Genomic DNA, 60,948 nt, shown 5'->3' with positions numbered 1-60,948 from the left:
GAGGAAGATCTCCACTTCCTCATCAGAATCCCATTTTTAATACAGTAGCCTTGCGGAACTCCCTTTGCTTCAGCTTCTGTTAGAGCAGATTGTGCCAATTTATTTAAGTCTGGATCAACTTGCTGAGCCTTGATCGGAGAAGACTAATTGAACATTTCCTTTGAATCATCCAAATCCCCAAAGAAAGTTTCAGATATTCAGTTATTTGTCTGTGGTGCCAATTTGACCTCCAACAATGGAACTTGTTTAGCCATTACTCAGGCCACTACACATGAAGAAAAAATTCCTGGAAACTTTTCCTGCAACTGCTCTGTCTCTTTGACTTCACTTATTCTTTCTGTGACTACTGGAGAAGCTGCTACCTTCGCTCCAGCCAAATCATTCCCCAGGAATAGGTCAACTCTGTCTAAAGGCAAACCATGGACAACTCCTATGGTTACCATTCCAGACATTAGGTCACACTCCAGGTGCACCCGATACAAAGGTACAGATATATACTTGCCACTGATACCATTCACTAAAACCTTGGCATTCAGTGCGCACTTTGGTGGAAAAGTTATGGCTTTCCCCAGCAGAAGATTTTGGGTGGCTCCTGTATCCCTAAGTATAGCTTTAGGTGTACCTGCCTCACTTGAGGGATAAGGAGTTACTTTGCCTTTGGACAAGATTTCCTTATTACTCTCACGTATCTTGTTCACGTCCCCTGCACTCACAGCGGTTTTTGTACTTGGCCTTACAGCAGCAGTCAGAGAAACTTGCTGTTTCATACTCCCAGTCAGGGCCCCTTTCTCTGCATTGGCTTTGTGCACCCCAATATGTCCCATGGGTCTACCCCGCAACTTCCAGCATTCTGCACGAAGGTGACCCACCTTGTGAAAATAAGAACACTTAGGCTTTCGGACCTTACTTCCACTCTCAGCATCTTCCTTTCTGGCCTGAGGAGGAGATCCCGAGGTGCTCCCAGCTGTCCCTTCTTGTCCCCGCCAACTTACCTTCCTCTCACCCTCCCCACCTTCTATCCTTCTCAGGTTTGTGGGGTGACAAGAAAAGGGTTTAGGCTTGTAAACAAGCTCGTAATCATCAGTGATCTCAGCTGCCTGTCTGGCTGTTCAAACCTTCTGGTTCTCTACATGGGTTCTTACTAATGGAGTGAGTGAATTTTTAAATTCTTCGGGAAGAATTATTTCCTTAAGGTTCTCATACGTGGCCTCTACCTTTAGTGCCCATATCCAACGATCAAAGTTAATTTGCTTTACCCTCTCAAATTCTATATAAGTTTGCCCAGGTTGTTGCCGGAGGTTCCGAAATTTCTGCCTGTAAACTTCAGGGATTAACTCATAAGCAGTGAGAATAGCTTTTTTTGCCATCTCATAATCTGCAGAAGTCTCCTCAGAAAGCATAGCATAAACTTCATGAGCTCTGCCAATCAACCTGCTTTGCATAAGCAGTGTCCGGCTTTCCTTTGGCCACTTCATCTGTCCAGCTATCTTTTCAAAAGAAATGAAAAATGTCTCTACATCCCTTTCCTCAAACCTAGGGAGGACTCTTACAGATTTAAACAGCTCTCCACCAGGCCCTGGGCTGGAGTTAATCCTCTCCTCGCCAGAATTTTCATGAGGTCAAGGCCACCCTGTGTTTTCAGTTCTAGCTTTTAAAAATTTGAATACCCTTTCTTGCTCCCTTTCTTCTTTCTCTCTCTCTCTTTCTTTTTTCTCTCCTGCCTCTCCTCTTTCCTTTTCAAATTGTAGTTTAAGTTTTTTCATTTTTTTCCCCTGTTCATTCTCAAGTCCTTTCGTTGCCAATTCTCTTTTCTGTTCAAACTGCTTCATCTGTAACTGAATTCTAGCTAATTCAACTGAATTAATATCTGAATTGCTTTTTCCTTCTTCCAATTTCAAATGCTGTGCTATTACCTCAACTATGTCTCCTTTCCTAGCCCCTGGTTTAATCCTAACTCCAACTTTTCTGCCAATTCTTTAAGCCGAGCCTTGGTTAAGTTTTTCAAATCACACAGGGATAAATGCCCCCTCCCCAGAAAGGTCATAGCAACTGACAAATCCATTCCAGTTGTGTCAACTCTACTCTATGCACAAGAAACCTGGTGTTTTCCTTGTCGTTGGCTTTGGGTCATCCTGCACAGAGCCCCCAAATATATGTTATGACCGAGGAGGGAGGAGTGCACTGTCTTTCCCCAGTTCCACTTCTCCACAGGTCACAACATAAATTGAAATGTTTACCCATTTACTGATATTAACTTTATATTCTTTTTATTTCAGAATAAAATCCACCAACCAGGTTTCTTTAATAAATTGATAATTTTGTTGTTTATTATACAACAAGTGTTACGACTGAATGAGGAAGGGTCTCAGGCTTCCCTTTGGCCCCTTTCCTGGTTTGGCCGTAACAGGGTTTAACGCTTTAAAACAGTGTTTTAGCTTCACCACAGTGAGTCCTTACTCACTGCTCTCTAATTTTAATTGTAAATGAACACATCGGACAGGCTTTCTTAGGTTTACTCAAGAAAGGTGTAAGTTTATTAACCTTATCTCTCTAACTCAGTTAAAATTACTAAAAATATATAACACAACTACGCTAGCATGCATATGAGATAAACACGCACACAAATAGATACAGAGGAGGAGAAAGAATTAAAGGAGGAGGATTTGGATTAGTAGATGGAATTCAGTTACTGTCTTTAGTTTTGCTGTAAAGTCTTTGGTTGGACTTGCAGTCTTGTAGTTCTCACTGGGGCCCAATGCACACTTTCAATCTTGCTTCTCTGGTACCAGAAGGCTGAAGAGGTCCTCTGTCTTAAGGCTTAAGTTGCTTCCCTGGGTCCCTGGGACTTTGCTTGAGAGAGAGGGAGAGAGAGAGAGGGAGATAACTTCCTTCTCATTTGTCTTCAAATTGCAGTCTGCCTCAAACCTTTCTGTGAGGCACAATTCAAAAACAGTTCCCAGTCTGGCCAGCAGGTAAGTCACATGACCAGCTCTTTGTTTGGAACAGCATTGTCTGCAAAGGTTGTTGATTTTTCAAAGCTTACTAGACACACTAATCAGGGTGCACTCTCATTGTCTCTCTATACAACTGTTTCTTGGAATGCAAATGTGCAGCCATGTTTCAGCTGTTCAGCTCTGTGGTCCTTTCAAACAAGTTATGTTCAATGTCCAGTAAAAAGTTCAAGTCGTGTTCCATATGTCGAAATTAATATGTTTCCACTTGGCAGGTGTGGTTTCTGTCACACAAGATGTATTCAGTAAAGATGTAAAGCCTTAACACACAGATTGAAATATAAAAGTTCCCTTCTAACTCAGCCCAACAGTCTCTCTCTCTCTCTCACACACACATACATACACATGGGTTAAAGAAAAAAATAAAGTTTTCTCTGCAGAGATTGCTTTTCAAAAAAGACAAAAGACATTGGCCAAATAATTGTTAATTCTTGATGGAAATGGATAAGATATGGAATGATATCTGTTATCCCTTTTCTGTCATCCCAAATACACATAGACAGCTGTCACTGGGATCTTTTTGGAGCGGTTCTCTTCAGGTGATGTCAAGGATTAGTCTGGCAGGCTTCCCAGGAGAAATGCAGCATCAGGAGTTTCAGCTATCACACACTGGATTCTCAGAGTTTCTCAGAGAGATAGAGAAACGATGAGCTGTGTGATTCTCTCAGCAAGCTGCAAACCCAACTGACTCATAACAAAATCCGAACCAAAACTAACTCTTGACCACCATAAATTTTGACATTTCACATCTCTGTGAACAACTCTCATAGTCAGAAGGCACCTGCTGTTTACTTAATTGAAGACATGTAACTTCCAGTCAGTGTTTTTAAACAAAGTCCTTCAGTGACCTTTGAAAAAAAAAACAATGTCCAGCATCTATGGAATCACTGCAGTCCTCCAAAGGAATCTATTTCCAGCATTTTAAAGCACAAGTTCTCACAAAAAGATTTAAAAATGGAAGTACTTTCATGACAATGTAGAAAGCATGGGAGAATAGTTGATGCTGCAGAGCCTGGTCCCAATACAATGTGGATGCATGGACTCTGGACAGCCTGTCAACACTCACTGTCTAGGTTCGCACATGAAGTATGACCACTTGGAGTAAGGTAGCTTGTGGCCATGTAACAGTTATTGAGGAGAGAAAATTGTGCCAGGAGAGTGTAATTTATATTTTAATCCAATGAAGGTAAGACACTGAATAACTACTTTAATAATAAAGCATTATTAAACCTCTGGAATTAAGAGTTCTACCCAGCTGAGGCAAATACTAACATAATTGGCATCAAAGCTATTGCCTTTCAACAGAAACTAAGCTTGGAGTCTTCAGAATGCTTGTATGCCTGTTAAACTGGTGGGGGAGTAAATTTATGAGCAAGGAATTATACCATGAGAATAGATGAAGCAATTGCATAGACATATTAATAAAGGCACAACAAACATACTATTACTGATAATCAACTCAACCCAAGCATTTGGACAATGGACTGGTAAAGCAAGCAAGAGACTGCAGAATATCATAACAGGTGGCATTAGGACCAGTACTGGGGCAGGTGGGATCTGTACAAGATGTACAGGCTACACCTTAACAGGACCGGAACTAACATCCTCGCAGGGAGATTTGCTAGAGCTTTTGGGGAGGATCTAAACTAGCTTGTCAGTGGGATGGGAACCTGAGGGGTAGCTCAAATTGGAAGGAAATAAAGCTGGTAACAGGAGGTAGAAAAGTAGCAAGTGACATTAGAAGGCAGGCGAAACAAAGGCGAGCATCAATTAGGCTTAGAAGCAGAATGTCACGAAGATAAGGTTAAGGGCAGTCTACCTGAATGCACGCAGCATTCACAACAAGGTAGATGATTTAATGGCACCAATAGAGTTAAATGGGTATGATCTAATTGCCATATGGAAACATGGCTACAGGGTGACCAAGACTGGGAACTGATTATTCAAGGATATTCGACATTTAGGAAGGACAGGCATAAAGGAAAAGGAGGTGGTGTTGCTCTGATAATAAGGGATGGGATCAGTACATTAGTAAGGAAGAATCTCAGATTGGAAGAACAAAATGTGGAATCTGTTTGGGTGGAGCTAAGAAACCGCAAGGGGCAGCAAACATTGGCCGGAGTTGTTTATAAGCCACCAAACAGTTGTGGTAGTGTGGGGCATGGTATTAATCAGGAGATTAGAGAAGCATGTAGAATGGATAATACAGTAATCATGGGTGACTTCAATCTGCATATAGACTGGGTAAACCTAATGTGCACTAATGCTGTGGAGGATGAGTTTCTGGAGTGTGTTAAGGATGGTTTTCTAGAGCAGTATGTTGAGGAACTGACTAGAGAACAGGCTATTTTAGATCTAGTATTATGTAATGAGAAAGGGCTAATTAATAATCTTGTTGTAAAAGAACCTTAAGGGATGAGTGACCATAATATGATAGAATTTTACATTATGTTTGAAAGTGAGGTAGTTCAATCTGAAGCCAGGGTGTTAAATTTGAACAAACAAAGTTATGAAGGTATGAGGGGCAAATTGGCTGAGGTGGATTGGGAAAACACATTAAAAGCTATGACAGTACATGGGCAGTGGATAATTTTTAAAGAAATATTACATAGTTTACAGCAACGATACATTCCTTCAAGGCACAAAAACCCCAAAAGTAAAAGCAGTCAACCGTGGCTAACAAAGGAAATTAAGGATTGTATAAATTTAAAAGAGAAGGCCTCTGAAGTTGCCAGAAATAGTAGTAAACCTGAGGATTGGCCGGATTTTAGAATACAGCAAAGGAGGACGAAGAAACTGATAAAGAAAGGGGGAATAGAATATTAATGTAAGGTAGCAAAAAATATATAAAGGGACTGTAAAAGCTTCTCTGGTACATAAAAAGGAAACGTTTGGCTAAGACAAATGTGGGTCCATTACAGGCAGAGTCAGGAGAATTTATAATGAGGAACAGAGAAGCAAAATGATTACTTTGTGTCTGTCTTCACGGAAGAAGATACAAGAAATCTCCCAGTATTAGAGATCCAAGGGATTAGAGAGAATGAGGAATTGAAGGAAATTAGTATAAGTAAGAAAATTGCATTGGAGAAATTAATGGGGCTGAAGGTTGCTAGTCCCCATATCCTGATATTCTACATCCCAGAGTGTTGAAAGAGCTAACTATGGAGATAGTGGATGCATTGGTGATCATCTTCCAAAATTCTATAGCTTCTGGAGGGCTATGGAAGCTCAGTCATTGAGTATGTTAAAAGCAGAAATTGACAGATTTCTAAATACAATGACATAAGGGGATATGAGGACAGTGTGGGAAATAGGCATTGAAGTGGATGATCAGCCATGATCCTATTGAATAGCGGAGCAGGCTCGATGGACTGAATGGCCAACTCCTGCTCCTATGTTCCTATGATAATCAAAGTAGATAACACAGACAGCACAGAGGCAACCATAAGGAATGGTGAATGTCCATGCAATTTTAGAGGTAATTAGAAACTGCTCATCAAGCCAATTACTATGATTACTTTAAAATGAAGGAATCATAACTCCTGCTTGGAACATGAACAGCTAGGTGAATCAGCTGTTATTGGTCAATGACCATCTGAACATTGGTGGAGTAGAAGCTCTTGCTGATCATGAAAGTCATGAGAATGTACAGAATGACCACATAGATGGTATCGTCAACATACTGGAGTTAGTGAAATGTTTCTTGGATAAATTGTAGCATCTTCTCCTCTGCTTGCAGTTTTCCATGAAGAAAGTGAAGAAGAGTTTCTTGCCAGGGCAAGTACAATCACTGCCCTTAATGTATGCGTGCACAGGCAATTCATTGATACTGTCCCCTGGAATAAGCCTGAAGCTCAGTGCTGTGGTGATGACTACCACTGACAATGCCAACCTTCTTAATGCTTGTTACATTTCATCATACTGCTTCCCTCGCGAAAGTGGCCTGAAAACACAATTGTCCTCAGCCATTCTTAAGTGGATGTGCCTGGGTCTGCAGACACAACTATGTGGGTAAATAATCCATTTCCAAAAAACTCAGGAGAGGAAATACTTAATCCCGTACCCATTGCAAGAAATGAAAGATCCAGCCATACACTTTCCTCAACAACACACAACGTGCCTTCCTTTAATCACCTATTAGGGATGGGCAAGCTGAGTTACCTCTTTTTGATGATACCACCACACATTATAATATTAAAATCTTAGAGTCAGCCAACAGATTCAGCTTAGTGCCATTTGGGCAAGGAGCAATCTCCACCCAACCTCCCTGCCTCCCCTCACCTGTTCCATGGCAGCCCTGACCATCCCTTGTTCTTCAAAATAGTGCCATGGGATCTTTTATGTTCACACAGTGCCTCCATTTAACATCTCATTCGAAAGAGGTGACATGAGGAAAAACCTTTATGCAATGAGTCGTTCGTATTTGGAATGCACTGCCTGATAGGGTGGTGGATGCAGATTCAATAGTAGCCTTCAAAAGGGAATTGGATACTTGAAGGAGGAAAACATTTCGAGGGGTATAGAGAAACAGCAGGGCAGTGGGACTAACTAGATTGCTCTTTGAAAGAATTGTTGCAGACTCAATGGGCTGAAATGCCTACTTCTGTGCTGTACTATTTGATGATTCTATTCTATGATTCTATCCTGCTGGCTACCATATTTGCCTTCATCTTATTTTACTGCCCATGGAATTTGCCACAATTTGCCTTTTATCACAGAAAATGACCTGCACAGGAACAATAGAATCTGAACTGCTGTTTGGCTGTTTGCAATTGTACCAAACAGTCACTGACCTGTTACCTAGTCTTTAGGGTTATGATATCCAAAACTGGTGACACCTTATCACTATGTCCTGGTTCACCTCATCTTCTCATTTGGTGCAGTCCTACAATATGGGCCTTGGTCCTTTGCCTAAAATCCTCAATAAAAGAAAAGCTGATCCGAGCCAAGTGTTGTTCACACCCGTGGGTCTAACGAGATGTATCAAAGACAGACTTTTATTGCAAGAGACGGGATTTGACAGTAAAATTAAGCCTTTTTTGTGATCTCGCAAGAGGACTCAAGTCTCATGATTTCCTCAGAAAGTAGGTTCTCTACTCACACAAATATGAATAGTTGCTTATGGGTACATAGAACATAGAACATTACAGCGCAGTACAGGCCCTTCAGCCCTCGATGTTGCGCCGACCTGTGAAACCATCTGACCTACACTATTCCATTTTCATCCATATGTCTATCCAATGACCACTTAAATGCCCTTAAAGTTGGCGAGTCTACTACTGTTGCAGGCAGGGCGTTCCACGCCCCTACTACTCTCTGTGTAAAGAAACTACCTTTGACATCTGTCCTATATCTATCACCCCTAGGAGACTTAGAAAATATTTATTTAACTTCTGTAGGGAACACATTATAGCTATCCTGCTTATTGGAAGAGATTTGACTGCTAGGGAAGGTGCTCTGCTCTGAGTCAGCAGTGGTTGCTTTTATTGGGAGGTGGAGAAGCATGAAGTAATGCATTTGTGGAAGGCTAACAAGGCAAGGGACTGCACAATAAATGGGAGGATACAGAGAAGTGTAGAAGAACAGAGGGAACTTGGAGTGCATGCCCACAGATTCCTGAAGGTGGTTGGACAGGTGGAAAAGGTAGTCAAGAAGGCATACGGGTTACTTGCCTTTATTAGCCGAGGCATAGAATATAAGAGCTGGGAGGTTAAGCTGCAACTGTATAAAGCATTAGTTAGGCCACAGCTGGATTACTACATGCAGTTCTGGTCACTGCACTATAGGAAAAATATGATTGCACTAGAGAAGGTACAGAGATGATTTACGAAGATGTTGCCTTGATTAGAGAATTTTAGTTATGAAGAAAGGTTGGATAGGCTCAAGTTATTGTCTTTGGAACAAAGAGGAGGCTGAGGGGAGACCTAAATAAACTGCATAAAATTATGAGGGGTCCAGATAGAGTGGATGGGAAGGCTCTATTCCACTTGGTTGAGGGGTCCATAAACTAAGAGGCATAGATTTAGGGTAAGAAGTAGGAGGTTTTGAGGGGAAATTTTTTTCACCCAGAGAGTGCTGGAAATCTGGAACTCATTGCCTGAAAGGGAGGTAGAGGCAGAAACCCTCAGAACATTTAATAAGTACTCAGATATGCACTTGAAGGGCTGTAACCTAAAAGGCTACACACCAAGAACTGGAAAATGGGATTAGGCTTATTTCAGATTTCCAGCATCCGCAGTATTTTGCTTTTATTTTAGGCTGGATGGATACTTGTCAGCTGGCACAGACACAATGGGCCGAATGGCTGCCGTCTGTGCTGTAAATGTCTATGATCGCAGAAGCTGGAAGCAAATGGGCAACTGCAGTATGTTATGGCAGCATAAAGCGAAAGGGTAGGGATAAAGAATGATTACTGGGAAAGAACAGTAAACCATGGGGTGTGTGCTTAGGGAGTAACAATAATTTGTGGAGTTATTTATCAGGGTCATGCTCAATTTTAGCCCTGCACATGGTTAATGTTAGAGATCTAACTGTTCGAATATCCTCTAAAGTGAGACTGTTTGTGGATTTTGATGCTGCAATAATCTCAATTTACAGTGTATCAGACAGCAAACTAAGCCCGATATGCAGATTACACCAGCAAGCAAATTTTATCTGCTTATATGGTTTATGTGATGGCGACGGAGGATGGTATTTTCATAGAAGTGACCCATACTCTGGAGACCCAATAGGACTGGAGACCTAGTTTGACCAGTATCGATGTTGCCATTAGTTTTCCATTTGCAACTAAAAGTGCTTTTATATTTAGTGCTTTTGCAGTTCGCTTGATAAGAGAGTGACATCAGTACTTTGGCTTCCTGTGTTTACATTGTAAAACCTACTACTGTATACCAGCAATAGAATCATGGGTTGACAAAAATCTGAGTCTACCAATCAGCTGAGAGGATAAAGGGAGACAGTTTTGGTAATGCTAACCTAGGGAGCCAATGCATAGAATTCACTCGCTATTATAGGAATGTTAATCAACCTTAATTTGAAATGGAAGCAGGAAGAAAATTAAAGAGGGGAAAGGGTGCGTGGAGGTCAAGGATATTTGGTAAACTGCAGGACTAGATGGAGCTTCATATGATCTGTTAGAGATTAAATAATCCCCCACTGAGGTTTATAAACTAACTGTCAATCTATGTGCTTTATGTTTGAGAAAAAAAAAACAACTTGTGATTTTTATACCTAATATCTTGATTTTTAACAGTTTACCTCCTGATATGAGATGGTGGGATTGGTATTACTGCAAAGGAAAATAGCAATTCCCATCTTCCAGATATTAAGAAACATGACTGAAAGTCTCAGGATTTTCTTTTTAGCTTACTAAACTCAGGCCTTCTAGAGCATTTTATTTCTCAATCCAATGGTCACCAAAATGAAACTCAAAGAGGCATGAGTTAAAGTGCTGCATTAAAAGTTTGCTTTGTCCCTCTTTGCAGTAACCAAGACTACGGCTAAGGAAATGGTGGCTTTTGGACAGACTACTCTGTGCCTGCAAATTTGAATACCGTATAAAAGAATTGAATATAAAATCAATATTCAAAGGAGAGCCGAGGTCCCTGGGCGTCACATATTTGCAGACCTACCCTCAGCTCAAGATGTAGGACAAAATTCTAGGAAGCACCCTCTCCAACACCAGTTCCCTGCCCATCCCCACCCCAAGACACTCATGCGAGTTCCAGGAGACCACAGTAACACATGAGCCTCCCTATCTCTAGCTATCTTTTATAACTTGAAATATCCTCTTTTCTCAGGAAATAGTTCAGCTCAAAGGATTGTGGTGAATGCATATTCACCACATACTTTGGTAATCTGAGTGAGATACCTCCTTAACCATTTACTCATGTATTTTATTATAATCTTGCACTCAAGTTCGCCCATCTCTAACCATTTCAAATAACCTACCAACAGGACAGAATCTGTACCCTCCATTATTTTAAAACCTTAATTACATTCATTGAAGTTGCTGCTCAGCCCTCTTTGGCTTGTGGTCTTCATATCCCAATACAGACACAGCTTTCAACCAATACGTGTGTTTTGTGTAAAACCACTGCAGTAATGAACCAGCACTACGAAGCACTAGTATTTTATGCAACTCATTCCCAATCTACTGAAGTGAGGAGTGGTGAGGTGCCAGCTTGATACACCTGCAATGTCCCTGATCTTAAGTGAGGTATTTACAAGACGGCAATGAATGGAGGCAAGGAAAGTTGATCACACTTATCCATTTTCTAAATCGCTGGTTACAAAACAGCAGTAACATGAACAAAAGTAGGTAATTCAGCACCTCTAGCCTGTTCTGTCATTCAATTAGATCTGTATTTTAACATGGTTCTATATCCCTAATGCCTAGCAATGATTTATCAATTTCAGTTTTGACCTTTTCAATTGATCTCAAAAGCCTCAACAGCTTTTGGGAGTTGCAGTTCCAGATTTTCATTACCCTTTGTATGAAGAATTGCTTCATACATCATACCCTTGATTTAACAGCATCTGATTAGCAGATGAAGTAATAAGGGTGGGCACAACAGGGGTGTGGGGTGTGGATGGAGAGATCATGTGGAAAAGCACATATAATTCAGATACCTATCCAGCTGTGAGACACCTGCCATTTGCACCATGACTTTCCACAATAAGCTTGTCAGCTGACTAGGTAAAACAACTGGGGACTGTGCTACAAAATTTCCATTGTGCCATCCAAACAAACATTTATAGCAGCTACTGCCATATCTGTCATATGGAGCAACCCATGCGATAACGGAGGAAGCTAATTGTTGGGGGTGGATGAAGAATATCATGGGCCATCAAAGTGGCAAAATACAATAGATTATGCTATATAAGGCAACCTTTGAAGCCTGCAAATATCATTCCAAAAACAGAGGTCGACATTTGCAGAGTATAAAACTTGATCCGCCGTTGTGGGTGGTTGCCATTTTGAAATGTGAAAAAACATAACAGTGGTAATTCACATCAAAGCAATATGACGCAGTTTATTGTATAAAGTAATTCTACAAAAATACCTTTAACCACAATCAAAGAGGTTTAAAACCCATAAAATTAATTGTCTTCAGCAACTGACGTAAAGAGTTCATCGAATTCATTCTGAGTCACTTTGGTTATGGCATCATCGTAAGGATCCCACTCTGGATCTTTTTTAAAAATGTTCATTCATGGGATGTGGGCGTCACTGACTAGGCCAGCATTTATTGCCCATCCCTAATTGCCCTTGAGAAGGTGGTGGTGAGCTGCCTTCTTGAACCGCTGCAGTCCATTTGGGATAGGTACACCCATAGTGCTGTTAGGAAGGGAGTTCCAGGATTTTGACCCAGCGACAGTGAAAGAACGGTGATATAGTTCCAAGTCAGGATGGTGTGTGATGTGGATGTGGTGCTTTCATTTTAACATCATCCCTCCACAACAAATCATCTTCCTCTCCATTCATTGCACTGGATATTCCACACTTTTTGAACGATCTGAGGACAGTTTGTGCATTAATAGCATCCTATGATTTGATGTTGAAACCACACTAAAACATCAAGCAGAGCAACATGCATATTTCCACTCTTTGTGAAGGTTTTTTCTCCGTCAACCATCCACCTGTTCCATTCAGCACAAACATGATCCTTGAATGGCTTGTTGAGGCACACATCCAAAGGTTGAACTATAAATGTTAGACCCTCTGGTATAACTGCAATGTGGATGTTATTTTTTACAGGCACCTTTTGATCTCATCAGTTATAGGGGTCTGAACAAAGGGATATAGACAGGTTAAGTGAGTGGGCAACAAGATGGCAAATGGAGTATAATATAGGGAAGTGTGACGTTGTTCATTTTGGTCGTAAAATTAGAAAAGCAGAATTTTTTTTAAAAGGTGTGAAACTGGTAGATGTTGATGTTCAGAGAGACTTGGGGGTACTCGTACAAGGAACACGCAGAGTTAACATGTGGGTGCAGCAGGCTATTAGGAAGGCAAATGGCCTGTTGGCCTTAATTGCAAGGGGATTGGAGTACAGGAATAAAATTGTACAGGGCTTTGATAAGATCGCACCTGAAATACTGTGTGCAGTTTTGGTCTCCACATTTAAGAAAGGATATACTTGCACTGGAGGCAGTGCAGCGAAGATTTACTAAATTGGTCCCTGGGATGAGGGGGTTGTCCTATGATGAGATGCTCAGTAAATTGGGCCTACATTCCCTGGATTTTAGAAGAATGAACAGCGATCTAATTGAGATATACAAGATTCTGAAAGGGCTTGATAGGGTAGAAGCTGAGAGATTGTTCCCACTAGTCAGGGAATCTAGAACACAGGAACACAGTCTCAGGATAAGGGGCCAATCATTCAGTACTGAGATGAGCAGAAATTACTACACTAAAAGGGTTGTGAACCTTTGGAATTCTCTACCCCCCAGAGGTTGCGGATGCTCCAACATTGAATACATTTAAGGCTGGGATAGATAGATTTTTGGTCTTGCAGGGAATCAAAGAATGGGCGGCACAGTGGCGCAGTGGTTAGCACTGCAGCCTCACAGCTCCAGGGACCCGGGTTCGATTCCGGGTACTGCCTGTGTGGAGTTTGCAAGTTCTCCCTGTGTCTGCGTGGGTTTTCTCCGGGTGCTCTGGTTTCCTCCCACAAGCCAAAAGACTTGCAGGTTGATAGGTAAATTGGCCATTATAAATTGTCACTAGTAGAGGTAGGTGGTAGGGAAATATAGGGACAGGTGGGGATGTTTGGTAGGAATATGGGATTAGTGTAGGATTAGTATAATTGGGTGGTTGATGTTTGGCACAGACTCGGTGGGCCGAAGGGCCTGTTTCAGTGCTGTATCTCTAATCTAATCTAATCTAATCTAATGTGGGGAGTGGGCAGGAAAGTGGAATTGAAGCCCAAGATCAACCATGATCATATTGAATGGTGGAGCAGGCTCAATGGGCCATATAGTCTACTCTGCTCCTATTTCTTGTGTTCTTGTGAACATGTCCCACACTAATAGGCTGCATTCTTTACGTAGACCACCAGAATGCAGTTTTCACACATTTTTGATCCATAACTTCCCTACATCCTCATCCTTCCAGTCGCTGTCATGTACATGCACAAAATCTCCTGGAGGGCACTTGATGTTTGGCATGGTTTTACATTTGAAAATTACCATAGGCTTTAACTTCATTCCACCAGCCATGCAGGCTAGTACCACTGTGAATCTTGTCTTTTTATGTCCTAGAGTTTTCACTAGAATCGTTCCCAAACCTTTACACTCCACAGTTCTGTTGTTAGGCACATTGAAATTCATGGGCATTTCATTCATGTTGCCAATGTGGCATAATGGGTATTTTTTCCCCGCTGTCTGATGAAGAATTGCTGGAAACTGGTAACTTTAGCATAGAGGTCTTTTGGTAGTGTTATGACCAGGTGAGAAGAGGGTGTCAGACTCCCCTCTTGCCCCTTCCTCTTATTTGACCACAACAGGGTTTATTCCCTTTAAACAGTGATTGTGCTTACCACCTCTGAGTGTTTTACCTTTTTCCTTTACTGTGATTGCGAAAGAACCAATTGGACCGGTTTTCCCAAGTTTAAGCAAGAGGTAAGTTTATTATACTTAACACTGCACGCTGATTTAAAAATACACTACACATTCACATGAGAATCACACACCACAACTAGATTACAGGAAGGAAAATAGATTTTGTGGTTGGATTAAAGTCCAGAATAAATGGAACTTAAATACAGTCTGTAAATCCAGTAGTCCTCGGCTGAAGCTGTATTCTTGAAGCTCTTGGTTGCTCAAAGTGTATTTTGACTGGCTTGCTTTGCTCAGGGTTTTCCTGAAGGCAGAATCTGTAGTTGGTTCTCTTCCCCTGGTTGCTGGCTGTAGCAGTCTGTAGGCTTGGAGGATCCACCAGTTGCAGACGGTTTTCACTTGATGTTTTCTGGGAGGAGAGAGGGGAGCAGCAGCCTTCTCAGCTACTGTCCACTTGGTTACTGCTAGTCTGCTGTCTGTGTCACAAAACTTCTAGTTTCTTCAGATATGAACAGGCAGTCACATGGTTCTCTCACTCCCCTTTGTTTTTAATGAGGTCCGAAGTCTAAAACCCCAAATTCCTCTTAGATGGGCGTTGTCAGAGTTTACTCCCCTGAGGAACGTCTCCACTTATGAATGCCTCAGGATGATTTTGAATGGCTCGCTAACGAGGATGATCCGGCCAATCTACTCAGTTAGCCAAAGCATTGTTCTGGCTGGGTTTTTTGTTAGACTTTTTGTCTCCAGTTCAGTCTCCTGGTGTTTCAGATATAAATGGCAGTGGCCAGCTTGGCTGCTAGTTTAAAAAAAAAGATACTGTAGGTTTTTTTCCCATTAAAAGTCTAATGCAAGTTTCCAACTAATGAAATTAATATTTCTCATTTGGCATATAGGGTTTTCCTGATAGTAATCTCTGAACAATCTTGGTCTTTCGTTGCAACACTAGACCATAAAGCAACTACACCAACTAGATGTTCCTCTGAAATCTTTGCTGGACTTGGCCTTTGATTTGGCTCATTTAAGTACATATATACGCATTGCATTTCTGTAACCGTTCTGACGATTTGAGGACCCATTCCGATACATGCTTCTCAAGATCAGGCCAGTGACTAGTCCGCTCTCATGGGGCATTTGGCCTTGGGCATCTTCTTTCTTCTTCTGCTCTCTCACCAGTTTTTCACTAACACCGAATTCCCTCACTGCAGCACCGTTATTTCAGGACTTAGCAAATGTTATGGCTTTTAGTTTGAAACTTCATTTGTTTTGCTGGAAGACCCATTTCTCTACATTGTTCGCCACACAGTCTCTGCTGTGTGTGGGCGTGCCTTAAACTCCCGTGCATCTTTGCAACACGACCGGTGTTGCCTGTTTGATCATTTGCGTCCAGTTATAAGGTAAGTAAAACATGCATTTGCGGGGTGAAAAATTGAGGCCGACTACTAATGCGAGAATAGGATGTCATGGCTGAAAAGCGAGGGGTGGGGGGGAAATCGACTTATATGCTGAGTATAAGGAAAAGCTTGATTTTTGGAGCTGGAAAAATGGGGTCATCTTGTACACTGTGATGTACAGTAGTGATCAATAGCACAAATATCAAAAAAGTGGATGTCAACAGCTTAAAAGAGTCCAAAAACTTGAGACTGAAAAATCTGATCAAAACATTAAGTGGCAAATGACTGTACGGAAGCCAGGTCTAACATTGTGTGTAGGGTGCGAGAACACAACAGTTAGGCAACAAGATGGCAGCACTGATACTCTGTGATCCCTTTCCTGGAAGTAGTATCCAAGGTGACAGAGATATCACAGATGACACACAAATTAAATGCATTAAGTCTCATTTGCTAACTTCTCCCTTTTGAAACAGCAAACTGTGATGATGGCATTTGTGGCAAGTGGGTTGAGAAGCCAGAAAGAAACAGATAAAAAAGCAAGGGTAGAAGAAATGAAGAGAGAAACAAGTAGAAAAAAGACAGACAACTTGTAATCCAGAAGAATAGGGTAATGCCCTGGGAACACAGGTTCAAATCCCATGTAGCTGATGGAATTTAAATTCAACTAATTAATAAAAATCTGGAATTGAAAGCTAGTCTCAGCAATGGTGCCATGAAACTATCATTTGTCCTAAAAAGCTATCTGGTTCACTAATGCCCTTTAGGGAAGGAAATCTGCCGTCCTTAGCCAGTCTGGCCTACATGTGACTCCAGATCCACAGCAAAGTGGTTGACTTCTAACTGCCCTCTGAAAAGGCCTAGCGAGCCACTCAGTTGTCAAAGGGAATGAGAGATGAGGAACAAATGCTGGCCTTGCCAGTGACACCCAGATCCCATGAAAGAATAAAAATAACTATATTAAAGCCATATTTCTAATGTGCTGCAGGGTGCTGTATTAAAAACACAAGTAATAGGATCGGGAGTAGGCCATATGGCCCCTTAAGCCTGCTCAGCCATTCAATAAGATCATGTATGATCCTTGACCTCAACTCCCGCTCGATCCCTTGATGCCCAAAAATCTATCAACCTCAGTCTTGAATATACTCAACGTCCGAGCATCCATATCCTCAGGGATAAAGGAATCTAAAATTTCACAACCCTCTAAGTGGAGACATTTCTCCTCATCTCACTCTAAAATGGTCAATCCTTTATCCTGTGACTATGATCCCTAGTACTAGACCCTCTAGACTTGAAAACAGCCTCTCAGCATCTACCCTGTCTAGCCCTTTTAAGCATTTTATATGTTGCAATGAGATCATCTCTCATTCTACAAAATTCGCGAGTATTGGTCCATCCAATTCAATTGCTCCTCACAGGACAGCCCTCTAGAAATCAATCTAGCAAGCCTTCACTGCACCTCCTCTCCAATGGCAAGTATATCCTTCCTTAGGTAAGGAGACCAAAACTGTACACAGTATTCCAGGTGCAGTCCACCAAAGCTCTATATAACTGCTGCAAGACTTGCTTACTCTTATACTACCACCCCCTTGCAATAAAGGCTAACATACCATCAGCTCTGCTTTCACAGCAAGGATTCACATTTTCACCATCTGCTCATTATGTAAAGTCAGGATCCACGCTTGGCATTCAAAGGCAATTTCTTGCCAGCCTCCCAGCCCCAGCATGGGTTCTAATAGTTAAATATAGCTGGCAAGGTAGTTCTTTCCAATCACTCAAATCAGAATGGAGGCATCGGGATTTCTTTTCGGTTCCTTTTTATTACAGCCAATGCCCATCTTCCTCAGAGCGAGATCATCTCGCCCAGTTAATAGCTGATTGGCTGAAAGTGCCACTTCCTCTAGTTACCAGCGGACACAATTCAGTCGCTTGAACAATGACTGAAGAGACTCAGTCCTTTACAGCAGTTGTATTGGTAGTAACAGTTGGATTTGGATTAAAGCACCATACCCTGCGGTCTGTGTGCTGGATCCAGCTGACCAATTTCAATCAAATGTGTGTGTCTGGTGTGAATCAACACTTCAAGCATGTAGCTAACTTGTGAACCAATCTTGACAGCTGAGTATTCCAGTTCAAATTCTTGTTGAAAAGTCATTACAGATTACTCAACAGTAAGTGAAAAGTAATTTAAGCTATCAACTCTGTCTGAACTACAGTGAGCTCTGAAAATGTGCTGCCACAGATGCTAGAGGTGAATACAGCTTGTCTAGACTGCTGAATTATGGCAGTGTGCTGTTACAAAGAAAGATACATCTATTCAGCTTGCTGTTTAATTGGCTTTATTATAGGAGTGTGCTCATAGATTGGTTTCCTTGGGTTGGTAAGGGCATGATGACGACTCAGATGTCAAAAACAAATCAAGTGCAATGATTTCAGATGGAGACGGGTCAGCTCCCATGATGCACAATGCAGGTCAACATACTCAAAATACTGCCAGCCATCGCATGGGAAAGGGAGAGGACTACAGTTAATTGTTCTAAAACATTACGTGAATAGCTCACCACAGTGAGATTATCTTCTTCCACTGTTGCATGATTAAAAGGCACAGTTGAGACATTCATTACAGCTGGTGACTCTTAAGCATTCAGGTACTTTGCATGGTGCTTGATATGGTCTCCGAAAAATGTAGCAATGAAGTAGTAACTGTGGTCATAACCCTGCAGAAAGCAAAGCATGAAACTGTTAAAACCATACAGAGATGTTGATATGGGATAAAGATCCATCATTTTTTTCTGCCTAATCTGGACCCTGGACACACTTGCCTCCTGAAGCCGAAAAACAACAGGTATTTTCTTGTCAGTACAAGCTGTGATGAAGTTATCGGGCAGTAACTGTCCTGCAGCCAGGAACTGATCGTCCTTTCCTTGGTCAATAAGTATATCCAGTAGAGGTCCTGAATAGGTTCCTACCAGGCAGGTGGCATCATAAGCCTACAGGGAACAGAGAAGTTCCATAATTTAACAGCAACATATAACACAGTCAAAGACTGAACAGAAGTGGCTCATCTGCTTGCTTAAAAACACCTTTGATACTTGCTCCCAGTTTTTAATATAGGAGACTCACAGTGATCTGTACAGTTTGCAACCACAGGAAATCCAAACATATGGCAAGAATTGTTTTAAAAACAATTTTCTAGGTTATTTTTAAGTCTTAATAGCAATTTAGCCATAAGCAGCACAGGAGTTTCTACATGTTTAATGGTATATGAGTGACTTATGGTGCAGCAGGGTTAATAGTGAACTGAGAGGACTCATCTAGTATTTCTGGCAGAACCCATAAAGTGCACTGACATGGCACAGTCTTGTGTCAGTCAGCCCTGAAACACAGTATTGGGATTTCTCCATTGATAATGTATGGTTTTGGCAGTTTTAGGACTCTCTCAACTTATAAGATGCAGGAAAGTATTTTTTTCTTTAAAACTAAAAAAAAAGTCAATAAAGAATTAAAAAATGCACATAAAAAGAACTGGGTGCTGATAGGTTAACAGAAAGGCACCACTTAGCTGCTACAGGTTGCCAGTACAAATTCAGAACAGGGCGAGGTGGTTCGCACTAGAGGTCCTGGGTTTGAATCCTCACTCCAGTGGCTGTATGAGCCCTACATGGTGAGTTTGGTCCGTGTAACCCACCCTCAGAGAAGAAGCACCTGCAAGTTCAATACAAACTGCCAGCCTCACTCACACAAGCTACAAAGATGGCTGATATGGGAATGAAAAAGAATTGCATTAGCATGGACAGTGGAAGCTTGGTTCAAGGAACAGTTAGCATTATGGACTGTGCAGTACTCGAGCAGGGAGTACAATGGGGATGGCAAAAAGGTAAAAGTGTTACATTGTCCCAGTATAGAAATACCCTCACCTTCTTAAGGAGAAAAATTCAAACTGAATTTAAAAATAAATCATAAATTTCCTACTAATAATATAAGCCTACCTCCCATTTGCTTTTATCAGAGCCCAGATATCCAGTAAATGCCTTCTGGCCCCAAGGGCACTGTACAGGGTTGCAGATAGGAGCGAGTGCTGACACAGACTGTCCGGATGTTATTAGGGATCATAAGCAAAAATATGAATTAATAGTTCATCTCACTTCTCAATACTGTCGCACGTACATCATAGAGTGATTCAGTCTACAAATTCCAATATTGGATTACCAAACTTTTTGTTGCTTTTGAAATTAACATATAATCTACATTTCACAGGCATAAATTATAATTTAACAAAACTAAAAGTGCATAGAAACTTTTTTTTAATTTGTGGGTGTGGTTAAACAAGGCTGGTGTGAAAAGGGAAAAAGTTTTTTTTTTAATATAGGTTTTAATTGTTAACATCACCATTTCCCTAGAATATTCTGCAGGGGAGGGAAATATAAGCACACATTACAAAATGACGTCATGTGTTTTTAGCTTACTTTATTCTATGCGCAACAAAAAAAAACTTTTTCTTAAGTAAGCAAGAGCTGATGGGGAAGGAAATTTCGTAAACTCATTCCAGCATGCAGCAGGAGTTGGACCACAGTCAGGCCTGGATTGACAATGGTTGGTAACACACACGCCATGTAAGTGCCAGGTAATGACCATCTCCAATAAGAGAAAGCCCAACCATCAACAGCACCTTCAATATCTTCACCACAGTTCCACCACTGGCAACAGGGTGTAATTACCACGTGATACGTTTACATAGGCAATTTCCATTCTAAATGTGGACATTAGAATTTATTATAGAAATACAGAAAAATAAAGACTGAATGTTTGACTTTAAAATGGATGTTAAATTATGTCTGCTCCCTCTTCCAATTATTCCTGGCCCTTTATCCCTTCACCTCAAGACTAATCTGGTCTTGACTCCCTATGTGCTAGAGAATGACTAGAAATTGATTAGACAAATAAACATACATATATATAAACATATATATAAAAAAAATACACAGGGCATTTACACAGTTATCTATGGACAGAGAGAAAAAAATAGAGACATATATATAGTGTTATGAATGCTGGACTTTGTAAGATGATTATGTTTCAAAAACTGAGATTTTTAAGAGTTTAAGATGGAGTCTGAGAAGTCAGGTGACCTCACATCCACTCTGTTCAAGGATAAGACAGAAATCTTGATTTCCAGGACAACAGAGAACACAGATCAAAGACCTTTTTTTGAAAACAGCGACTGCAGGGGTATAACATCTGAAGAAAAATGGGTTGCAACCCCCAGACTTTCGAAATGTAAACAAGGATTCAGTGATTCTGAGGATGCAAATGTACCAGGCAGCTGTTAACACCAAAAAGCAATGGAAGGCCCAGGTGGCTGTGAACCAAACTTCTGTTCTTTGCATATTGGAAAAAGACAGCCTGCAATTGACATTTGATTCCAGATAAATTTAACGGATTTTGTGCAGGCAGCCAGGCTATAAGAAAAGAACAGTGGTGGCAGCCTCAGAGCAGGCTGTAAGAAAGACAACCAGCGGTGACAGTCGAGAGAGAGAGAGAGAGGCGGCGCGAGGGGGGGCGGGGGAAAGCGAGGGGCAGCGAGAGAGCGAGAGACCTGCTCTCGGAAGCCTGATTCTTCGCAGCTTTTTCGTTGTCTTGAACCTGTTTTGAAAGTGGATGTTTGCGGAGAACTAAAAGTCCAACAGGATCACCTCATTCACGTACGGCCCAGTCTGAAGTGCTTGGAGAAGTGAGCGACGAGGACACTGATTTTGAAAAGGTCTGGGACAACCATCCAGTGCAACTGGGAGGAGTTTGGGACTTTTAACCACAAAGATTCTGCCATCAGAGAGGACAGTGTAACGTATAAGTGTGGTGTGAGGTTTTCGAGTATTCTAACAAGTAAAGAAAACAGCTTTCTTTGTAATTTTGGGTATCAGTTACTTAAAGTATTATTTAGGCAATGAGGATTTCTCTTAGTTTACTTGTTATAATAAGTCTTAAAACGTGAAATCTAGTCATGTAATTCTTTAAATTGGTCTGGGGGGGGGGGGTCATAGCTCGTTTTTAATGTTAATGGTCTCAGAGGTCGTAACAGTAGATACAGGTATATATGACCATAGAGAGAAATCTTCCCCATGGCAAGTCAGAATAGTGTGATGAAGAAAGTGAAAGAGGAAGTGTGCTTCTCCAGTCTCGCAACATAACTGAAGTCCCTCATCCCTGGCATAATTCTGGTAAATCTCTTCTGCACCCTCGCCCAGGCCTTGATATTCCAACATTAAAGAACTTATGGTTACATTACCATGTCTGTGGCTCTCTCCTTATGGTAGCAACAAGGTCATTTCCTGAGGGGGCAAAAATCTAGCTCAATGAAATACTTTTGTTTCTACTTTCATTGTCTTTTCCAATTCTCCTATACTCCATAATTCCTTTGTTTTTGATATTCAGATTTATTCTTGCACAGCTTATACAGAGATATATACACATAAGACAGTAAGTGATATGAAAAATGTAAATCCCGAATATTAGATCAAATTAAAACGTCAGTAGGATAAGCTTGCACAAGTCCAGACTAGTGAAAGGAAATTTAGAAATTATGTCAGGAGGTTCTTCATAAAAGAGTGATCAATGCATAGAACGCATCTATTGGAGCTCAAGTGGAAGGAAAGATTTCAAATCATTTAAAGATTTAAGTTCTAACTATCATGTGAACAGTTTTGCCCCAATTGTTTGGAACAGACGCTGCTTTTCAGATTGTTAGTTACATTCATCTCAGCGGCCATCCTCAATCAGATATTTTATAAATGTAGGAAGAGTCATTTCCACTGGTTGGGAAGTCATAAGAGGTCATCACTGAAAGACTGGGAAGAGAAGTTAGGAGATTTAAGAGAAAAGTAAGTAACATTTAAAACAGAGGAACATAAAGGACTGAAGGGAACAAGCAGGACAGTGGTATTAGATTGTTCTAGTTAAATATGAGCTGAATAGCCACCTTCTGTGCTGCAGCTTTTGGTTCTATAGATTCCAAATTAAACTCAGTCGTCAGCAATCTTTTGAATTTTGGATCATTTAGTTCAGTAGATACATAACTCATATGTTTCCCCATACAACAGGTAATGCACCATCTGCAATGAAGTCAGAAGCATGACTGTGGAAGTAATATCTAAAACTACTGTTACACAGGTGTAATATTGCAGTACCTTTGTCATACCTAGAGTAAGCAAGCACCCCATGGTATTAAACTTCAGAAATCATGATGCTGTATGTATTTATTTGTATTCTAACCCATCTACTAGTGTCCAGGAGTGTTTGTACCTTATATTTTCCAGGGTTTCTCAAAGCACAAATTAGAGCCCCATGACCACCCATTGAGTGACCAAAGATGGACATCTTCTCAGGATTGACAGAGAAATTAGCATTTATAAGACGAGGCAACTGAGGAGGGAAAAAAAAAGTAATTAGAAAATGTAACTGCATCAACCAACATCACAGTATGGTCAAACACACAAAAACAAAAAAAAAAATCACACAGACAAAACCAACATTCGTAGCCACGCTTTTGAAAAGGATCTTTTAACAATTCACTCTTGTTTATATAGAAATCTTTAGTTTTTGAGCACAACACAAGCATGTAAGGGAGCTTTCAGTTCCCAAACCCTGGCTCTTTATATTGATTTTATTAAAGGGGTGGTCACAGAGATGGTAGTCTTGAGAAAAGTTTAACGCAGGGGTGTCCAACCTTTTCACTTGGGGGCACATTATTATTTTTGTCCTACATAGGGGGCCGGTGAGTAAATTTTGGAAAGATAAAGGCAGAAAAAATTTATTTTACTATTAATCAAAGCAACAAAAAAAATGTGCATTTTTGTGAATAAGCTTTAAATGGGGAGACTAATTTATTAACTTACTTTCTCTTCACTGTCTTGAACAATCATTTAGTGAGATACATGGCATTGTTTTTGCTTGCAGAAGTAGACAATGTTAGCCCGCAAATTTCAGGTAGCGATGCACAGTATTCCGGATAGATGGCCATCTGCCAGGAGTGATCTTGATCACTGTCTCTCTTCCCCCTGCCTCCCTCCCCCTCCCTCTGTCGCTGTGCGTCTTTGTCCCTCTCTGTCTGTGTGTTTGTATGTGTGTGTCTCCCCCTCCCTCTATGTTCTCCCCCCACTACCGTTCCTGGGGCCCGGTTACCCCAGCACCCTGCTCCGAGGGTCAGCGCCTGGGCTCTGCCGCCTCCTCCTCAGTGATGGTGGCAGAGCCTGGGGACTGGTCTGTATGCAGGCAGAGCCAGTGCTGGGCATGGGGCCGGAGCTCAAGTCCAGGAAAGCCACACTGGAAATGGAGTTCTGGTACCAGCAGACATGCAGCTCAGCCTGGGCAATGTCATGTTACTAAAGGGACCAGAAAGAACATCAGGTACTGAAGAACATCTGTCATCTTGGTAAAGCAGGACATGCGCAGTGAGGCTCCTCCGCCATATCAGTAAAGAAGCAGTAGGTATTGTCAGTCACAGAAAGTTCTGACAGGCTGGAAGAAGCCAATGGCGGATTTCCGATGGGAATTTCTCATCCTTGTTGGGTTGGATGGAAACCTTTGGCGGGCCATATGTTGGACAACCTGGCTTATAGTGACATTAACTGGTTGCAAAACAGCACCTTCCAAACCCACAACCTCTATTACCTAGAAGAACAAGGGCAGCAGATGAACGGGAACACCACCACCTGCAAGTTCCCCTCCAAGGCACACATCATGGGTTGGATTTAATGGGCCCCCCTGGAGATGGGCTAGGAGACTGGGCTTTAGAATTGCAGCAGGAGGCAGGGGGGGCCAAGTGCCTGTTGCCATCCTATCGCACTCCAATTAAGTTGGGGCAGGAAAGGCCGACGATGGCCTTCCAGCCCAGAAGCCAATTGAGGTCCTTAAGCGACCTATTATTAGTCAAATAAGGGCCTCTTTCTGCCACTGTTGGAATTAAGTCAGTGGCGGGGGAAGTGGAAGGCCTCAGCCAAGGTGGCAGGTCGCCCAGTGAAATGAGGCAACCTCCCTGTGGTCTTGAAAGGGGCGGGGGGGGGCAGGGCTCACCTCTGTGGGAAACACCTCCTTGTACACCACCTCACCCCTGCACACATCACCCTCCCTCCCCCATCGCTGGGGCGTGCCAGAGTGGCCCCAGCGACCCCGTCTGATTTGCCTGAGATCTAGAGCTCCAGCGATGGGCCTGGTATCTTCGTATGTTCCAAGGCCTCCTGTAGTACTGGCAGTGGCCACCACTCCCAGTGTGGCTACCAATACTACTCAGCTGTTGGCCCTCCAATTGGCCAGCAGCTCTTGGGGCGGGATCCTCCTGCTTAAAGGGATGGGGATCCCAGTGCCGGGCAGTTAATTGCCCGAGCGCTGTTAAATAGAGCTGGGGGACTCTGAATGGCCGAAGAGGGGCTCTCACTGCCTTTTCGGCCAGGCGCCGGGAGCCCTGCCAGCTCCTTTAAGTCCAGCCCCATCTGTGTGTTTAATTATATGCAGATGGAGGGCATTAATTAAGGTTTCATTCGAACACATATAAAGAAACACTTAACTGAAACTGGGGTGTGGTCGAGTAGGAGGTGTATGCTTATAACGTATCACTCTGTAAATAAATGTTAGACTGAATACAGATTGGCTCCAGAACTATCCTTCCACTGGCTTTCTGGAATAGAACACCATCCTGACTTGGAACTATATTGCTGTTCCTTCATTGCTGCAGGGTCAAAATCCTGGAACTGTCTTCCTAACAGCACTATGGGTGTACCTACACCAAATGGGCTGCAGCAGTTAAAGGCAGCAACTCACCACCACCTTCTCAAGGGCAATTAAGGATGGGCAATAAATGGTGGCCTTGCCAGTGACACTCACATCCCAAGAATGAATAAAAAAAGTCAAGAGATGCACTCGAACACTGCATATTATTGAAATAAAAACAGAAAATGCTCAAAGCACTCTGCAGGTCAGGCAGCATCTATGAAGACAGTTCATGCTTCAGGTCAATGACCCTTCATCAGAACACATATTATTGAGCTTGATGCCTTTTATTGTTAGCTGGCTATCACTTGCTCCTTTGAGACAGAATGCTCATATGGCACTAGAGTATCATGAGATCAAGTTCGCCCATGATGGCACATGGGACTCTAAGAACTGCCACAGCTGGCATTGCGCTAAATGTAGGCCTGATACGAGAGAGATCAAAAACCTGTGTGTAATGACAACTTTTTGCCACATTGAGATACACATGTAAAAAAGCCATCAGGTAGAGGTTCACTCTAAAAATGTATAGTATTAAATAAATTGGACATTTTCAGTCTGATCTTTCTGTAAGGAAGCTGGAATATTTCATGCAGAATCAGCAGTTGCCTTGAAACAGAAATTGCATTGAATGAAAAGCTAGACTCGCGATAGCTCACAAACAAATGAAAGTGAATTAGATAGATTAAGGGTATCAAAGGATATGGAGCAAAGACAGGTGTAGATCAGCCATGGTGCGACAGAATGGCGGAACAGATCTGAGGGGGCTGAATGGCTGATCTGAGTGAGTGCTCTGATGCTTAGTCATCTGGTACCAGCACAGCTGAGAACCTTGAAAAGCTATCCAGTATGGTCTGAGCATATAAGGAGGGCTGGCAGCTAACCTGTGGTTAGCAGTAGAAAACTCTTGATTAAGCAATCAGCTTCAAGAGAAATATTCTCTCCATTTCAAAATTAAACAAGTTACTTTTTCAATTTTGAAATATGCAGTCACTGATCAGAGTACCTCCTCTGTAATGTAGGCATACATCCTGTAGTTCATCTTCCAAGGGTCCTCCGTGGCATTTACGTAAAACCCAGCCCCTGTACCGAAGTCCCAGCTATCATCCTCACCTTGAATATTGCAGCCACCTGGAATGATAATGCACATCAATGACCTGCAAAGCCACTCAGAACATAAAGTGGATTAAATGAATCATAAACGTGGTTACTGATTTCATCTCTAACAGTGTACCATTAGAATGCTGTGGTTTTCCTACCTATTGGAAGAAGTGATTTTGATATTCAATTTAATATAATTGGCAGGAACTTTTAAATTGCCCTAGTACCTTTTAAGTTCCAATCACTTCTTGCACTTGGAAGTCTATTACACAAAATGGCTCAATTTAAGAAAAACCTTACAATTTTTCTAATTACTTGAACCCTATCCTAATTTTGGGTGGGCAAGCAGAATTGAATGGAATGATTTGAAGGTAAAGTACTCACGAGGACTGGTGTCTGGGGCCACGATGACAATGCTGTGCTCAGCTGCTGCTTGCTGACTTGCTGCTTTAGTTATGAAATTTTGTTCCGTGCATGTTAAACCTATGGGAAACCCAGAAGGGATTCAGCTTAGAAGATTGAAAGTTCACATTCTTTTGGGCTTCAAGAAATAGCTTAGTACATTTTGGGAAAAGCAGTGAAAAGAAAGTATCCCTAAACAGCAAGACTCTTTGGAATACAGAGATCTAGGCCTGCAGATACAACGAGTAATTGGAAAATTTTCAATTGTTGGCATCCAGTGTCTTTAAGTAAGTTTTAACAACAGCAAGGCTCCCTTTACTTCACCCCAATGCACTTCAACTTCAGAACAGCACTACCTATCTCTCTGAATATTCCATTCTCAACGCTAGTCATCCTGATAACCATGAAGGGAGTTGCCAATTTGCATTGAATTATGGGATATTTTGTTCCTCACCCACCAGAAACTGGATTCAGGCTGTCCAAACTTATTTTGCTTAGGAATCTTGAAATGACTTCAATCCTATCATTGTAAATAGAATTTAAACCTGGATATTGGGTCTGAAGGGGAAGTATGGTAATTCTTCGCACCAAGCAGTTTCATTTTGGCCAATTGAAAGCGACAAGAATTTCTGTGGGGTTTCTTCATAGTTTGGAGAGGGGACCCCTTACTGGTTGGTTTAAAAGGAAACTATTTTGGTACATTTGACTACAGTGTGGCTGCTGATATTAAAATCATCCTGCCCACAGCAAGTTGCTTTCATCAAGTCCCCTTTCATTGTATTGTTTTGATAAGAATGGCAGACTTTTCCTTCTTCTGTCCATAGCTTTGATGCAGTGCTGAATGCAGTCAGGGTTTATTATGATTACTGATGGAACATTTTGCCAAATAGAAATTAACTTGACAAAGTACAGCTTTAGACATCACACCAGCATAACAACATAACATGTAGCGGTCTATGGTAAAGTAGGGTGTATGGTGCCAGTGGAAGAAATGGGCTTCACAGGTTTCCTTTTTTGTGTTCACACAATCAGAAATATTGCAAAATTGAAAAACTCAAAACACTGTTGTGTCCATTCTACAAAAGTTTCTGTTAGTGTAAGTGGCAGTCAAAATACAAAAATGTGAGACATTTAAAAAATGCAAACAGTAATGAGACTCCAAGATGTATATTGTATTCCACATTATAGTACCCAGATGCCTGACAATGGTTGCACTTGATAAATTTACCAGCTGTTTGGTGGGATATTAGCATCATGATTTAAAATCCCTAAAGCTTATAAACCATTAAAAACAGAAACAACTTATACAATAAAAACAGAAAATGCTAGAAATAGCTGATCAGGCAGCATCTGTGGAAACAAAGTTAAAGGGCTGAATTTTACACCCCTCTCAAACAGCGGGATGGTGGCGGGGATGGGGTGGGGTAAAAATGGAGCAGGAGGCTCCGGGAGCCCTTCCTGACCCACTCCCGCTGCCATTTTACGCAGGGCGACGGTGGCAAAAAACGACCCGTCCACCCCAGGCCAATCAAGGCCCTTAAATGGCCACTTAAGGGCCTTTGCCTGCCTTCATGGGGATTTTACTCGTGGCTAGTCAGGTGGCTGAAGCCCGAGAGAAACCGCCGGCTCTCTGACGGCCCGTGAAAAAAGTCCTCATGATCAGGCACCCTGTGCCTGATAGAGGGTCGCCCCCGTTGCCCCCAACAAGCCCCCCTGTTTGCCCAGGGTTAATCCCGGCCAATGTTTCAGCTCGAATAATTTATACGCAAGGTAGCAAAAATGGGATGGCAACCCAAAGGAAACGGAGAGTTTACCAAAGATTTGGTTAAAGAATGACAGCTGGTGTAGAAGGGTGGGACAGAAGGAATTTTCCAGTAACTGCTGTTACGATCAGGTGAGAAAGGTGTCTAGGGGTCCCTTTCAGCCTTCACCTGGTCTTGCTGTAACAGGGTTTAATTTTAAACACACCGTGTTTTTATCTCCCCCTTGGTGAATCCTTGTTCACCGCTTTCCAATTATAAGGCAAAGAAACCAGCACAAACAGGCTTTCTTAGGTTTAAAGAAAAGTTGAAATGTATTAAACTTGATCTCTAATTCGGTTAATGCCTACGGATACACAGCACGCCCACGCTAGCATGCATACGCAATACACACATGCAAATACTGAAGACCACCTGTCTCCTGTCTGCTCCCATCTCTTTCTCAAAAGCCTCTCAATCCATTGAAGGAACATGAACCCCAAGAGAGAAAAGTCTCAAGGATTCTTAAGAGGATACATTACATAAAATCCTAAAAAAAGTCAATGTCACATAACTGCAAATAAACCATAGTTTTTTAATGCTGATATAGAGCAGTAGTTACTACATAATGTTAGCTGGGTAGCTGGCTGATGAACAGCATTATTGGATGAAATGCAAGTGTTTTAAAGTTGACATCTCAAAACAGTAGCTGACTCAGCTCAAATGAAGACGTACAGCTACCCATGACCAATTCATTATTGGGTGGAAAGGAAAACGTAATGTTTTCTGAATGTACTCATCAAATACTTGTGCAGCTGCCGTATCACTTAGCTAGAGTGATGGCTAGAAACCAAGAGGTAATTTTCTGCCAGATTATGTTGATATGGAAAGAAATTGTCAAGTGTCAGTCAATTACAGACACTAAAATAAATGCTATTTTCTGAAATACGAGTCATCTTAGACTCAGACACGCTGACATGGTACAATACAATAACAGGTGCATTTGTACTGTGCTCAGTTAGCTCCCTGTATTATTAAATTACTATGTGAATAACAAGCTATAATGGCCTGGATTTTGCAGTCAATGACAAAGAAATGGTACTCACTGCTGACCTCAAAAAAGGCTGCCTGCAAAGATCTGTCAATCTCCGTGGCGTGGTTTTCCCTTTTTCCAATGACAGTTTAAGTCAAGAGGCTGGCTTGCAGTGCAGCAGCAGTGACGTCAGCAAGCAGGTAAGCAGACAAATATATTGCAGTATTCACCCACAGCAGGCCAGGAGATTAGAAGGACATTATGACCAAGGTGGGAGGAGTGCACAGTATTTTCTAGTTCCACTTCTCCACAGGTCACAACATATATTTAAATGTTTACCCAGTTACCAATATGGTCAATATCTACTCCTATCAATATCAACTCTACTCCTTATCCCAGAATAAAATACACCAACCAGGTTTCTTTAATAAACAACAAAATTATCAGTTTATTATAAAACTAGACATAACCAGTAACAAAGGAAAGCATTAACACACAGAGTGAAATATGGAAGTTCCCGTTTAGCTTAGCTCCACCCACACACACACACACACACACACACACACACACACAGGTTAACAAAAAAAAAGATTTTCTCTCTAGAGCTGTTACAAAAAAAAAGACAAGAATACTTTGGCCAAATACTTGCTAATTCTTGAAGAAAAAAAATGAAAAGATGTCAGTCCCTTTTCGGTTTGGTGTTCCAAATACAAATTGATTGCAGTCTGGGGGCGCCTCATTGGTGCACCCTTTGGAAAAGCGTTAAGTCACTGACAGCAACTTCTGGATTTCCAAGTTATCCTGCGCATGTACAGACCCGATGTTGTCACTTTCAGTGGAGTAATGATGGCAAATGCTGACGGTTTTGCTGTCATTACTCCTGCAAACTCCGGACCAATTTTTTTTCCATTCAGTTATACTTGGAAATTGACAGCAAGACAGCAGAATGGAATATACATTTTTCAGCTATTGAACTGCACAGCAGTACTCTTACTGTTGTCAAGCTACGCCACATCAAATGCATTTTTTAAGACAACACTCCGCCAAGGCTATAATGTCAGCTAACTACACTAGAGTATGATCACATCAAATCTCAAGGAAACCAAATAAATGAAGAGCTAAACAACATACCTCAATCGCAGCAACCAATCTGGGGCCTGTTTTGTTTCCAAGTAGAATCAACACAACCTAAAACCAATCTCACGATTCCCAAGAATGCTTAGGAAAAAGTCCCAGCAGTAGCCCTTGGTATTTCTTGTCTTCTGCCTCATTGAAGAGCTGGCCTCTTTTGGTATATCTGGTCAGCCACTGAATGGGACATTCTGGAGGACACAAGCACGGGGCCATGATAAACAGGACTCATTTTACTACAACAATTAGGGAGTAGTATCTCATTGAAGCGCATGTGAACCTGTAGTTTCTCATCTTCCATCAACAACCTGGTGGATGAAACCCAAGTTGTAATTTGTCCTATTTGCCAATGAAGATATAGGGCTCCGATTTTCAGATCACCTGCGCACAGTGGTTGGAGGAAGCTTGGGTGTGGAGGAGCTCACGAGGGGAACCTGAATGATCTCCCATCCAGAACAGAGAACTGGCTGAGCTCCATTAGGGTGTGAATTCCTCCTCACTAGATTTTCCCCTACTCCCAGACTATCCAGCAGCTCCAATTACAGGAACAGGGGAATCTGCCCCATTGAGCACATAGGGAATTAGTCATTCTGCACAACAGACTCCTTTTATTACTCTTTTAATTTATGAAGCAATCTGTGGAGAGAAGAATTGCAAAATATAGTATTTTAGACACTAAGAATCAGTATTGTTGCTTCTGCCAGTGAACTGCCCTCACACTGTTTGCCACAAAGGACTGTCCTCCAGCAGCTGCAGTTTCATCCACTGCATTTAACACTTCTGTAAGGCGACAATTAATTCACAAGGCTCGACAATGATTAAAGTTCAGTGGATGATGAGTCACAACAACACAGATATATCTGCCAAGTTTCATACCAACACACTCATGGAACATTTTATCCTCAGCCAGGAATATCAGTAGGAAGAGTTAAAGTATTATTTCCATCGCTCCAACCCCATATAGGCAAAAGAAATAGGAATTGTTCACTCAATTAAAATTTAATCATCAACTTCTCATGACCAAAAGGTGTCAACTGTAAACATCACAAATGAATACATTCGGTACTGACAGCTTTTGGAACTGTAAACTCACATAGCTGAGGACTGCCTGGGATAGAAATGCAATACTGTACCAATGTGCCTCCTGGCTTGCTGTAGTCATGTGACCTCTACCATGAGGTACTCTGACTGCAGGCAGCCATTACAGCAGTTTCATTAAAGACTCAGCATACACCAGGCTGGTGCTCTGTGAGCTCGTAACAAGGACCATCTGGGAATGGGAGAGAACGAGGAGTCTGAGAATTGTCTGGGAACGTGGGGAGGAATGAGGAGGCTGAGGATTGTCTGGGGCGGAGGGAGGAATGAGGAGTCTGAGAATTGTCTGGGGTGGAAGGAGGAATGAGGAGTCTGGGGCGGAGGGAAGAATGAGGAGACCCAGGCTCGCTGCTGCCTATCTGGACACCCACGGAGCATACACCCTGTCCAAACCCCATCTCATGGCCGCACCCTGGCAGGGCCACATGTCCACCTTTCTCACTTAAGCCCTCTTTCCAAGCAATAAGTTGAGTCCTGTCAATCCCTGACACCTGTTGCTGCTCAAGTGTGTAATATTCTGTTGATTCCTTGGTACCTCAAGAAGGTGGTCTGTAACTCATGATGTGCTGTGCTCCTGGGAATTATATCAATTCAATAAAGCTTTATTTTTAAGGTAAACAAAAAATACAAGATATCAGGCATTAAGATGCAAAAGCTCCTCATCTTTTTAGCAGCATTCCGTACAAGCAGCCTTATTTAAAAACTATTTCCCAGCTTCTCTGGTGAATCCTCAAATATGTGAGGAGCAGTTATCAGTGAAATACTGAAGGGATATCTTAGATGATACTTTATTTTCTAGCGATCAATTTACTGGGTCACTCACAAATCATTAAATATAAAATAAGCCCACATAGAAAAAGGCATCTTTTTAGGACCACAGTAAAATACTGTGCACAGTAGGAAGGCTCAGAGATAAAGCATAAATTGCACAGCATTTTTACACTATTTAATTTACCTGAAAGCCAGTATAACACAGGGCACTTCACACGCTCTGCTTCTGGAGGCAAATAGATTCCAAACCGCATCTTGCATTTTAACTCTGAGCTGTCATTCAAAACAAAAATTAAATACTTTTTAAGTTTGGTAATGCAACCCATCAATGCGAACAATGAAAGTGGTGAATCTACCACTCCTGGGCAAGGTTTCTGATCTTAGCCACTCTGTTCAGGCAAGCACTGGATTTGAAAAAAGTGCTTCACCAAACAGGAAAAAAACAAAAATCAAGCTCTTTTCATCTACCTCAACTGAGCAGCTAAAGTCAGACACAAGAGTATAAGGGTCAGTCATATCAGGCTGTTCTTACCTACCTCCCACCAAGCAGGTACAGTCAGACACAAGTAACAAATTCTGAACCACAAAAACACAAGAAATAGGAGCAGAAGTAGACCATAAGGCCCATCAAGCCTGCTCCGCCATTCAATATGATCATGGCTGATCTTGGGCTTCAATTCCACTTTCCTGCCCACTCACCATTTCCCTTGATTCCCAACGAGACCAAAAATCTGTCTATCCCAGCCTTAAATGTATTCAATGATGGAGCATCCATAACCCTCTGGGGTAGAGAATTCCAAAGATTCACAACCCTCTGAGTGTAGTAATTTCTCCTCAGCTCAGTCCTGAATAATTGGCTCCTTATCCTGAGACTGTGTCACCGTGTTCTAGATTTCCTGACCAGTGAGAACAATTTCTCAGCTTCTACCCGATCAAGCTCTTTCAGAATTTTCAGAACCAGCCACTCGAGGACAGATCCATACATAAGCAGGACACAACTGGCTGAATTCTAGGATGCTTGAGACATCCGATGGGCACAACCCTTTCAGCCAAGAATTGACGTGTGATGTGAAGCAACATTTAAAAAAAGAACAAAAAAAGGTTACGAAATGGGGGATAATGACATGTTGATTACAGGCACACCTGGCGTTATCTGTTGGTCACCAGGTCTCTCAGCTCGGAATAGTCAATTTGCATGCATCACACAGCACATAAAAACAATGATTATTGCTTCGGTTCTGATGAAAGGCCATAGACCTGAAACGTTAATTTTCTTTCTGTCTCCACAGATGCTCCCAGACCTGCTGAGTATTTCCAGCACTTGGTGTTTTATTTCAGAATTCCAGTGTCCGCGGTATTTTGCTTTTATTTTAATGATTACAGCTCATTTCACAGAAGGCTCCAGTGGGTTCCATAGGGAATGCTGCAATTCTGGATCAATTAAGCATCAAAATCAAAAAGCAGTGGCAATATCAATGCGCCGCATGGAGAGCTGAGACATTAGCTGCAAAACAGTTCAGCTACAGCTTAATTAAAATGATTTACAGTCCAGTCAAATTTTACTGAAATCCAGTTAAACTTTCCTTATATAGTGCTGAATTTTATGCAGCCGGTGGGGGTCCCGATGCCGGGCTGGAAAGGTGAGGGGAACCGTGCCTCGGCTGTTTTGGGGGCACCCAGCTGCATTTTACAGCACACAGCAATTAACGACCTGGCACCAAGGTCCTTTAAGGACGGAAAAATCCTGCCTCCAAGAGCTGCCTGTCAATCAGAGGGCTGGCAGCTCAGCAGTGCCATCGCGAGTGGTGGCCACTACCAGGACTGCAGCAGTCACTGGACCAAGAGCAGCCATGGAGCCCTGGACTGCAGTTAAGCAATGACAGGCTTGCTGGGCTCAGTCAGGTAGAAGCCACAAGGGGTGTGGGGAGTTGGAGGGTGGGTGGGGGGAGGATTATGGCACGGGGCAGCCTTTGGTGCCAGGGTCCCTCCATGGGCCACAGATTGTCCAAACAGGAGGGGGGGGGGGGGAGGGTCCCCCCACCAGTTCACAGGGAGGCCACCTGGTTTAACTGGACGATCTCCCCACATGTCTGGGCTCCCACCAGCCACTGGTAAAATACCAGTGGCGGTAGGATGAGGCCCTTAAGTGACAGCTTAAGGGCCTGAATTGGCCTCTGGGTGAGAAGGCCATTCTCAGCCTTCCCCACCCCAGAATAAATTGAATGACATCGGGAAGGCGACTGGCACTCCACCTCCGTCTTCCCTCGCTATTTTATGGGGCTCCCTGCCCATCCCTAGAGGGCTGATAAAATTCAGCCCACTGAGCGCTCAAATTGCTCCATTGTAATTGCTAAGGTAATTTTCTTAAAAACGTTTGAGCCCAGGAGTCATGATTTACAATGCTATCATATGCACCATTAGAAATAGTGATAGTGACTGTGATGCTGTTTGGAGAGAACACGGCACATTAATTTTGGGGTCAAATTTAAATTATTTGTGTCATGACCATCGATCACAGAACCTGTAAACAAATGACGAGGTCTGTCATTGTCCCACAGCTGACTATGCAAGGTTAAAATGGAGACACAATGTTCTGCAAGTAATTATGAGAAATGATAACATATATTAAAAATAGTGTGTGCTAAATACATTCTAGTATATTGACTGAGAAACAGAGCCAATGTAACAGAACCACAATTTTAATCTTGTGTAAAACATCAGGTCCAAAAACAATAACTCTTCCAGACAGTTTTACTGTCAAAGTCTACTGTTTAGATCAGGGGGGCCATTCATAAGATAGGAGTTCAGGCAAGGAACAATACAGGATTTATACTTCGCCTGTAGGAAGGGCCTGGGTGGTGGAAAGGAAGAAAGATTTTGTGACCTGAAGCCTAGATATGGTGTTGCTGGTCCTAAAATATTTTAAGTTCAGAGCTATTATTATGTAGCTGAAGAACAAGTTCGACTGTTTGCCCCCTGCAGACTGGATAGTTGGTGAAAACAAAGGAGGCTACAATTCAATTTGTTCTACTGCATTAAACTTATTTGGTATGCCAAATTTAAGACTTCAACAGGCAAAGGTGGCCTAATCCCATATGTAAAACAAAACTCCTAATTGATAATTAAAATATTTTAATCTGATTTTGGATCATCCATCTAGTTGTAAAAATAGCGACCCTCCATACGCTGGAGATTTCAGGGAGAAACAGACAATCTACTGCACCAATTCTGAAAATGTCGCAGGGTTACTATATTTCAAAAGGGGAAAAATTATGCTCGATAATCCATTAACACCAGTGGTTCCCCACGTTCTGAACAGTGTTAGGTGGATTTAGAGGCTGGGGACAAGATAATGGCATACCTACATTACAACAGCAAATGCACTTCAAAAGTACCTCATTAGCTGTAAAGCTTTTGCAACATCTTGAGGCCATGAAAGGTGCTATAGAAATGCAAGATCTTTCTTTCTCTATATACAGTTGTTCCACAGCTACATTTTGGCGTATCAAACAAGCCAATGACAAAATCACAGCCAGGATGAAATAAAGTAACAGAAGCCGCTTGTGGCAGCCATTTACCGATACCTCCAGAGCCAAACTGCAGAGGTGGCAAGGAACAAACCACTTTAAAGGGGTTTCCCTGCCAGAGATACATCTAAGTCCTCACTTACAACGCACAGGCAATGGCGTAATATAAATTGGAAAGAAATGCTGTCTGTGTGTTTAGAGCGAGTGTGCAGAGATCCTGTGGAGGAACATGCATTGACTCCTTAGTATTTCAGACAACCCCTGCTTGGCAACCCAAAGCACAAGAGGACATCATCCCTGTGGTCCCATTGACGACCTAATTATACAAGAAAAAGATGCGCCTGTTTCCAGACACTTAATTGCCATGTGATTACTGTGGATCAATGAACAGTCACATGGCTACCAGGGACCAAGACAAATGCCACCATTTCTATTCCAATGCTCACTCCCTAGTCCAGCCTCAGGCCCTGTATTACTTCTTTCCCACTCCAGCCTTGGACCCTGCCCTGCTACCACGCTACTCTGGCCCAAGACACAGAGAGATTTACAGTCTTACAGTTTTCTAAATTTTGCCTGTCAGCAACACCAAAGGAAATCAACTATATTTCTGAAAGGTCTAATTCGGTAGAAAGAATTAAAGGATGGACTCCCGCAGGATAACTGTACCAAGCTATCATGCTGAGGTGTACAGACCAAGAGGATCACATCTATAGCAGCAGAATTCTGCTCTCTGGAAGTGACATGGAGAAGATGATTTCTTTCTCCAGAACCATTTAAAGTGTCTCAGTATTCACAAATACTAGACTTCAGAGAATCAAACCTACCACATGTGGACAAAAGCAAAATACTGCAGATGCTGGAAATCTGAAATAAAAACAAGAAACGCTGGAAATACTCAGCAGGTCTGGCAGCATCTGTGGAGAAAGAAGCAGAGTTAACGTTTCAGGTCAGTGACCCTTCTTTAGAACTGGCAGATATAAGAAATGTAAAAGATTTTAAGCAAGTAATGCGGAGATAGGGCAAGAGATAACAAAGGAGGTGCTGATAGGGCAAGGTCACAGAATAGCTGACCAGAAGGTCATGGAGCAAAGGCAAACAATATATTAATGTTGTGCTGAAAGACAAAGCATTAATACAGACAGGGTGTTAATGGACTGAAAACTGAACAGCCACAAGCACAAACATGAAAAAAAAACACTGTGGGTAGGCACAGTAGAAACAAACTAAAACAAAATAAACACAAAAAAAAAACTAAAAATAAAAGTAAAATGGGAAGCCCATCATGCTCTGAAATTATTGAACTCAATGTTCAGTCCGGCAGGCTGTAGCGTGCCTAATCGGTAAATGAGATGCTGTTCCTCGAGCTTGCGTTGATGTTCACTGGAAGATTGCAACAATCCCAGGACAGAGATGTGAGCATGAGAGCTGGGGGGAAGGGGGGGTGGTGGCTGTGGAAACGAGTTTTGGTAGACACTTTATCAAACACCAGGAGGGAAACAGAAAGCAACGAAGGTGAACAAGGTAAAAGAGACAAACGAAAATTCCGGAGAGAACAGCAGAACATCTTCAAGGTAGGCATTCCTGGAAGAGAAGTGGCAGTGAATTAAACACCAAAATAAAAGCAAAATACTACGGATGCTGGAAATCTGTGGAATTGGACCCAGTACATAGTAACTGGGACTCAGAGGCTCTGAACTGATCTGACTAATTAACCCGGTTCTATGACATTTTGGTCCCACTCGTCAGTCTACCTCCTTCATGTATTAAAGTACTGTGGAAACACCCCTTTAAAACGGGCAATTCTGTTTCAGCAATTGTGAGGGGAAAACACTAGGTTCCAATATGAATTACCCATCTTCTGAGAACAGAAATAAGGATAGAAAAATCAAATGGAAAATAATCTTGCAATGCTGACCTGGGAAGAGACATGCAAGATAGCCATTAGATGCTGCAGGAGGTAATGAGTTTTTATAGCCTAATTTTCCCTCCTCTCCTCCTTTCCTGAATGCATAGCTATCTGGGGTATACTGTACGGGCATTACTCCCTCTTTGGTACCACACCCAGGTGCTCAATATTCATATAAACCTTGATCATGAGTTTGAGCAGGTTATCCACTATGGGCACATCACAGCCAAATCCAATCCTGCCCTTATCCATTGTCAACGTGCACTACCATGGGATTGTGATCGGTGTAAATCGCCCAGCCAAATTTTTTCCACCCTCCTCGACCCCAAAGGTACTGAGCTGAACAACAACCCTACCCATCCCACCCCCAAATCGCTTCGATCACCCACCGAGTCCAAAATATACTGAGACAATTTTTTTTTTAATTAATCAGCGAATGTTTAAAATTTACTTTAGCATTCTGAGATTTGCAGCAAAATGTTATTGGGTCAATCAGCATATTTCAATTTATTTTAGTGTTTAAGAAATACATGAATGATTTGAACTTGAGAATCGGAAGTACAATTTCAAAATTCCGAATGACACCAAATTGGGAGGAAGGCAGGGATAAAATACAAGATAGATGGCATTAATAAACTTGCAGAATGGGTGCACAGATGACAAATGAATAAGCGTGGTGCATTCTGGTAGAAAGAATAAGGCGGCCACATACTCCTTGGAAAATAAGAGTCTAATTGCAGTAGAGGAGTACACAGTCATAAAATCATTTGAAGTAGCAACAAGATAATAAAAAATGCAAAAATACTGGAATAGAATTGAAAAGCAGAGAAGTTATGCTAAACTTGTATCGAACCTTGGCTAGAACACATTTTGGGTAGTATGCACAGTTCTGGTCTCATGTTACAAAAGAGGATATAGAGGCACGGGGGAAGGTGCAAAAAGATTCACAAGGGCAATACCAGAATTGGAAGGTTGTAATCATCTAGAAAGACTGAACAAGCTAAGACTCTTTTCTCTAGGAAAGAGAAGGCTGAGGGATGACCTAATAGTGGTCTTTTAAAGTATAAAGAGGTTTGATAAGATAGACAAAGAAAACGTTTCCACCTGTGAGGAGTCCAAAACTAGGGGCTATTAATATAAGATAGTCACCAATAAATCCAATGAAGAATTCAGGAGAAACCTCTTTGGCCAGAATGTGATTAGAATGTGGAACTCACAAAAACATAGAGCAGTTGAGGCAAATAGCATAGCTGCATTTAAAGGGAAGCTAGATAAATATATGATGGAGATGCCAATAAGGTTAGATGAAGTAGGGTGGAAGGAGACTCGTCTGGAGCATAAACACTGGTCACATGGTCCAATATTTAACCACAGGCCAGTTGGGTCAAATTGCTTGTTTCTGTGCTGTAAGTTTACCACTGTTCATCTTAACCAGCATTGAAGATTTACACAAAATGCTTGTTACCTTATATTACAGAAAGAAATCCCAGTAATAAAAGGCTTAATTGGAAAAAAAATAAAGACTGTTGCTGTAGCTGATTATACTCACTCACCTCTCATGCTCATACACCTTCTGATATCCTTTGAAGCACTTGGCGCTTGAAACTTGAGTCAGGGTCATTTTCGTCACTAGCAAACAAATAATTTTTAAAGAAAAATGACCAAACCTTTGCATAAATATAAACACTGCTGTCACAATGACAATATGCTAAGACTCAGCTGGTAGCACATTCGGCTCTGGGGCAGGAGGGCTTTGAGTTTATAATCTAGGCTTACACTTGCATGCAATATTGAGGGAAGTGCTGTTCATGATCTGAGATGGTAAGCTGAGGTCCAGTATGCATGTGCTAATCGTTTAGATAGATGTTTCAAATCTCATGGCAATATCTGATAGGGAGCAGGAAACTGTTCGGGTGTCCTGTCCAACATTCAATCAAAGAAAAGCCTTTCACAACCACAGGAAGACCCAAAGCTCTTTATAGATAATGAAATACTTTTGAAGTGTGATCATAGTTGGAATGTAGGGCGATCAACCAATACCACCAGTAAACAGTTACTGGTCAGTTCTCATTGTTTGTATGCTTTTTTCACTTGAAACAGTGCTCAGACTGGAGAAGGGTTGCATGTAGTGTTCTGCAGCCCTGGGTTCACTTTAAAAACAAATATGTGATTTGGACTTGGACATTGGGAATAGAATCACAAATATGTGATGACACAGAAGTAGGTGGCTTGGCAAACAATGAAGATTGTAAAAGACTTCAGGAACACACAGGTTAGTGGAATACAAAAGCAAAATATTGCTGATGCTGGAAATCTGAAATAAAAACAGAGAATGTTGGAAATACTTAGCAGGTCTGTCAACATCTGTGGAAAGAGGAACAGTTAACACTTCAAGTCGACGATCTACCATTTGAACAAGGAAAAGTTAGAAATGTAAAAGGTTTTAAGCAAATGAAAGGGGGCAAAAGAACAAAAGGGAGGGTCTGTGATAGGGTGAAGACAGGAGGTATTAAATGACAAAAGGGCGGGTGGTGCAGGGCCAAAGGGAGTGGTAATGGGACAAGAAAACAAAAAGATGCATCTAGAGGGGTGAATGGCAAAACGATGAACTGCTGCTGTCCGAAAGCAATTAGGAAGGCTAATGGTATGTTAGCCTTTAGCACAAGAGGATTTGAGTGCAGGAGTAGTGAAGTCTTGCTTCAATTGTATAGAACCTTGGTTAGACTGTACCTGGAGTACTGTGTGCAGTTTTGGTCCCCTTACCTAAGGAATTATATGATTGCCATAGAGGGAGTGCAATGAAGGGATGGTGGGACTGTTCTATGAAGAGAGATTGGGGAAACTGGGCCTGTATTCTCTAGAGTTTCGAAGAATGAGAGGTGATCTCATTGAAACCTACAAAATACTTAAAGGTTAGATGCAGCTAAGATGTTTCCCTTAGTTGAGAGTCCAGAACCAGGGGACACAATTTCAAGACAAGGGGGAAAGCACTTAGGACAGAGATGAGGAGAAATTTCTTCACTCAGAGGGTTGTGAATCTTTAGAATTCTCTACCCCAGAGGGCCGTGGAAGCTCAGTCATTGAGTATATTTAAATCAGAGATTAACAGATTTCTAAATACAAATGATATAAAGGGAAATGAGGATAGTGTGGGAAAAAGACATTGAAGTGGAAGATCAGCCAAAATCGTATTGAATGGCAGGGCAGGCTCGATGGGCTGAATGGCCTACTCCTGCTCCTATTTTCCTAAGAGTAAATCCAAAACCAGCAAAGAAAAATAAAATAAAATGAGGGTCTGAAATTGGTGTTGGAGTGACTAAGGAATAGATCAAGGTGTCGCAGAGGGAACAGTCTCTTCTGAATGCTGAAAGGAGAGGGGAAGATGTATTTGTTGATGGCATCATGCTGGAGGTGGTAGAAATGGTGGAGGATGATCTTTTAGATGTGGAGGCTGGTGCGGAAAGCGAGGGCAAGGGGAACCCCATCATGATTCCGGGAGGGAGGGGAAGGGGTGAGAGCAGAAGTGAGAGAAATTAAACGGACACGGTCGAGGGTCACGTCAACCAGGGTTTGGGGGGCGGGGTGGGGGGGGAAAAGGAATCCTCGGTTAAGGAAAAAGGAAGACATATCAGAAGCACTAGTACTAAGGATTGCATTGTCAGAACAGATGTGACTGAGACGGAGAAACTTGGAGAATGGAACAGGAAGCAGGGTGTGAAGAAGTGCAATCAAAATAGCTGTTGGAGTCAGTGGGCTTATAGTGAATATTGGTTAATAGTCCATCCCTAGAAAAGGAGACAGAGAAGTTGAGGAACATACAAACATACGAATTAGGAGCAGAAGGCAGCCATTTGGCCTCTGAGCCTGCTCCGTCATTCCATAAGATCATGGCTGATCTGTTCGTGTTTCGAATTCCACACTCCCATTGACCCCCGATAACTCTTGATTCCCTTGCCTAACAGGAATCTACCTCCGTCTTAAAAATATTCAATGACCCCGCCTCCACCACCATCTGAGGCAGAGAATTCCAAAGTCGCACAACCCTCAGAGAAAAAATTTCTCCTCATCTCTGTCCTAAAAGGGCAACCCCTAATTTTAAAACAGTGCCCCCTAGTTCTGGACTGACCCAAGAGGAAACATCCTCTCTAAATCCACCTTGTCAAGACCGTTCAGGATCTTATAAACTTCAATCAACTCTCCCCTCACTCTTCTAAACTCCAGTGAAAACAAGCCCAGTCTGTCCAACCTTTCCTTATAAGGCAACCCGCTCATTCCAGTTATCAATTTAGTAAACCTCCTCTGAACCGCCTCCAACGCATTTAGATCTTTTCTTAAATGAGACCAAAACTGCACACAGTATTCGAGATGTGGTCTCACCAATACCCTTCCATCCTCCTCTCTGCCACCACCCACCTCATTTGGACGGCCATCATCTGATTTCACTCCTACTCCTATACCAACACAACCAGCATCTCTCAAGTCATGACTTCTCTTCTTGCCACCACTGGAAATCTGGAGTGGACTAAACTTCTATCCCTGGACCATCCTTTTCCTCATCTACATTACACCTCCCAATGGCAAGGGATCAATTTGCACATGTACACTGAAGGCATGCAGCTCTACTTTTCCTCCACTACCACTTCTGTGCTGTCCAACTGATCCTCTGACTGAGTTTTGGAGATAGGACTTCTCCTAACAACTTGTATTTATACAGTACCTTTAATGTAATAAATATACCAAGCCGCTCACAGAGACGTTATAAAAAAAAACATCAAAGGGTAGGCGGTGGCGTAGTGGTATTATCACTGGACTAATAACTCAGAGACCCAGGGTATTTCTCTGGGGGCATGGGTTCGAATCCCACCACAGCAGAAGGTGGAATTTGATTGTTGTAAAAACCCATCTGGTTCACTAATGTCCTTTAGGGAAGGAAATCTGCTGTCCTTACCTGGTCTGGCCTACATGTGACTCCAGACGAACAGCAATGTGGTTAACTCTTACATGCCCTCTGAAATGGCCTAGCATGCCACTCAGTTGTATCTAACCACTACAAAGTCTATAAAAAGGAATGAAACTGGACAGACCACCCGGCATCGACCTAGGCACCGGAAACGACAACAGCAAACCCAGCCCTGTCGACCCTGCAAAGTCCTCCTTACTAACATCTGGGGGCTTGTGCCAAAGTTGGACAGCTGTCCCACAGACTAGTCAAGCAACAGCCTGACATAGTCAAACTCACAGAATCATACCTTGCAGACAATGTCCCAGACACTGCCATCACCAACCCCGGGTATGTCCTGTCCCACCGGCAGGACAGACCCAACAGAGGTGGTGGCACAGTGGTATACAGTAGGGTGGGAGTTGCCCTGGGAGTCCTCAACATCGACTCCGGACCCCATGAAGTCTCATGGCATCAGGTCAAACATGGGCAAGGTAACCTCCTACTGATTACCACCTACCGCCCTCCCTCAGCTGATGACTCAGTACTCCTCCATGTTGAACACCACTTGGAGGAAGCACTGAGGGTAGCAAGGGCACAAAATGTACTCTGGGTGGGGGACTTCAATGTCCATCACCAAGAGTGGCTCGGTAGCACCACTACTGACCGAGCCCTAAAGGACATAGCTGCTCGACTGGGTCTGCGGCAGGTGGTGGGGAACCAACACAAGGGAAAAACATACTTGACCTTGTCCTCACCAATCTGCCTGCCGCAGATGCTTCTGCCCATGACTGCATTGGTAGGAGTGACCACTGCACAGTCCTTGTGGAGACGAAGTCCCGCCTTCACATTGAGGATACCGTCCATCGTGTTGTGTGGCACTATCACCGTGCTAAATGGGATAGATTTCGAACATATCCAGCAATGCAAAACTGGGCATCCATGAGGCGCTGTGGACCATCAGCAGCAGCAGAATTGTACTCAACCACAATCTGTAACCTCATGGCCCGGCATATTCCCCACTCTACCATTACCATCAAGCCAGGAGACCAACCCTGGTTCAATGAAGAGTGCAGGAGGGTATGCCAGGAGCAGCACCAGGCATACGTCAAAATGAGGTGTCAACCTGGTGAAGCTACAACACAGGACTATCTCCGTGCCAAACTGCGTAAGCAGCATGCCATAGACAGAGCTAAGCGATCCCATAACCAACGGATTAGATCTAAGCTCTGCAGTCCTGCCACATCCAGCCATGAATGGTGGTGGACAATTAAACAACTAACTGGAGGAGGTGGCTCCACAAATATCCCCATCCTCAATGATGGGGGAGCCTAGCACATCAGTGCGAAAGATAAGGCTGAAGCATTTGCAACAATCTTCAGCCAGAAGTGCCGAGTTGATGATCCATCTCAGCCTCCTCCTGAAGTCCCCAGCATCACAGATGCCAGACCTCAGCCAATTCGATTCACTCCACGTGATATCAAGAAATGACTGTAGGCACTGGATACTGCAAAGGCTATCGGTCCTGACAATATTCCAGCAATAGTACTGAAGACCTGTGCTCCAGAACTAGCCGCGCCACTAGCCAAGCTGTTCCAGTACAGCTACAACACTGGCATCTACCCTACAATGTGGAAAATTGCCCAGGTATGTCCTGTACACAAAAAGCAGGACAAGTCCAACCCGGCCAATTACCACCCCATCAGCCGACTCACAATCATCAGTAAAGTGATGGAAGGTGTCATCAACAGTGCCATCAAGCAGCACTTGCTTAGCAATAACCTGCTCAGTGACATTCAGTTTGGGATCCGCCAGGGCCACTCAGCTCCTGACCTCATTACAGCCTTGGTTCAAACATGGACAAAAGAGCTGAACTCAAGAGCTGAGGTGAGAGTGACTGCCCTTGACATCAAGGCAGCATTTGACCAAGTGTGGCATCAAGGAGTCCCAGCAAAACTGAGGTCAATGGGAATCAGGGGGAAAACCCTCCGCTGGCTGGAGCCACACCTAGCGCAAAGGAAGATGGTTGTGGTTGTTGGAGGTCAATCATCTGAGCTCCAGGACATCACTGCAGGAGTTCCTCAGGGTAGTGTCCTAGGCCCAACCATCTTCAGCTGCTTCATCAATGACCTTCCTTCAATCATAAGATCAGAAGTGGGGATGTTCGCTGATGATTGCACAATGTCCAGCACCATTCGTGACTCCTCAGATACTGAAGCAGTCCGTGTAGAAATGCAGCAAGACCTGGACAATATCCAGGCTTGGGCTTATAAGTGGCAACTAACATTCGCGCCACACAAGTGCCAGGCAATGACCATCTCCAACAAGAGAGAATCTAACCATCTCCCCTTGATATTCAACGGCATTACCATCGCTGAATCCCTCACCATCAACATCCTAGGGGCTACCATTGAACAGAAACTGAACTGGAGTAGCCATATAAATACCATGGCTACAAGAGCAGGTCAGAGGCTAGGAATCCTGAGGCGAGTATCTCACCTCCTGACTCCCCAAAGCCTGTCCACCATCTAGAAGGCGCAAGTCAGGAGTGTGATGGAATATTCTCCACTTGCCTGGATGGGTGCAGCTCCAACAACACTCAAGAAGCTCGACACCATCCAGGACAAAGCAGCCCGCTTGATTGGCACCCCACCACCGACGCACAGTGGCAGCAGTGTGTACCATCTACAAGATGCACTGCAGCAATGCACCAAGGCTCCTTAGACAGCACCTTCCAAACCCGCGACCTATACCAACTAGAAGGACAAGGGCAGCAAATACATAGGAACACCACCACCTGCATGTTCCCCTCCAAGTCACACACCATCCTGATTTGGAACTATATCGCCGTTCCTTCACTGTCGCTGGGTCAAAATCCTGGAACTCCCTTCCTGACAGCACTGTGGTTATACCTACCCAAATGGACTGCAGCGGTTCAAGAAGGCAGCTCACCACCACCTTCTCAAGGGCAATTAGGGATGGACAATAAATGCTGGCCTGGCCAGTGACGCCCACATCCCATGAATGAATAAAACAAAAGCTATTAGGGGAGATGAGCAGCAGCTTGGTCAAAGAGGTAGGAAATTTCTGCTCAGATATGCAGTCTGATATTTTTGTGACAGTGGAGGGGTCGAGAGAGGTGATGCTGAGGTAGAGTTGGGTGTCGTCAGCGTACATGTGAAAACTGACATGTTTTTGGATGATGTCGGCGAGGGGCAGCATACAGATGTGCAATAGAAGGGGGCCAAGGAAAGATCCTTGTGGGTCACCAGAGGTGACCGCACGGGGGTGGAAAGAGAAGCCATTGATGGCGAGTCTCTGGCTACAGACAGATAGATAAGAATGGAACCAGGTGAGTGCGGTCCCAACCAGCTGGATGACCGCGAGAGGCAATGGCGAAGAATGGTGTCATCAACTGTGTCAAAGGCTGCAGACAGGTTGAGAAGAATGAGGAGGGACAGGTTGCCTTTGTCAGTCTCACAGGATGTCAATTGTGACTTTGATAAGAGCTGTTTCAGAACTGTGGCAGGGCTGGAAGCCTGATTGGAGAGATTCAAACATGGAGTTCCAGCAAAGGTGGGCACAAATTTGGGAGGCGACAATGTGCTCAAGTACTTTGGAAAGGAAAAGCAGGTTGGAGATGGTGAAAGCAGAGAGGTCAAGGGTTGGTGATGACTGCAGATTTAAAGGAGAGAGGGACAGACCTGAGGAGGGAGAATCATTGATAATGTCAGCTAACATGGGAGCCAGGAAGGGAAGTTGGGTGGTCAGTAATTAAGTGGGAATAGGGACAAGAGAGAAGGAGGCGAGTCTCATACTCAAGATAATTTTGGAGCGGGCATGAGAGGAGATAGGAGAGAAACTGGAGAAAGATGAGAGTTCAGGGATAGGGCGGAGGGAGCATTAGAGGAAGATCAGTCTGGTGGGCTCGTGGGAGGGAGGGATAATTGGATGGTCTCAATCTTGGTGACAAAAAAATCCATTCAACCACCCCCGGTACATCCCTCCCCTCTCTCCTTCCCCCCCCCCAGTACCTCCTCCCACCCCGTCCCCTCCTCCCTCCCCTGTTCCACCCCCCACCAAGTCCCTTCCTCCCTCCCTCCTTCCACCTCCACCCCCGTCCCTCCTTCACCCTTCCCTCCTCCGTCCCACCCTCGCCTGTCCCTTCCACCCTCCCTGCCCTGGCCCCCCTTCCCTCCTTCCACTGTCCCTCCTTCCACCACCCCTCCCCTCCTTCGCTCCCCCATCCCTTCTTATGCCCCTCCCTCCCAGTCTCCCTTCTTCCTTCCTTCTCCACCTACCCCTCCTTCCCTCCCCCCTGTCTGTCCCCCTACCTCCTTCCCTCCCCCCGCCCCCTCACCTACCCCCATGTCCCTCCTTCCCTGCACCCTACCCTCCTTCCCTGCACCCTACCCTCCTTCGCTCCCCCATCCCTTCTTATGCCCCTCCCTCCCAGTCTCCCTTCTCCCTTCCTTCTCCACCTACCCCTCCTTCCCTCCCCCCTGTCTGTCCCCCTACCTCCTTCCCTCCCCCCGCCCCCTCACCTATCCCCGTGTCCCTCCTTCCCTGCACCCTACCCTCCTTCCCTCACCCTACCCCCATGTCCCTCCTTCCCCCGCCCCTCCTTCCCTCCCCTACACCCGCCCCTCCCTTCCCTCCCCCTACTTCCCTCATCCTAACCCTACCCCTCCTTCCCTCATCCTAACCCTACCCTCCTTCCCCCTACCCCGTCCCTCCTTCCCTCCCACTATCCCTCACCCCCTTCCTCCCCCCCTAGCTCGTCCCTCCTTCCCTCACCCTAGCTCGTCCCTCCCACTACCACTCCTTCTCCCTCCTCCCCCTACCACTCCTTTCCCTACCACTCCTTTCCCTCCCCCAGCTCCGACCTAGATTTGAGGTTCGGGCCTAAGCCTCAGGCTGTTGTCCGTTGAAGCCTCGAGTTATTCCCGCTCGATTTTCCAGCCACTGGAAATGTCTCCGGGCCCCGGTGGTCACCTACCGGAAAACGAGATGCTGAAACGGTTTCGGGCGACGGCGACGACTTTTGCCCCGAGAAATCGGAACATAAAATATTGAGGGGGCGGAGCGAGTCCGGGAGGGAGATGGCGGTAACTGCTGCTGGAGGGGGAGGGGTGATTAATAGATTTGTGTTTTTAAAAGTTTTGTGTACACTTTGATGATTATATTCAAGTCTAAACACCCTTTCAACACGTGTTGTATTTACATTTGTGGTAAATGTGTTACTACTGAAAATCTGTTTTGACGCGTTTGACAGACATGATGAATATTTTAAACTGCAGTAACACATTTAACTGGGATTAGGAATCAGTTTATAAAGAGATCAATAATCTCATCAGAGACTTTCACAACATACCCCAAACTCAATAGCATTGACCTATAGATCACTGAAAATACACCAACCACAAGAAAGATCCTGATTCCCTCGCCTGCAAGCTCCTCTAAACTCAATGATCAACCATAACTTATGAATTGTTTAAATATATTACATTAAGAAACTGGTGTAAATATCGTACTATTTTCTAGTATTTCTACTGCATTTTACCATGTGTTTCAGCAACTCAGGATCATTTAACTGAACAACCTGTTTATTTTTGGAAAGGTCACTGTTAAGGCTACATGATAACAGTATATATATCCTCTGCGCCAAATCCATTTCAGGCCTTCAGATTGTAGTGAAAAGTGCAGTGAATCAATATAATTAGAAGACGTTTTGCAGATCTGTCACAGATTCATAGGCTAAACATGTCTACGATAGGATAAGTCGAGAGGCTCAAATGTCCCGCTGATCAGAAACTAAAGAATGAGAGCCTGACTATTTGTAAATGAAAAATGACAATCTTGTGTGTAAAATTTTCCATTTGCAAAAATGGATTGAAGACCACGTGAGCTGTGAGACAGGAAGCAGAGAGTTGTGGTGAACTGATCTTTTTCTGACTGGAGAGAAGTATGCCAGAGGGGTTCACCCACGAATCGGTGTAAGGGCTATTGGTTTTATTTTTATATATAGATGACCTAGACTTGGGTACAGGGAGTAGAAGTTTTTTCTTCATTCAGCGGATGTCGGCATTGTTGACAAAGCCTGCAATTATTGCCCATCCTAATTACCCTTGAAAAGATGGGGGTGAGCCACCTGCCTGAACTGCTGCAGTCCATGTGGTACTTATTATACAATGTCATAGTGGTTTGGACTAACTTGCTGGGCCATTTCAGAGGGCACTTAAGTGTCAACCTCATTGCTGTGGGTCAGGGGTCACATATAGGCCAGACCAGGTAAGGACAGCATATTTCCTTCCCTGAAGGACATTAGTGAACCAAATGAGTTCTGAAAACAATCCAGTATTTTCACGGTCACTGTTACTAATACTATCTTTTAATTCCAGATTTATTTAATTCACTGCATTTAAATTCCTTAGCAGCTGTCTTTGAACTCATGGGATTTGAACTCACGGGCTGGATTTTACGTCGGGCAGATGGGAGCTGGCCACCGATGTAAAAGTTGGTGGCGAACCCACTTCCGCCCGGCCCGGGGATCCGACCCGCATTTTACGTGTCCCCGGGTTTTAATTGTTCTGAGGCGGGACTTCCACCCGCTTGAGGGAGGAAGTCCTGCCTCATTGAGCTGCTGGCCAATCATCGGGCCGGCAGCTCTTTGGCCCAGCAGCGCCACGGGAGCGGTGGCCACTGCTGGGACTGCAGCCCAGCTGAGGACATGGAGCCAGGAGTCCAGGTAAGTTAAGGTTGCCTTGCAGGGCTAATCGGTCGTGCTCCAGCAAGGCAAGGATGGTCATTTGTGGGGAAGGGAGGGGGGGGGCCTAGGGGTGGTTGGGGAAGTGAGGACGGCCTTCAATCGGGCACTCTGTGCCCGTTTGTCCCCCCCCCCCCCCCACCAGTGCGCTGAGAGGCTGCCAGGTTTCACTGGGCGGCCTTTCACATCTCCAGGATGCCTGCTTGCCACGGTTAAAACCCCCGTGGAGGCGGGCGAAAGCCCTTAAGTGGCCGTTAAGTGGCCACTTAAGGGCCTTGATTGGCCAGAGGCAGGCGGCTCATTTCTTGGCCCCCCCGGCCCACGTAAAGTGGGGCAGAGGCGGGAGCAGGTCAGGAAGGCCTCCCGCTCAATTTTATGCCACCCTGCCGCCACCATCCGGCTTGCTGGGGTGGCGTAAAAGTTTGGCCCATGTCTCTGGATCATTCATCCAGGCCTCTAGATAAGCACTGTGCTACTGTACCCCTAAAGATTTCAGATGATACGAAACTTGGCAACATAGTAGACAATAAGCAGGATAATAGCATACTTCAGGAGGACAGACAGATTGGTGAAATGAGCAGAAGCCTGGAAGATGCTATTTAATGCATCATGCTAAACCTTTACAAATCACGGGTTAGGCCTCAGCTGAAGTATTGTGTACAATTCTGGGCACCACACTTCAGAAAAGATATCAAGGAATTGGAGAGGGTACCGGGGAAGTTTACCAGGATAATACCGGGGATGAAGGATTTCAGTTATGTGGAGAGATTGGAGAAGCTGGGATAGTTATCCTTAGAGCAGAGAAGGTTAAGGGGAAACCTAATAGAGGTATTCCAAATTATGAGGGGATTTGATAGAGCAAGTCGGAAGAAACTATTTCCTGTGGGTCTGTATCCAAAGGTCAGACATTTAAAATAATTGGCAACGGGACTAGAGGGGAAATGAGGAGAAATTTCTTCACACAGAGGGTTGTTAAGCTCTGGAATGCACTATCTGTAAGTCTGGTGGAATCAGATTCCACAGGAACTTACAAAAGGAAATTGGGCATGTTATGAATGCTGGACTTTGTGGTATGATTATGTGCAGTGACCTTACACCAAGTCTGCCTAGAGACAAGAAAGGGATCCTGGTTACCATGTGAACAAGAAACTCAGATCAAATAATGTTTTGAAAGCAGAAGGCAAGGTTGTAACACCTGAGGAACAATGGGTTTCGCTCTCTTTGACTCAGATTGTAAACAGGGAGCCAGGTGAAATGAAAGTGCAAACTTGAGTTGAAATTTTTAATAACTGGAAACAAAGAAAGCCCGGGTGGTTCTGCTGTGGCCAGACTTGTGGACTCTGCATAATTGGAAAAGACAAATGGCTATTGACTTTTGATTCTGGATAAATTCAACAGACGTTCAGTAGTCAGGCGGGCTGTAAGGAAGACTGGAAGACAAAGACCATCAGTGGCAGTCTCAGAAGAGAGAGAAAACCCCTGTCCTCAGTACACTGGCACAACAAAAGGCTGCTAAAATGTGAACCCAATATGAAAGCTGAGGTTTGCGATGGAAAAAAAGACCAACGGGGTCACCAGAGATCACCTTATTCATAGAAGCCCAGGTCAAAAGTGCTCGGAAGAAATGAGCAACGAGGACATTGACTTTGAAAAAGGAATGGGAGATCCAACACATTGCAACAGGGAGGAGTTTGGGACTTTTAGCTGCAAATATATTACTTCAAGGAGGACTTTATGTAACGTTTAAATGTGGTGTGGGTTTTTTAAGTGTTTTAATAAGTTAAAGGTATTACGGACAGGTGGTAAGTGCTGTGGGCGGCTTCCACTTTTCACCTCCCAACTGACCGCAGGTAATGTTTTGTTAAAGATTGTTCGCAACCTTCACACACTCACGCATTCACAAACATATACAGACATAAAAATAGATAGAAGAGCAAAGGTAAGATGCAATTAAAGTCCCAAGTGATGTAAGAGTTCTTGGTTCACAGAAACCTGTTGAATCTTCTCAGGAGGAAAGTCTTTCCAAAGATGCAGGCCGAGATATTTGCGTCATAAAATTGCTGAGGTGTTGCAGATTTCTGGTGATTAAAACTTCAGTATGGTTGTGGAAGTCACCTTTTAAGCACTCTGCTGAAGCAAGATGAATTATAGTATCAGCAGCAGAGCTTCTTCCTTAGCTGGACCAATCTCACAGTCTTTGCCTGGAACTGGCTTTCTGTGGTCTTTTCTTGATCCCTCTCTCTCCAGAAGGCTATCTCTCAAAGTAAAAATCCATCACATTTGAGACTGTCAGGTGACACAGGGCCCTCTCCCTTGGTGTGACCATACAATGGCCTAGGATTTGGAAACCATTGCTATCTGTTGGTGTCTGGATGGGGACCATTCAGTTACAATGGTGCTACTTCACTTCTATTCAGTTTGGTTTGGACTATGGAGTCAGTCTGTCTACAGAACCTTTGTTAGTTCATTCCTGTAGATAGCAATCATCAAACTGTAATGGGCTCATTTCAATTTCAGTGGGTTCACCCAGAGTTAATTCAGACACTGTTAATGAGTTTTGTCTTTGCAGGCAATTTTGTTTGTTGACAGTACAGGAGAGGTCACCTGACCTCGTCCATTTTGTCTGTAGTACAATGTGCCCATTTTCTTGTGATTCAGTTTAACAATTGATTTTTATATTTTATAATTTCTCCAGTCATTGTTTATTTCATCATGACTCCTTTTGAACATGATACCTCCCCACAAAAGGGAGAAAAATGAAATTCCTTGGTATTTCATTTTTTTGTTGTTTCTTGTTTTTTCAGAAAGAAGGAAAATAAAATATGGGATAGTACATATTGTACACATCCATCCCATGCACTCCTAAGGCTTTCAGTCATGATTTTTGTACAGGTTTTTGGTTGTACTATGTTTTACATTCGAGACAAAGACATCTGCTATAATGTTCTTTCCAGCTATGTGTACAATTTTCAGGTTGAATGGTTGGACAAGTAAGCTCCATTGAAAGAGTCTGGCATTTTTAACTTGGAATTTTTCCAGGAATGTTAGGGGTTTATGGTTCGTGTAGATTTGAATTTCTCAGTCTTTGTTATTGGTATAAACTTTGAAATGTTGAAGGGCTAGTAGGAGCCCTAATGCTTCCTTTTCTATTGTGGAATATTTTCTTTGATGTTTGTTTAATTTTTTTGAAAAATAGCAAATTGGCCTTTCGAAGCCTAAATCATCATCTTGGAGTAAGACTGCTCCTACTTTGACATCACTGACGTCAATAGCCATTTTAAAGTGCTTGTTGAAATTTGGGGCTACCAATACTGGGTCATATGTTAAGATTGCCTTCAACTTTTCGAACACTAGCTGGCACCGCTCTGACCACACCACTTTTACACTTTTCTGCAACAAGTTGCCACTTTTCTTCAACCTGTCAGATAAAGGTGCAGCTAGGGTGCTGAAGTTTGGAACAAATTTTCGGTAAAACCCACACAAGCCCAGGAATTGCATTATTTCCCTCTTTGTTTTGAGAATGGGGAAATCTACCGGGGCTTGCACTTTTGCTGCCCTTGGCAACACCTGACCTTGGCCTACAATGTGGCCTCAATAGGTTACTTTGGTCTGGGGTGAATTCACTTTTGGCTAATTTGGCCACGAGGTGAGCTTTCTGTAAACCCTTAAAGAATTCCCTGAAATACTTCAAGTGGTCTTCCCAGGAATTATTGTAAACAAACAGGTCATCAAGGTAGACAACGCAGTTGTTTAAACCAGCTACCACCTGGTTCATGAGTCTTTGGAAAGTTGCTGGTGCGTTCTTTAAACCAAATGGCACTTCCTTACTTTGAAATAAGACATGGTGGGTGTCAAATGCTGAAATTTCTTTTGCTTGGGTGGTCAAGGGGACTTGCCAGTATCCTTTCAGTAAATCGATTTTACCAATGTAGGTGGAGCTTCCGACTCAGTCAATGCAACCCTCAGTACGAGGGATTGGATCGGAATCTGTTCTTGTTACTGCATTGACCTGGCAGTAGTCAATGCAAAGTCTGATTGATTTATCAAGTTTGGGTACCAGTACAATAGGGGAGCTCCATCTGCTTTGACCGGGGTCAATTAAATTGTTGTCCAGCATACATTGGACTTCCTTGCGGACCTGAATCAATTTATTGGGGCCCAGTCTGTATAGATTCTGTTTTATAGGTGGGGGCTCTCTTACATCGACATCGTGTATTGTTAAGGATGTGCGACCCCGGTTTGTCCTTGCAAATATCTTTGACCTCCCTTAGCAGTGTTGCTAGGTACTGTCTCTGCTGGTCAGACATAGTCAAATATAGAAATAGAAAGTGCTGGAAATACTCAGCAGGTCTGGCAGCATCTTTGGAAAGAGAAGCAGAGTTAACGTTTCAGGTCTGTGACCTTTCATCAGAACTGGCAAAGGTTAGAAAAGAATTAGGTTTTAAGCATTTGAAGAGTGGCGGGGGGGAGGTGGTTGGTGGGGAAGATAACAAAAGGGAAGGTATGTGATAGGACAGAGGGCAGGAGAGATTAAAAAGCAAAGCTGTCAAGGGACAAAGGCAAAGAGTGTGTTAATGCTTGCGGTGAAAGACAAAGCATTAGTCCAGAAAGAGAGTTAATGGCAGAATGATGAGAAACTCTGTCCACATGAAAAACAGGCCCATGGTTAAAAAATAAACTAAAATAAAATAATAAAAAATATTAAAATATTTTTAAAAGGCCAGTCATGCTCTGAAATTATTGAACTGTATGTTCAGTCTGCATGGCTGTAGAGTGCCTAATCGAAAGATCAGGTGCTGCTCCTCACTGGAACACTTCAGCAGGCCAAGGACAGAAACGTGGGCATGCAGGTTGAGGTGGGTGTGTGGTGGGTGGTGGAGCGTTGAAATGGCAAGCAACCGGAAGCTCGGGGTCATGCTTTCAGACTGAGCGGAGGTGTTCCACAAAGTAGTCACCCAATCTGCGTTTGTTTTCCCCAATGCAGAGGGAACTGCATTGTGAGCAGCGAATACAGTATACTAAATTGAAGGAAGTACAAGTAAATCGCTGCTTCACCTGGAAGGAGTGTTTGGGGTCTTGGATGATGAGGAGAGAGGAGGTAAAACAGCAGGTATTACACCTCCTCCGATTGCAAGAGAAGGTGCCATGGGAAGTGTCGGTGATGATGGAGGAGTGGACCAGGGTATCACGGGGGGGACAAGGTGTCGGGGGTGATGGAGGAATGGATGTAGGTGTTACGGTGGGGGGGAAACGAGGTGTCGGGGGTATTGGAGGAATGGACCCGGGTGTGATAGAGGGAACGATCTGTTCAGAATACTGATAGGGGAGGGAAGGCAAGATGTGTTTGGTGGTGGCATCAGGCTGAAGGTGGCAGAACTGGTGGAGGATGATCCTTTGGATGTGGAGGCTTGTGGGGTGGAAAGTAACAAGGGGAACACTGTCACTGTTCTGAGAGGGAGGGGAAGCGGTGAGGGCAGAAGTGCAGAAAATAGGTTGGACGCGGTTGAGGGCCGTGTCAACCACAGTGGCGAGGGGGGGAATCCTTGGTTGAAGAAAAAGGAAGACATGACAGAAGCGCTGTTGTGGATGGTTGCATCATCAGAACAGATGCATCGGAAATGGAGAAACTGGGAGAATGGAATGGAATCCTTACAGGAGGCTGGGTGTGAGGAAGTGTAGTCAAGGTAACCATGAGAGTCAGTGGGCTTATAATGAATATTAGTGGACAGCCTATCCCCAGAGATGGAGACAAGAAAGTCAAGGAAGAGAAGGGAAGTGTCGGAGATAGACCACATAATAGTGAGAGAAGGGTGGAAATTGGAAACAAAGTTGATGAAATTTTCCAGTTCAGTGCGAGAGCAGGAAGCAGCACCAATACAGTCATCAATGTACCGGAAAAGAGGTGAAGGAGGGGGCCTGAGTAGGACTGGAACAAGGAATGTTCGATATATCCCACAAAAAAACAGGCATTTCTAGGACCCATGTGGGTACCCATAGCAACACCTTTTATTTGAAGGAAGTGAGTGGAGCTGAAGGAGAAGTTGTTCAATGTCAGAATAGGTTCAGCCAAGCGGAGGAGGGTGGTGGTGGATGGGGACTGGTTGGGCCTCTGCTCAAGGGCGAAGCGGAGAGCCCTCAGACCGCCCTGGTGGGGACTGGAGGTGTCAAAAGATTGGACGTCCATAATAAAGAGGAGTTGGTTAGGGCCAAGAAACTGGAAATTATCAAAACCGTGTCCGATCTATTTCCCACACTTCTGCCCTCACTCCTACCCTTTCCTCCGAGGACCGCAACAGGGTTCCCCTTGTCCTCACTTGCACCCCACCAACCTCCACATCCAAAGGATCATCCTCCGCCATTTCTGCCACCTCCAGTGTGATGCCACCACCAAACACATCTCTTCCCCTCCCCCGTCAGCATTCCGAAGGGATCAGTCCCTCTGTGACACCCTGGTCCACTCCTCCATCACCCCCCGATACCTCGTCGCCTCGGCTAGTCTGAACCCCTACAAAATTTACTGGCTTCCCCTTTACCTTCCAGCACTCAGCTTTCACATGCCCTGTTTTGCTGCAGTGGGAGCACACAGGTCTGTGGAAGATATTCCTGTCCTCTTGCACTTTCTTTCCTTGCTGATGGAGGGCTTCTTGCATTCTTGCCTTTGGTTTTCCTTTCACTAGCACACAATCTTTTGCTGCTATCCCACTTTCTTTTCTTCCCAAACTTCTGGAAATTATTATGGGTTTTCCCTGCATGAAGGGTTTATGAGTAAGCTTACAGTTGTCTGTCATTGCAGCTTCTCTCACCTTTGTAATTCTTTGCTCCTCAATATGAACATAGAACATAGAACAGTACAGCACAGTACAAGCCCTTCGGCCCTCGATGTTGTGCCGAACCTTTAACCTACTCTAAGATCAAACTAACTATCTACCCTTCATTCTACTATCATCCATGTACCTATCCAAGAGTCGCTTAAATGCCCCTAATGTATCTGCTTCTACTACTATCGCTGGCAGCGCATTCCACGCACCCACCACTCTCTGTGTAAAGAACCTACCTCTGACATCTCCCCGAAACCTTCCTCCAATCACCTTAAAATTATGCCCCCTGGTGATAGCCCTTTTCACCCTGGGAAAAAGTCTCTGGCTATCCACTCTATCTATGCCTCTCATCATCTTGTACCCCTCTATCAAGTCACCTCTCATCTTTCTTCGCTCCAGTGAGAAAAGCCCGAGCTCCCTCAATCTATCTTCGTAAGACATGCCCTCCAGTCCAGGCAGCATCCTGTTAAATCTCCTCTGCCCCCTCTCTAAAGCTTCCACATCCTTCCTATAATGAGGCGACCAGAACTGAACACAATACTCCAAGTGTGGTCGAACCAGGGCCTTATAGAGCTGCAGCATGACCTCGTGGCTCTTAAACTCAATCCCCCTGTTAATGAAAGCCAACACACCATACGCCTTCTTAACAACCCTATCAACTTGGGTGGCAACTTTGAGCGATCTATGGACATGGACCCCAAGATCCCTCTGTTCCTCCACACTACCAAGAATCCTGTCTTTAAGCCTGTATTCTGCATTCAAATTCGACCTTCCAAAATGAATCACTTCACACTTTTCCAGGTTGAACTCCATCTGCCACCTCTCAGCCCAGCTCTGCATCCTGTCAATGTCCCGTTGCAACCTACAACAGCCTTCCACAGTATCCACAACTCCAGCAACCTTCGTGTCATCGGCAGACTTGCTAACCCAGCTTTCCACTTCTTCATCCAAGTCATTTATAAAAATCACAAAGAGCAGAGGTCCCAGAACATGAGTTCTCATATTAATTGGAATGCTGTTTTTGTATTCTTCTAATAGAATCATCTCTCTCAGATTTTCTTAGGGGAGTCTAATTTTAGAGATTTTGTCCAGTGATCGAAAGTCATGTTTTTAATTATTTCAAATTTGATACAGGTTTGTGCCATTTTTTTCGATAGACTTCAGGGACCAACTCATATGTGATGGAAGGTGTCATCAACAGTGCTATCAAGTGGCACTTTCTTAGCAATCACCTGATGTTCAGTTTGGATTTCGCCAGGGCCACTCAGCTCCTGACCTCATTACAGCCTCGGTTCAAACATGGACAAAAGAGCTGAACTCAAAAGATGAGGTGAGAGTGACTGCCCTTGACATCAAGGCAGCATTTGACTGAGAATGACATGAAGGAGCCCCAGCAAAACTGGACTCCATGGAAATCAGGGGGAAAATTTGCCACTGGTTGGAGTCATACCTAGTGCAAAGGACGATGGTTGTGATTGTTGGAGGTCAATCATCTGAACTCCAGGACATTACTGCAGAAGTTCCTCAGGGTAGTGTCCGAGGCCCAACCATCTTCAGCTGCTTCATCAATGACCTTCCTTCAGTCATAAGGTCAGAAGTGGGGATGTTCGCTGATGATTGCACAATATTCAGCACCATTCGCGACACCTTAGATACTGAAATAAAAACAAGAAATGCTGGAACCACTCAGCAGGTCTGGCAGCATCTGTGAAAAGAGAAGCAGAGTTAACGTTTCGGGTCAGTGACCCTTCTTCGGAACTGACAAATATTAGAAAAGTCACAGGTTATAAGCAAGTGAGGTGGGGGTGGGGCAAGAGATACAAAGAAGGTGTAGATTGGACCAGGCCACATAGCTGACCAAAAGGTCACGGAGCAAAGGCAAACAATATGTTAATGGTGTGTTGAAAGACAAAGCATTAGTACAGATTAGGTTTTAATGCACTGAATATTGAACAGCAGCAAGTGCAAACCTGAAAAAAAAAGTGGGTAAGCAAACTGAACAAACTAAGATGAAATGAAATAAATGCAAAAAAAAGATTGTAAAAAATGTAAAAAAGAATGTAAAAAAAAGAAGAAAAAAAAGAAAAAATAACTAAAAATGAAAGTAAAATGGGGGGCTGTCATGCTCTGAAATTATTGAACTCAATGTTCAGTCCGGCAGGCTGTAGTGTGCCTAATTGGTAGATGAGATGCTGTTCCTCGAGCTTGCGTTGATGTTCACTGGAACACTGCAACAATCCCAGGACAGAGATGTGAGCATGAGAGCAGGGGGGAGTGTTGAAATGGAAGCTCAGGGTCCTGCTTGCGGACTGAGTGGAGATGTTCCGCAAAGCGGTCACCCAGTCTGCGCTTGGTCTCCCCAATGTAGAGGAGACCACACTGTGAGCAGCGAATACAGTGTACTACATTGAAAGAAGTACAAGTAAATCGCTGCTTCACCTGAAAGGAGTGTTTGGGGCCTGGGATAGTGAGGAGAGAGGAGGTAAATGGGCAGGTATTACACCTCCTGCGATTGCAGGGGAAGGTGCCATGGGACGGGGACGAGGTGGTGGGGTAATGGAGGAGTGGACCAGGGTGTCGCGGAGGGAACGATCCCTTCGGAATGCTGACAGTGGAAGGGAGGGGAAGATGCGACTGGTAGTGGCATCACGCTGGAGGTGGCGGAAATGGCGGAGGATGATCCTTTGGATATGGAGGCTGATGGGGTGGAAAGTGAGGACAAGGGGAACCCTGTCACGGTTCTGGGAGGGAGGGGAAGGGGTGAGGGTAGAGGTGCGGGGAATGGGCCGGACACGGTCGAAGGCCCTGTCAACCACAGTGGGGGGAAATCCTCGGTTGAGGAAAAAGGAGGTCATATCAGAAGCACTGTCATGGAAGGTAGCATCATCAGAGCAGATGCGTCGGAGACGGAGAAACTGGGAGAATGGAATGGAGTCCTTACAGGAGGTAGGGTGTGAAGAAGTGTAGTCGAGGTAGCTGTGGGAGTCGGTGGGCTTATAATGGATATTAGTAGACAACCTATCCCCTGAGATGGAGACAGAGAAGTCGAGGAAGGGAAGGGAAGTGTCAGAGATGGACCATGTAAAGGTGAGAGAAGGGTGGAAATTGGAAGCAAAGTTGATAAAGTTTTCCAGTTTGGGGCGGGAGCAGGAAACGGCACTGATACAGTCATCAGTGTACCGGAAAAAGAGTTGGGGGAGGGGGCCTGAGTAGGACTGGAACAAAGAATGCTCGACATATCCCACAAAAAGACAGGCATAACTAGGACCCATGCGGATACCCATAGCGACACCTTTTACTTGAAGGAAGTGCGTGGAGTTGAAGGAGAAGTTGTTCAATGTGAGAACAAGTTCAGCCAGGCGGAGGAGGGTGGTGGTGGATGGGGACTGGTTGGGCCTCTGTTCCAGGAAGAAGCGGAGAGCCCTCAAACCAGCCTGGTGGGGGATGGAGGTGTAGAGCGATTGGACGTCCATAGTGAAGAGGAGGCAGTTGGGACCAGGAAACTGGAAATTGTCAAAATGACATAGGGCGTCAGAAGAGTCACAGATGTAGGTGGGAAGAGACTGGACCAGCGGAGAAAAGATAGAGTCTAGGTAGGAAGAAATAAGTTCAGTGGGGCAGGAGCAGGCTGACACAATGTGTCTGCTGGGACAGTCCCGTTTGTGGATTTTGGGAAGGAGGTAGAAGCGGGCTGTCCGGGGTTGCGGGACTATGAGGTTGGAAGCTGTAGAGGGAAGATCTCCAGAGGAGATGAGGTCAGTGACAGTCCTTTGGACGGTGGCTTGATGTTCGGTGGTGGGGTCATGGTCCAGAGGGAGGTAGGAAGAAGTGTCCGTGAGTTGGCGTTGAGCTTCTGCAAGGTAGAGGTCGGTACGCCATAAGACAACAGCACCACCCTTGTCTGCAGGTTTGATGACCATGTCGGGGGTTAGACCTGAGAGAACGGAGTGCCTCAAGTTCAGAGGGGGACAGATTAGAGTGAGTGAGGGGGGCAGAG

At 43.8% G+C, this 60,948-nt stretch overlaps 1 protein-coding gene across 2 annotated transcripts; it reads right to left on the bottom strand.

The window, feature by feature from the left end:
- Positions 1-18,283: 18,283 nt before the first annotated feature.
- Positions 18,284-48,503, bottom strand: esd (esterase D/formylglutathione hydrolase). Of its 2 annotated transcripts, none has more exons than XM_068040282.1 (9): positions 48,367-48,503; positions 39,982-40,057; positions 33,180-33,268; positions 27,209-27,307; positions 26,730-26,854; positions 23,261-23,380; positions 19,951-20,049; positions 18,784-18,951; positions 18,284-18,678 (listed from the first exon to the last, which is right to left on the bottom strand). In XM_068040282.1, exons 1-9 carry the CDS (start codon positions 48,431-48,433, stop codon positions 18,598-18,600), a joined length of 924 nt encoding a protein of 307 aa, XP_067896383.1. In that variant the 5' UTR covers positions 48,434-48,503; the 3' UTR covers positions 18,284-18,597. The 2 variants fall into 2 exon arrangements, with proteins under 2 accessions (XP_067896383.1, XP_067896384.1); XM_068040283.1 differs by lacking the exon at positions 48,367-48,503 and adding an exon at positions 48,254-48,351.
- Positions 48,504-60,948: the final 12,445 nt, after the last annotated feature.

Source organism: Heterodontus francisci, chromosome 10 (genome assembly GCF_036365525.1).
Source record: "Heterodontus francisci isolate sHetFra1 chromosome 10, sHetFra1.hap1, whole genome shotgun sequence".
NCBI lineage: Eukaryota > Metazoa > Chordata > Chondrichthyes > Heterodontiformes > Heterodontidae > Heterodontus > Heterodontus francisci.
Note: the sequence above shows the minus strand (reverse complement) of the source record. Positions and strands in the feature narration are given on the sequence as shown.

Excerpts from the sequence above, each read along its gene's own strand:
- esd (XM_068040282.1), bottom strand. The coding sequence starts at position 48,433 with ATGTTCCGATTTCTCGGGGCAAAAGTCGTCGCCGTCGCCCGAAACCGT. Across the intron at positions 33,269-39,981 it reads AAGGTGTATGAGCATGAGAG|CTCAGAGTTAAAATGCAAGA; the intron begins GTGAGTGAGTAT and ends TTTGAATGACAG. Across the intron at positions 18,679-18,783 it reads TTGTTTTTCGGCTTCAGGAG|GGTTATGACCACAGTTACTA; the intron begins GCAAGTGTGTCC and ends TGCTTTCTGCAG.